The sequence below is a fragment of the Cibotium barometz genome, chromosome 3, assembly GCF_041138505.1.
Source record: "Cibotium barometz isolate CiBa-2024 chromosome 3, ASM4113850v1, whole genome shotgun sequence".
In the NCBI taxonomy this organism is placed as follows: Eukaryota; Viridiplantae; Streptophyta; class Polypodiopsida; order Cyatheales; family Cibotiaceae; genus Cibotium; species Cibotium barometz.
In genome coordinates this window covers 69255207-69327295 of record NC_141048.1, presented here as the reverse complement: position 1 = coordinate 69327295, position 72089 = coordinate 69255207, and the positions used below count along the sequence as shown (strand labels likewise).

At 43.0% G+C, this 72089-nt stretch overlaps 1 protein-coding gene across 1 annotated transcript; it reads left to right on the top strand.

Moving 5' to 3' along the window:
- Nucleotides 1-24893: 24893 nt before the first annotated feature.
- On the top strand, nt 24894-64247 carry LOC147640466 (protein YIP4b-like). Its single transcript, XM_086780961.1, has 3 exons — nt 24894-25508; nt 63388-63462; nt 63579-64247. Exons 1-3 carry the CDS (start codon nt 24999-25001, stop codon nt 63834-63836), a joined length of 843 nt encoding a protein of 280 aa, XP_086637087.1. The 5' UTR covers nt 24894-24998; the 3' UTR covers nt 63837-64247.
- The last annotated feature ends 7842 nt before the right edge of the window (nt 64248-72089 follow it).

Sequence of the window (72089 nt, the reverse complement as noted above, 5' to 3'; positions counted from 1 at the left end):
ATTTGAAACTCCCTAGTATGCCGTCTAGGAAATATGAATAAAATCCTGTATAAAAGAAATAAGATGGCCTTATCCCAGACTTTTACATACTAAAACCTGTCTCTATATACCTGAGACTACATCAAGGAGGAATAACTCTTTCTGAGTACATCAATTAGAAAAGAATTTTTAATTATTGGTGCCTTTCTAATGATAACTACCCAATAAACACAATAAAGCTGAGGGTAGAAAAATAACTCACCTAGATACATAAGCAACTAGGTATCCGAGTTGGAATGTGTACAAGAGTGCAAGGAACATAGTCCAAAATTACGTGCAAATAATAAAGGCAAATGCTACCTTCAAAGCACATAAAATTATCATCAAAAGATTCTTATAAAACCATGGATAAAAGCATAGAAGCTTCTCAAATCCAGGCGAAGAGGGTCCCACGCACATGGGAGAGCATTCCATGCATCAACATGCTGCCCCCTACTGCATTTCAGCAGAGATTTGATAGCATACACGGAAAAACTCGTAAAAATATAAAAATATATATTTTTAACCATAAAAATGCTCAAAAAAGAGAAAAGTTTTCTTTAAATTATAGAATTTCAGGGAATCCATTCTACCAAAAATATCCACTCTAAAATATGTGGTATTTTTGTTAAAAAAATTCATTAATGCTTATTTTAAACCATAAAAAATAGAAAAAAATAGCATTAAACTCACGAAATTTTCCCGCAACGTCGATTCGTCCATTAAATAGTAGTAACACATGTTCCAACCACCATACTGACGATCCACGTGCAAATCATCAACACAAATCAATAAAATAATATTTTTATTTAATAAATATTAAAATTTACTTCAAAAATTATCCAAAAATTACAATAAGAAAGAAAAAATAACAACAATTAACTTGCTTTGAGATACCACTGCTAAAACCCTAAGATCTCTCTAGATAATTATAATGCATAAACATGCATAAATCAGGCATAAACTCATCCACCCGACCACCCCCGAGCCCAAGGGATGCACACTGAATTATAACGAAGTACATCATACCTTTACCTTGATGTCCCATACCATCAACATACCATCAAGAGATATAACTCCAATCCAGTAGCATGTAGCTATAGTGTGAAATGGTAGGTGAGTAGTTATGATCCTCTACACAAGAGAGCATAACATAACCTAGCCTCAAGATAACATCAAGAGACCATAGCCTAAGCCTCCCTTGAGTGTGCCCCATGTCCCTATTATATAGGAGGGTCCTCAAGTGACTCTTGACTCTCCATCTCCCATGTGTGACTCTCCCATGTGTGACCCTTGGATGCTGACCCTAACCTTAACCCTTAAGGTTAGTCCTAACCCATGCTCCACTAGAGCTTGGTCCCATGCTCCAGTGCTCACGAGCCTAATGTGGGTTAGCCTCCTAGTATATGCACACATAATGTGCATATAACATACTTCCCCTCTCTCAAAACATTATACTCTTGAAATGAAAAGAAAAAGAACTGCGCTGAACAATCTCAACCGACTCCCAAGTCAAATCCTCTATTTCCCTATCTTTTCACCTAATTTTAACCTCAGGGATTAGTCAACTACAAAGTTTCCTTTCCCTGAATTCAAGTACCTTATCAGGTTCATGTGGAACATAGGATAATTCTTTGACTTCAATGCGTTCTTGAGGAGTAACTATGTTATCCTCACCTCCCAGTTTTCCTTTCAATCTATTGATATGAAAGACGATGAACTCTAACATGTGGAGGTAGTTTAAGTTCAACCATGCCAATCCAATGTATAAATCAAAATGGACCATAATATCTAGGAGATAAATTCAAGCATTTTCCTTTTGACAAAGTTTGAGAATCTTTAGGAACCTTTAAATAAACCAACGCTCCTGGTTCAAAAGACCAAGTTGAGCGTCCTCTATCAGCAGAACCATGCCCTATCCTGAGCACTCCTGTTGATAGAATCCCGAGCTTCGGTCAGCATTTCCTACATATCACGCAAGAAATCCCTCGATGCATCAAGCTCGATGTCCTTAAGACCGACATCAATAGGTGCCATGGCTTGATACCCATACATAAGCATGAATGGACTAAAACCAATAGCTGTATATTTAAAATTGTTATAGACAAATTTCATAGTTGGAAGATATTTTTTTCAATTTGATGCTTTTCCAGAGACATATGCACGAAGCATATCCTCTACAATCTGATTCATACGCTCTATTTGCCCATCAGACTGCGGATGATCAGAGGAATTCATACTCAAAGTAGTTTCCTTTTTGTAAACCATTTGGAATAAAGTAGGAAAACATGGCATTATAACAGCAGGAACCAGGTACCATCAGTGGCCCGATGTACCCACATTTGCTCATGGAATTATCGGCGTCCCAAGTTACCCATATCAACATAGAGAGACATCAATGTCTCGAGATGAGACATATATCCATCCGTAAGCCATCAGGTTGATTGTATTAATCACCTAAAGTACGGAACTAGAGAAAGAAATGCCAACAAAGGAAAAATCCAAATTTCCTTAATCCGAACATAATAAGATAAACTCGTTGAACACTAAAGAATGAGATTTCAATAAGTGAAAATGCCAACGAGATTACACTTATCAATACATACAGGCTATAGATAAAAAAAGATTATCTAGAGAATGCCCACACAACAACTTTAAATGAATTCAGAAAATGAGATTATCTTTGAATGTTGAGGTCAACATGCTAAGTGATGTTAGCAAAGCAACAATCTTGAGCCCAAATTATCCCATAAGATATTGTTTGTGAGGGATCGATAGCGTCCCATACCACCATGATACCACCCATACATACCTTACCAATTTGAAACTCCCTAGTATGCCGTCTAGGAAATATGAATAAAATCCTGTATAAAAGAAATAAGATGGCCTTATCCCAGACTTTTACATACTAAAACCTGTCTCTATATACCTGAGACTACATCAAGGAGGAATAACTCTTTCTGAGTACATCAATTAGAAAAGAATTTTGAATTATTGGCGCCTTTCTAATGATAACTGCCCAATAAACACAATAAAGCTGAGGGTAGAAAAATAACTCACCTAGATACATAAGCAACTAGGTATCCAAGTTGGAATGTGTACAAGAGTGCAAGGAACATAGTCCAAAATTACGTGCAAAAAATAAAGGCAAATGCTACCTTCAAAGCACATAAAATTATCATCAAAAGATTCTTATAAAACCATGGATAAAAGCATAGAAGCTTCTCAAATCCAGGCGAAGAGGGTCCCACGCACACGGGAGAGCATTCCATGCATCAACGTGCTGCCCCCTACTACATTTCAGCAGAGATTTGATAGCATACACACGGAAAAACCCGTAAAAATGTATAAAAAATATATTTTTAACCATAAAAATGCTCAAAAAAGAGAAAAATTTTCTTTAAATTATAGAATTTCAGGGAATCCATTCTACCAAAAATATCCACTCTAAAATATGTGGTATTTTGGTAAAAAAAATCATTAATGCTTATTTCAAACCATAAAAAATAGAAAAAAATAGCATTAAACTCATGAAATTTTTCCGCAACGTCGATTCGTCCATTAAATAGTAGTAACACATGTTCCAACCACCATATTGACGATCCACGTGCAAATCATCAACACAAATCAATAAAATAATATTTTTATTTAGTAAATATTAAAATTTACTTCAAAAATTATCCAAAAATTACAATGAGAAAGAAAAAATAACAACAATTAACTAGAGATTGCTTTGATACCACTGTTAAAACCCTAAGATCTCTCTAGATAATTATTATGCATAAACATGCATAAATCAGGCATAAACTCATCCACTCGACCACCCCCGAGCCCAAGGGATGCACACATGAATTATAACAGAGTACATCATATTTTTACCTTGATGTCCCATACCATCAACATACCATCAAGAGATATAACTCCAATCTAGTAGCATGCAGCTATAGTGTGAAATGGTAGGTGAGTAGTTATGATCCTCTACTAACATAACCTAGCCTCAAGATAACATCAAGAGACCATAGCCTAAGCCTCCCTTGAGTGTGCCCCACCCATGCCCCTATTATATAGGAGGGTCCTCAAGTGACTCTTGACTCTCCATCTCCCATGTGTGACCCTTGGATGCCTGACCCTAACCTGAACCCTTAAGGTTAGTCCTAACCCATGCTCCACTAGAGCTTGTTCCCATGCTCCCATGCTCACAAGCCTAATGTGGGTAAGCCTCCTAGTATATGCACACATAATGTGCATATAACATACTTCCCCTCTTTCAAAACATTACACTCTTGAAATGAAAAGAAAAAGAACTGCGCTGAACAATCTCAACCGACTCCCAAGTCGAATCCTCTATTTCCCTATCTTTTCAACTAATTTTAACCTCACGGATTAGTCAACTACAAAGTTTCCTTTCCGTGAATTCAAGTACCTTATCAGGTTCATGTGGAACATAGGGTAATTCTTTGACTTCAATGAGTTCTTGAGGGGTAACTATGTTATCCTCACCTCCTAGTTTTCCTTTCAATCTATTGATATGAAAGACTGGTTGAACTCTAACATGTGGAGGTAGTTTAAGTTCAATCATGCCAATCCAATGTATAAATCGAAATGGACCATAATATCTAGGAGATAAATTCAAGCATTTTCCTTTTGACAAAGTTTGAGAATCTTTAGGAACTTTTAAATAAACCAATGCTCCTAGTTCAAAAGACCAAGATGAGCGTCCTCTATCAGCAGAACCGTGCCCTATCCTGAGCACTCCTGCTGATAGAATCCCGAGCTTCGGTCAGCATTTCCTACATATCACACAAGAAATCCCTCGATGCATCAAGCTCGATGTCCTTAAGACCGACATCAAAAGGTCCCATGGGTTGTTACCCATATATAAGCATGAATGGACTAAAACCAATAACTGTATATTTAAAATTGCTATAGACAAATTTCATAGTTGGAAGATATTTTTCCCAATTTGATGCTTTTCCAGAGACATATGCACGAAGCATGTCCTCTACAATCTGATTCATATGTTCTATTTGCCTATCAAACTGCAAATGATCAGAGGAATTCATACTCAAAGTAGTTTCCTTGTTGTAAACCATTTGGAATAAAGTAGGAAAACATGGCATTATAACAGCAGGAACCAGGTACCATCAGTGGCCCGATGTATCCACATTTGCTCATGGAATTATCGGTATCCCAAGTTACCCATATCAACATAGAGAGTCATCAATGTCTCGAGATGAGACATATATCCATCCGTAAGCCATCAGGTTGACTGTATAAATCACCTAAAGTACGGAACTAGAGAAAGAAATGCCAACAAAGAAAAAATCCAAATTTCCTTAATCCGAACATAATAAGATAAACTCGTTGAACACTAAAGAAAGAGATTTCAATAAGTGAAAATGCCGACGAGATTACACTTATCAATACATACAGGCTATAGATAAAAAAAGATTATCTAGAGAATGCCCACACAACAACTTTAAATGAATTCAGAAAATGAGATTATCTTTGAATGTTGAGGTCTCAACATGCTAAGTGATGTTAGCAAAGCAACAATCTTGAGCCCAAATTATCCCATAAGATAATATATGTGAGGGATCGATAGCGTCCCATACCACCATGATACCACCCATACATACCTTACCAATTTGAAACTCCCTAGTATGCCGTCTAGGAAATATGAATAAAATCCTGTATAAAAGAAATAAGATGGCCTTATCCCAGACTTTTACATACTAAAACCTGTCTCTATATATCTGAGACTACATCAAGGAGGAATAACTTTTTCAGAGTACATCAATTAGAAAAGAATTTTGAATTATTGACGCTGATAACTACCCAATAAACACAATAAAGCTGAGGGTAGAAAAATAACTCACCTAGATACATAAGCAACTAGGTATCCGAGTTGGAATGTGTACAAGAGTGCAAGGAACATAGTCCAAAATTACGTGCAAAAAATAAAGGCAAATGCTACCTTCAAAGCACATAAAATTATCATCAAAAGATTCTTATAAAACCATGGATAAAAGCATAGAAGCTTCTCAAATCCAGACGAAGAGGGTCCCACGCACACGGGAGAGCATTCCATGCATCAACATGCTGCCCCCTACTGCGTTTCAGTAGAGATTTGATAGCATACACACGGAAAAACCCATAAAAATGTATAGAAATATATTTTTAACCATAAAAATGCTCAAAAAAGAAAAAAAATTTCTTAAAATTATAGAATTTCAAGGAATCCATTCTACCAAAAATATCCACTCTAAAATATGTGGTATTTTGGTAAAAAAATTTCATTAATGCTTATTTTAAACCATAAAAAATAGAAAAAAATAGCATTAAACTCACGAAATTTTCCCGCAACGTCGATTCGTCCATTAAATAGTAGTAACACATGTTCCAACCACCATATCGACGATCCACGTGCAAATCATCAACACAAATCAATAAAATAATATTTTTATTTAGTAAATATTAAAATTTACTTCAAAAATTATCCAAAAATTACAATAAGAAAGAAAAAATAACAACAATTAACTAGAGATTGCTTTGATACCACTGTTAAAACCCTAAGATCTCTCTAGATAATTATTATGCATAAACATGCATAAATCAGGCATAAACTCATCCACTCGACCACCCCCGAGCCCAAGGGATGCACACATGAATTATAACAAAGTACATCATACCTTTACCTTGATGTCCCATACCATCAACATACCATCAAGAGATATAACTCCAATCTAGTAGCATGCAGCTATAGTGTGAAATGGTAGGTGAGTAGTTATGATCCTCTACTAACATAACCTAGCCTCAAGATAACATCAAGAGACCATAGCCTAAGCCTCCCTTGAGTGTGCCCCATGCCCCTATTATATAGGAGGGTCCTCAAGTGACTCTTGACTCCCCATCTCCCATGTGTGACCCTTGGATGCCTGACCCTAACCTTAACCCTTAAGGTTAGTCCTAACCCATGCTCCACTAGAGCTTGTTCCCATGCTTCCATGCTCACAAGCCTAATGTGGGTTAGCCTCCTAGTATATGCACACATAATGTGCATATAACATACTTCCCCTCTTTCAAAACATTACACCCTTGAAATGAAAAGAAAAAGAACTGCGCTGAACAATCTCAACCGACTCCCAAGTCGAATCCTCTATTTCCCTATCTTTTCACCTAATTTTAACCTCACGGCTTTCCCTGAATTCAAGTACCTTATCAGGTTCATGTGGAACATAGGATAATTCTTTGACTTCAATGAGTTCTTGAGGAGTAACTATGTTATCCTCACCTCCCAGTTTTCCTTTCAATCTATTGATATGAAAGACTGGATGAACTCTAACATGTGGAGGTAGTTTAAGTTCAACCATGCCAATCCAATGTATAAATCGAAGTGGACTATAATATCTAGGAGATAAATTCAAGCATTTTTCTTTTGACAAAGTTTGAGAATCTTTAGGAACTTTTAAATAAACCAACGCTCCTGGTTCAAAAGACCAAGTTGAGCGTCCTCTATCAGCAGAACCGTGCCCTATCCTGAGCACTCCTGCTTATAGAATCCCGAGCTTCGGTCAGCATTTCCTACATATCACACAAGAAATCCCTCGATGCATCAAGCTCGATGTCCTTAAGACCGACATCAATAGGTGCCATGGCTTGATACCCATACATAAGCATGAATGGACTAAAACCAATAGCTGTATATTTAAAATTGTTATAGACAAATTTCATAGTTGGAAGATATTTTTCCCAATTTGATGCTTTTCCAGAGACATATGCACGAAGCATATCCTCTACAATCTGATTCATACGCTCTATTTGCCCATCAGACTGCGGGATGATCAGAGGAATTCATACTCAAAGTAGTTTCCTTGTTGTAAACCATTTGGAATAAAGTAGGAAAACATGGCATTATAACAGCAGGAACCAGGTACCATCAGTGGCCCGATGTATCCACATTTGCTCATGGAATTATCGGTATCCCAAGTTACCCATATCAACATAGAGAGTCATCAATGTCTCGAGATGAGACATATATCCATCCGTAAGCCATCAGGTTGACTGTATAAATCACCTAAAGTACGGAACTAGAGAAAGAAATGCCAACAAAGGAAAAATCCAAATTTCCTTAATCCGAACATAATAAGATAAACTCATTGAACACTAAAGAAAGAGATTTCAATAAGTGAAAATGTCGACGAGATTACACTTATCAATACATACAGGCTATAGATAAAAAAAGATTATCTAGAGAATGCCCACACAACAAATAATCGAAACACTAATTCTATACACATTAGAAAAAAAAATATTTTTAAAAAGTAATCATTATTCTGACAAACATAAAAACATTCTTCAATCATTATAAATAGTGTCATTAATAATCTGATAAACATAAAAACATTCTCCAATCCCATTTGATGATTATTTCATAGCTAACTCCCATTTAATGATTATTTCTTTTTATGATTCCATCCATTTTTATTTCAACAAGTAAAGAGTGCATGCCCTTGTATAGTTCTTAAGCCATTGAATTTAACCCAAAGTGACATATCCCACCCCCCAATTATAGTTCTTAATTGATTCATTTTAATCCCTTGTATCTTTGTATAGTACTTAATTCATTCATTTTAATCCCAAGTAAAGAGTATAAACCCTTGTGTAGTTTTTAAGTGTCCATTATAAGTCTAATTTTCTACATTACTATGAGTACTTTTGTACTACTGAATAGAGGTAATTAAATGAAAGAGAAGAAAAGAGAGAGCAAGCCAATAACACACCCTTGTATCTTTGTATAGTACTTAATTCGTTCATTTTAATCCCAAGTAAAGAGTATAAACCCTTGTGTAGTTTTTAAGTGTCCATTATAAGTCTAATTTTCTACATTACTAAGAGTACTTTTGTACTACTGAATAGAGGTAATTAAATGAAAGAGAAGATAAAGAGAGAGCAATCCAATAACACACCCAATGATGAAGAGGATGACTTAAAGTGGAATGAAGAGGATAGGTGATTAGATTTAGGAGTATCTCTAACACTTCTCCACCAAGACAAAATGTGCAACCGGCTGGGGTGTGCCACCCCTCACCCTCACTAAGGGCAGTCGTCGCTCTTAGAGCGAGGGCCCTTAGTAGTGAGGACCTTACTAAGTCCCCTCACTAAGTAAGGGCCCTTACTAAGGACCCTCACTAAGGGCGACGGTCGCCCTTAGTAGTGAGGGTGAGGGGTGGCACACCCCCCCAACTAAGGGCGACCTTAGCCTTGCCGTCACTAAGGGTGACGGTCGCCCTTAGTGAGGGTGAGGGGTGGCGAGGGGGTGGCACACCCCCAACTAAGGGTGACCGTCGCCCTTAGTGAGGGTGAGGGGTGGCGAGGGGGTGGCACACCCCCAACTAAGGGCGACCGTCGCCCTTAGTTGGCGGGGCGACGTTGCCCTCACTAAGGGCAACGATCGCCATTAGTTAGTGTTGGGTGTCCCACCCCTCATCGTCCTTAGTGGGGAGCGGACAATAGCTTGCCCTTTACATTCTTTTATGTTCAACTTTCTACTCTCCATCCTTTTTCAATTGTCTACCTTTTCATTTCCTCCCCCCTCCTTTTTTAACGAAATTCAATTTTGTCATATCCTCTACATCTCTGCTTCTTTCTTCACAAAATTTTACAAGTAGCTTCCTCTCCGCCATAACTACCTTCTCCTAAAATTTCATCTCATTTGAAAAAAACCTCACTGAGTTATGTCCATTTTCTCACATGAGCTTTCTCTTCTATGCACCATAGCTCCTTTGCTATGTTTTTTTCTCTTTAAGTTGTGCTGTAATGTAATAGTGTTGTTCATTTTTACAGGAGCAAGGTTGGAGCCACAAGATTGTGTTAACATCAAAGCAGTGGGTTGTAGAAGGTAATATTTCTTCTTGTTTGAATACTTATTTGTTGCTTACAATGTTTATTTAGTACGGTTCTAACTTAGGAGTCCAAGTTTAGTGTTTTATTGCTATGTTTTTTTTTGCACCATAGCTAACTTGTTGTTTTCTATTATTTATAGATAGATTCATGTACATGATATCTATCTTGGTCCCAAGCTGCATTTAGTTTTGACAAAGTCTCTCTGAAGTAATGATCATTTCTATCACATTTCATTGGTTTTAGGCTCTCTTTATACTTCATTGGTTTAGGGTTTTCTTAGGTTGTTTTGGTGATGCTTACTATAAGCGTTAATACATTGTTGTTGATTATGCTCATAGAAGTGTTCTATCTGTTTAGGGTTTCATAGGAGATAAGATGTGTTTAGGGTTAGTTATAATGTTGATGGACATTTTCAATAGGAGAGATAATAAGGGTAATTGGATCTACAATCAATAGACCAAGTTTTTCATGTGTTTAGGGTTAGGACTAATGTTGATTATTAATGTGTTTAGGATTAGTACTAATGTTGATTGTTAATATACAGGGATTTTATTACAATAGAAGAGACAACCTACGATGAGAGGAGTGGCACAGCTTATGCTTTATGACATATTGATGTAGGGTTTGTTTATGTTTTATCTTGATGTTTATTTTCATAGGAGCAAGATTGTGAGCAACAAGGTTATGTAAATCAAAGCAATAGGTTACTGTTTATTTCTTATTGTTTTAATCTTTATTTGTTGCTTACAATCTTAACACAGATATCTATTAATCATGCAGTCTAACTTTGTTAATTTGGTGCTTTGTTTTTTATTGTAGATGTCTTCAAAAAGGATGAATACCAATAATATTCACACTGTGGAGGTGTTTAATAGGAGAGGTGATAAAGGTAACTGGATCCCTGATCAGTACAATAAGTTAAACTAGATTTTAATGAGGCCAAGTACTCGTGGGCAGTTTCAAGGTCAAGCTCAAATATGTAACAAACCCTAACAAACAATGGAAAGGTAGAATCATAGAGTTCAAGAGACGCACCAATGGTACGAGTACAATAATAAAGGCTTTCATTCAGCATGTTTATATGCACAAAGATATTCGAGTGCATCATGACAACTTCAATGCAAGACATAAGCCTAATAGTAATTTTATATCTATGTGCTTTGTGTTCTTATGGTTTCAGTTCCATGGTTATTAGATAGGGTTTTAATACAAGCATGTTTGTTGCTTGCAACTTTATATCCATCCACTCTGCATGAATGGCAAAATGTAGAGTGTTTAAGTGGAAAGCTAAATGTTTTACATGCAGAGATAGGTGCCTTGATCTATGACAACAAGAGTGCAAGTGAATTGGCATCTTGGAATGTTTAATTTTATGATTCATTATATGTTGTGGGAGAGATACAGTTTGGATCCAGTACATTCCACTACCACTATTGTCTAGAGGAATGGTATAATCCTAGCTTAAACATGTCAGAAGCATGTAGCATCAAGATAAAAACTGATTTTCATGGTGCCATAAAACACTTCACACGCTCTAGAGATGTGCATTTAAGTTGGTTTGTTCCATTTGGTTTATTTGTACACTTGTTTAGATTTACCTTTAGGTAAGATTACACTTATGTTGATTTTTGATAGTTTTTGTCACAAGTACTTATGTTGATTGTTGTTGTTGTTTTTATGTTTTTATGTTGGTTGTTGCTTGTTTTTTATGACATATACTTCATTGCAAGACAAACTTTTTGCAGTCAAGTATAGGAGTTGGCGACTTCTATAAGCGGAGTGGCTCAACTTGGACCAAGACATGTGAGATGGCATGCATTCAACACTCATTGATGTGGTTATTCTTTGGGAGGGTCATGACCCTTTTAGCATTAATGTAGAGAGTCATTGGCCCCTGAGTTTTTTGAGGCAGGAAATCCAATTGATGTGATCCCCCTTGTAACTTCTATTTCAAGTTGGATGGTAGGAAGGTTGGGAGTCGGAGTGAACATTGCAAAACATGCAAGCATTGGGTTGCTCCACACATCCTTGAGATTGTGGAGTAAATGTAATTCTTATTCTTCCAAGTGAATATGAGAAGTTGTTTCTCTAAAAGTGTTGTAAATTTAATTTTAATTCATTTTAAATAAAGTGTTGTGGTTTTTCAAGTCTAATGTGTTTCAAACTCATGAATATGTAAGAAAATAATGATAAGTATAAGTATATATTTAAGTGTAAATAATAATATAATTAAGTATGCCAGAAATAGAAGTATGATTTATTATATTTTATAAAGTGTCATTGCTTTTAAGTATATAGATATAAGTATATCTAAGTATTAAAAAATATAACTTTAATTATATATTTAAGTGCAAATAATAATATAAGTAACTATGTAAATAATATAATATAATAATATTATTATAATGTAAAATAAAAAAAATATGATTTATTATTTATTATATTTTAATGAAGTGTCCTTTATTTACTAGAGTATAAATATAAGGTATTAAAATAAATATAAGTTTATAGCTATTTATAAGTAGAATAATAAACATAAGTATAAATTTATTATAAATAATATAAATTTGAGTGGAAGTATAAATATGAGTATAAGTTTGATCAAACTCATTTATACTATCTATTATCTAGCTCTCCATTTGTGTGCTAGCTCTCCCCACTACCCATCATGGCCACCTCCTCTATTTTCATCGCGTGGATTAGTAGCATTCGCTATGCTCACCTTGGGGACCAAATCTACCCTAGGTTTTGCAAGAGTTTAGACCTCGAGACTTCTACTATCACCTTAGACCGAGACTCCACCTTGTTAGCTACATTTTGCACAACAATTAACGACTTTACCTACTCTATCCTAAACTCCACCTTGAGTTGGATTCCTTTGAAGTTCCTCTTTAGTTGAAGAGTGGATCCAACCACAAGAAGGTGGTGCACAAAGCTCTAGCTCAATTCGGACATCTCCACACTACCGTTGTCCCAACCTCTCCTATAAAGAGCACATCCAACTTGATCTCAATGAGCAAGATATTGCTTTTGCTATCTACATCTTGAACTCTGATGTTCAAGAGCCTGAGGATGATGACATCCATGTTCTCCACCTTCTTTAGGGCCCTTGTTAGAAAGCTCGTGTGTGTATAGACCTACTTTAAAAAAAAGAAGGCCTCCACACACAAGTCTTCGGATAAAGGCCCTACAAGCCTCTTATGGGTCTAATATTTTATCTAGGATATGTAAACCATATGATCTATGCACATAACAAATTTCAACCCATTCTGATCATTACACACCATGCATCAATTTTTTCTTGGGAAAAATAATATTATCGTATAAAATAGCACTTGCACATGCATATGGACTTGCTTGCACATGCATATGCATGCTCATGATGTAAGCCACATGATCTATTCATAGAAAAAAATTTAGCCCACTATGATCACTGCACACCATGCATCGATTTTTTCTCGGAAAATTTATGAATATACACTTGCACATACACATGCAAATAAAGAAGCACCTACACATGCAATATATTTTTCCATGAAAATATAAGAATATACACTGACATTGGAAATGAAGAAAACTTAAAATCCAAATCAATGGGAAAATCTAATACATCACATCAAGGACACAACATTGGAAATAAAGAAAACTTAAAATATCCAAATCCGGTATATCGAATCAAGTACAACTAGTTGAGTAGAACTAAACGAAAACATGAAAACACAAAACGATACACGAGCATTTACACAGCTCTTCAAACCATTTCATGGTTAAGATTGAATGCATAACTATAATTATGAATCCTACGAAACAAGATGAGATCCGAGGGCTTGAGTGTGATGCACCGGGCATGGATGGCTAACAGCTGACCTTCGTGCACGAGATCCACCAAGTAACTTTCGGCCACCTCCTCTTGAAGAGCAAGCAACGCTTGGGCTGACCCATCGCTCCACATTACGTGCGTGATCTCTTAAAAAGTACCTGTAGTGATTTTCCCTTTGTAGATCTTACAATATTTATCACCAAAGGCGCCTTAGGTATAATCAACTCAAGACTCTTATGGAACCTCCTAATTTCACAAAGAGTGGCGGTTCCTAGTCTCCATATCCTCTTCTTATGCATCAGTGGACAAACATTAATAGCTGGAGTAGCTTGACCTTCATCATTGTCGGTGTTAGTACGTTCACTAGATTCGGATGAATGAATTGGTGTCTTGGTAGGCATATTTTTTGCTTTTTGCTTAGTACGCGCCATACTCACAAGCCAGAAGGAATAGAGAGAAATGAAAGAAGTGCCTTCATTTATAAATGGAACTTACTATAAGTTATTGACACTTAATTTTAAAAAATATAAACACTTTGAAAAAGTTATCCATGTTGACTTTAGTAGACACCTATTTCTTTAAAACATTGTTTCAATAGTATCATAAACACCTATTTCTTTAAAGCATTGGATTGCTCTGATACTCTCATAAACATAAAATGTGATTTCTTAATTACAATTCTAAATCACTTCCATCACCACTTTGTGTTCGATGTTTCCATTTGCTATCGACTCTCTCTTGGGTTGTCAACCATTCTGTATGATGTTCTCTAGCCATGCTATTTTCATATCTTGCTTTCATCACTTCATATATTACCCTGGATTTGGACTTTAATAATTTTTCCCCATACCTTATCTCTATTCTCCTATACCACCATTGAAGTAACTGCCTCGTAGGATTGGAATCATTGATTCCACCTCGATGCACTGTTGCTTTTTGGAATCCGCATTGAGCTTGCCAATGAGATTGCTCCATGCCTTGTGTGGACCATATCGCCAAACTTCCTTGTTCATCAAAGTATGGACCATGAGCCTCAAGTATGTGCTGCAGTCAAAAACACAGGATCTATAGTGAAACTCAAACTATTACATTCACATTTTAATTGTAAAAACAAAATGGAGACCACTCTCACCATATAGTGTGTAATACAATTTGAAGTCCATGCCTTTGTCATTGAGTTATGAAAGTTTAGAACTGCCTCTTTAAATGCATTGGCATCATAGGAATTGAATGTCATCTTTTGTAAAAGTGGTGCCGATTTATCAAGTGCAATCCACACATTTGCCTTTGCTTATCCACGCCCATCCCCCATTGCTCCGATCAAGGATAGCCATGTGTAGTTTTTTCCATGCTTTGTACTTCTCTGGTTGTTTTATAAGCAACTTACCATCTTTATCTTGTGGTGGAGATAAGAATTCCCTAGCCTTCGCTCCCCCAAAACACGGTTTACATTGCAAATTTCCACTCTTTCCTAACTTTTTCTCATCCTTTTTTATTTTTACTTGGTCCCGGTGCAAAGATAAGACTTGTGCTACCTTCTTGCATGTTGCATCAACATCTAAAGCACGCTTTATCTTGTAAGCAAAACACACGTACTCAAACACCAACTTTTATATTATCCTTACTATGCAATGTAAGGTGTAAAAGTATTTCTAAAATAGGATCCCTTGTTAAGAGTATTTCTAAAATAGGATCCCACTTAGGATCTAATGGTACCAACATTCCATTCCTTTGAACATACTGGTCACGTGTTGGAGCACCACATTGCCTTGTCCTTGCAATCCATTGTTTCTTCCCATCCTTGCCTTTCTTTCTTGATTGCATGTAATATCAGCAAGAGAACTCAGTTGATGCAGAATTTGAACCACCAAACATACAATTCAATGTTTTTAAATTGCCAGCAAGATGCCATTCTAGCTCATATTCACCAAATCCATCGACATGCAAAACTTCACCATTGTTTTGCCCTCGTACAATATCTGGTATCTCTATCAAGTTACAAAGAATTTTAAGTACTTCATGGTCCTCCTTTGGTACCTCAAATGCAACAAGCCACCATACTTCATTCTTTGATTGCACACTGAAATATTTTGGATGTTTTGAATTGATGTTGGGATCCAACATCCTATTCATTAATATCAAGCTAACACGTTCAATCTTTTGGCCCTTAACAACTTCACTCTCATCAAGCTTCAAAATACATTGAAGCTTACCTCTGCACTCTTCGATATACACGTTGTAGAACTTCACCATTGCTGCTTGTAGCTAATATACATCTAATATAAAGTTATTGTCTATATGCAATTTTAAGGACACTTCATTTGATTCAGACTTAAGCATATGTGTATGTTCCAAATGTATTGTCTCACCAATTGTGTCTAATACTTTTTCATTAAGATCTTTCTGTGCCTGCTTCACATGGAATGATTTGGGCATAGGAACCACCCATCTGTTGTTAAGAACAACCTTAAACCCATATGTTGTTAAGAGCATAGGATTCGGAGCTAATCCCTACCTTGTCACATATACCTTGAGCATATGTAGTTGTGAAGGTATTGCTTACTTCCTTCAAGCGTACTCTTGTAGCATCATTACCAATGTTTTTGAATTTGGAGTTTTCCAATGCAGACTTCACCATACCTTTGCTTAGACCTTTGCAATTGCATCATCAATCTCTTCACTTGGGTTGGAAAACATATTCTTCATGTTTTTACATTGTGTATAGACCTGTCGATTATATCACCCACTCCCTTTGGTCAATTGATGAAGTGGCTTGAGCAACCTCACATGCTCACATGATTCTTTGGTTTTTGTTTTGAGAGTCTAGCAATAATAGTCTTTGGAAGCATTGCTACCGTCTTTTTGTTCTCCTTCTTCAAACCCTGCATTTTGCAATGTAGTTCTTTCTTGTCTACCTCAACAACATGCACCGCATTTTCCATAGCATGCATCGTATCTTGCAGACTCTGATTCTCTCTCTCCTTTTTACTTGATCCTTGATGCTTGATCCTTGCATCCATGCCCATCATGGTTCACTGAACAAATGTGTAAACACTATGAGCTTGCATTGCTAGCCTCCTGGTATATCCCAATAACCATGCATTGCCTTCACACACATACTGAATGAAAGATGTAAGCCCACTAAATTGGATTGGGTGGATAAATACACCCCTCAACCCATAGATTGACATGTTTTTTTCCCTCCATTTCTCTCTTGTTGCATTAGCTTGCTTTTAACTTGTTGTCATTCTCTTATATAGTGGCGTATACTTGGGCTCCAATTAGAAGTGAATATCTCTCTTCCTATTCCGGCCTACATCTTAAAATTAGCATTTGGACAAAACACAGTTATTAACCAAAAATTAGCTTTGGACAAAACACAACTATTAACAAAAAAAATAGCTTTTATACATTTGTACAACTAAAAAATTTAACAAATAATACAACTTGAACTAGAAATAACATTATTGAACACAATGTTAACCAGATATAACTTCAATATAACCTAGAACTAAATCATATCTTTTAATCAAAATAACACACTTATTTCAACCAAATAACATAGAAATAAGATCATGAAACTTAACTATTGACTTCAATTTCACACATGACTAAATGACATTTAGAATAATAAGATAGTTAGAACAGGAAAGCAAACATCATTAAACACAACTATTAAACTATTAACCCCAAATTAGCTTTTGCACATTTGTATAACTCAAAAAATTAACAAATAACACATCTTAAATGAGAAATAACATTATTGAACATAACATATAGACTTTGATATATCCCATAACTAAATCATAACTATTAATCAACAATTATATTTCATCCACTTGTTTCACTCAGAAAATCACTAATGAACAATCCAAATAACATAGAAATAATATCATTAAACTCAATTGTTATCTTCAATTTCACACATGACTAAATCACATTCAGAACAATAAGATAGTTAAAATAGAAAAGAAAACATAATAATTCAAACAAAATTAAACCATAACAAAACAACATAACAAATAACAAGATGGACATACCTCCATTGCTCTCATGTTCTTTGTTTCTTTTGTAGAGATTAATGAACATAAAGATGATTGAAGGGGAATATGACTATGTGGTTTCAACTAAATGGCACCAAATAATCAACATACCCTTCAATTTCTTTGTTACAGAGTAGAAGAAACCCCATGATTGAGAAGATCTAAAGTTATTAATGTGGTTTAGGAGAGAAACAAAGCTTTTGAGCATAGCTACTAAAGAAAACGAACATAGATTTAAATTTTCTCTGTACAAAGGAGGAGGGAAAGTGAAAAACCTAAATGAGGGAGAGTGAGAGAGGGGGAGCAAAGAGGGTGGGAGAAGGAGAGAGAGGGAGGGTGGTAGAGTGAAAGGGAGGGAGGGGGAAATGAAGGGGGGGGGAGAGAGAGAGAGAGAGAGAGAGAGAGAGAGAGAGTAAAGAGAATTATAGAGAAAGCGAGAGGGGGAGAGTGAAAGGGAGGGAGGGAGAGGGAGATGAAGGAGAGTGGGAGAGGGGGAGGGAAGAGAGTGGGAGAAGGAGAGGGAGCGAGGGTGGGAGAGTGAAAGGGAGGGAGGGAGAGGAAGGGAAGGTGGTAATAGATAGAGAGAGAAAGGAAGGAGCAAGGTTAGTGGTGTGGGCTAGGCTAGGCTGACTGGGCGGAGATGGTGGTGGCCAATAGTTAGAGAGATATTGTTCAAGTAGAGAGAGAGAGCAGCTAAGAAAAGCTCCCTCCACCAAGCTCCCTCAGTGAGACTATCCCCATCTTCATGATGATTATCTCATATGCCTTCATGGCATTCCGTAGACGTTAATATGACCTTCTTTCTTTCTCTAGCTCGCTCTCTTTACCTCTCTCTCTCTCTCTCTCTCTCTCTCTCTCTCTCTCTCTAACACTCATTGTTTCTCACTAACTCACTCTCTTTACCTTTATCTAACTCACTCTCTAGCACTCTCTCTCTCTTTAACTCTCTCTATTTCTCTCAAATTGGCCAATTATCTCTCTCTTTAACTCTCTCTCTCTCTCTCTCTCTCTCTCTCTCTCTCTCTCTCTCTCTCTCTCTCTCTCTCTCCCCCCCCCCTTTAACTATCTCTTTTTTTCGTATAATAGACGATATATTACCAAAAATTTACTTTTCAAATGGCCACATGGCCACCATGTGATGTACTAGCTTTCTCTCACTAATTACTTCGAACCATAGGTGTAGCTCAGAGTACCACCCTCATCCAATATATAGTCATGTCATTCTCCACCAAATGAGCTGACTGTGGAAGGAAGAGACTTGCCACAATTGTAGCTCTTTTATACGACCTATGTGAGCTGTAATACCCACGTTTGCATCAAATATGAAGGCATTCCTAGTTAACTAAATATGCCACAAACCTGTCCATCTAAAAAAAATGAAAGACAATTGAATGTTCTGGGTTATCTAGCCCATGCAGCAAAATGTTGCCAAAAATCCAGTCTTTAACCTTTACAGGCTTATCTATTAATGGAATCCATACGCGAGAAAGGAAATCCCACACCTTCTTTGCTACTGGATATGAAATGAAAAGATGCGGGCATGTTTCCAAGCATGTAGTACAAAACACACAATTACCAGAAGCAATCCACCTTTAACTATCTCTCTCTCTCTCTCTCTCTCCCTTTAACTATCTCAATGTCTCTCTTTCTCTAACTCTCTGTATTTCTCTCAAATTGACCAGCTCTCTCTCTCTCTCTCTCTCTCTCTCTCTCTACCTTTCTCCAACTCTCTCTAACCCCCTCTCTCTTTAACTCTCAATCTCTTTTACTCTGTCTATTTGTCTCTCGAACTAGCTAACTCTCTCACTTTCTCTGTTTCTCTTGAATTGGCCATAACTCTCTCTAACTTGCTCTCTCTTTCTCTCTCTACCACTCTCTTTCTTTGCCTTTCTCTAACTCTCTTTCTATAACTTACTCTCTTTACCTCTCTCTCTCTCTCTCTAACACACACACACACTCTCTCTCTAATTCTTTCTTCAACTCTATTAATCTCTCTTACTCTCTATTTCTCTCTCTCTCTCTCTCTCTCTCTCTCTCTCTCTCTCTCTCTCTCTCTCTCTCTCTCTCAAACTGGCCAACTCTCTCTCTTTCTCTCTCTAACACACACTCTCTCTCTAATGTTTTTTACCTTTCTCTAACTCTCTTTCTCTCTTTCTAACCCGCTCTCTCTCTAACTCTCTAACCCTCTAGCTCTCTATCTCTTTCTCTTTGACAATAAATCCCTTAAGGATTTAGAATCTTAAAAATCAGTTTCAACAAGAGAAGCTAAATGAAGGTGAAATGACAGAGGTGTTTCTCACCAAAAACAAAGATCTCCATGACTAGATGGATGCAATCAGCATGAGTGTGCTCTCCTCGAATCTTGCTTGTCATTGTTTAAGGGTATTGCTACCTAAGTATGATAGTTTTGCTACATCTTTGAATGTTGGTGTCAGGCATACTCCTCTCACATTTAAGGAGTTCAGCTCATTGCTTCGAGATGAAGAGATGATGATGTAGAGAGTGGCATGCTTTCTCAACTAACACAAAGAAGAAGGGTAAGGATTATAACTCTTCAAATTAGAAGAAAAATGTTAAATTCTTATATTGTTAAAAAAAGGGCACATAGCTAAAGAATGTAGAAAAAAGTAAGCACATGTCAAGAATGGAAGAATTTAGAAAAAAGTAAGTAGATGTCAAGAATGGAAGAAGCAAGAATTTAGTCATGCTGCAAAAATAGAGCTATTTATTGGCATTGAAGAAGTGTGTAGTGAGATAGCTAATATTACAAAACATGATGATTCTTATACTATTAATAAGAAATGTCACAAAGCCAAAGAATGTAGAAAAATATAAGTAGATGTTAAGAATGGCAGAAGGAAGAATCTGGTCATACTACAAAAAAAATATATTTATTAGCATTGAAGAAGTGTGTAGTGAGATAACTAATATTACAGAGCATGTTGATTCTTGGATCATTGACAATGGGACTTCTAGGCACATGACCAATCACAAGGATTGGTATTCTTCCCTAAAGCCCGTGGGAGATGACATCATAGTGGTAGTGGACAATGATTGGTAGTGGTATTCCTCCCTAAAGCATGTGGGAGATGCCATCATGGTGGTAGTGGACAATGATGCAAAGTGTCCACCAAAAGGTTTAGGTACTATTTCACTTGTCTAAAGAAGGTTGTACAAAAAGTCTTTCAAATGTTCTTTGGGTTCTAGATATGAGGAGAAACCTCTTTTCTGTCTCTGCCATCATGGATCGTGACTTGTGGGTTCACTTTAACAAGAATTGTGCAGTTATTCTTGATGGAGAATGATAAGGTCATTGAAAAGGACATTTGGAGAAAAAACTTGTATGAGTGAAATTTCGGCCTTGTCATTCCAGATTGACTTGAGTAGCAACAAACTTTGGCATGAGAAATATGGGCATCTTAGTATATAGACTCTTTTAGAGATGTAAAAAGGTAAGCTAATTGAGGATTTGCCACTAAGCCTAGATGTATGTGAAGGTTGCATGATGGGTAAGCAATATTGAAAAGCCTTTCCACCACAAGAGGCCAGCTTTAGGGCCAATGCTCATCTTCAACTCTCATACACGCTCATCTTTGTGGAAAGATGAGTATAATTGTACTTGGAGGTTCTTTCTATTTTTTCACATTGATAGATGATTACAATAGGAAGATTTAGGTGTATTTTCTTAAGGAAAAGTCTTAGGCTTTTGGAAAGTTTAAGGAATAGCTTGCATTGGTTGAAACTGAGACAGGAACAACATTGAAGCATTTTATAATAAATCAAGGAGTAGAATCCATGTCTGATGAATTATTGGGCTTTTACAAAGAAAGAGGCATAAAGGAGCAGCTCACTATCGCTCACACTCTGTAGTAAAATGGTGTATCAGAGCACAAGAATCATGCCATTGTTGATGTTGGCAAGGAGTATGGTATGAATCTATCAAAATCCTTTTGGGGCTGATACAATTACACGGCTATGTACATTATATCTAAATGGCATGAATCTATCTAAATTCTTTTGGGCTGATGTAGGTAACATGACTATGTACATAATGGTAGAATGATCTATCTAAATCCGTTTGGGCTGATGTAGTTAACACGGCTATGTACATTCTTAACAAGAATGCAACAAAGGTCGTCGTCAAAGGGATGACTCCATTACAGGATTTTAGGTAAGACTCAGAGTAGTATCCAACTTTCAGAAGACCTATGCACTAGTAAAAAGATGATTTTTTGGCCTAGTTTGTTTAAGAACGTCCAGACTTATGTGCTGAAATGCAGTAAGTGCCAGGTCAATAAACATGAACGTCTTAAGGTTGGAGGACTACTCCATCCGCTGAAGATTCCTCAAGGGAAATGGGAAAGCATTTCCATGGATTTCATTACCGGTTTACCCAAGACGAGTCGAGGGAATGACTCGGTGTGGGGTGGACAGGTTAACTAAAATGGCAAGGTAGCATTTGCCTTTATTTTTTGCACGTAATTTTGGACTATGTTCCTTGCACTCTTGTACACATTCCAACTCGGATACCTAGTTGCTTATGTATCTAGGTGAGTTATTTTTCTACCCTCAGCTTTATTGTGTTTATTGGGTAGTTATCATTAGAAAGGCGTCAATAATTCAAAATTATTTTCTAATTGATGTACTCTGAAAGAGTTATTCCTCCTTGATGTAGTCTCAGATATATAGAGACAGGTTTTAGTATGTAAAAGTCTGGGATAAGGCCATCTTATTTCTTTTATACAGGATTTTATTCATATTTCCTAGACGGCATACTAGGGAGTTTCAAATTGGTAAGGTATGTATGGGTGGTATCATGGTGGTATGGGACGCTATCGATCCCTCACATATATTATCTTATGGGATAATTTGGGCTCAAGATTGTTGCTTTGCTAACATCACTTAGCATGTTGAGACCTCAACATTCAAAGATAATCTCATTTTTTGAATTCATTTAACACATGTATATGATCCAAGGTACAATTTAGTCTTAAAAAGTTCTTAATAAATTTGATCTTGTTTTTAGTAGTTTTCCAACTGTTGTATGATGGCATGCATCCTACAAGAGCTCATGAAAATTGTAACTTGCGAAATGAAGGAGGAGGACATAGTGGCATAAGTGCTTTTCTGGGAAACGATTAACAATGTGGTGGTCTAAAAAGGCTTTTCCAAACCATATTTTTTGGCTTCATCTGGCTGATGAGGCTGGAGCCAACTGGAGGGCAGTTAGGACATTTTATAATAATGGACTAGAGAATATATGAAGGTCGTGAGTGTCATTGGGAGCAAAGCTTGAACATCCATACAGCAGTACAATATCTAGTTAGGAAATTTTAGGAAGAGCACAAGAGACTGTCGTCAGTGGTGTTGTGCATTGAGTGAAGAAGAGGCACTTTTAAAATACATATACATTAGATCGTGGTGGATGAATGGTAAAGTCGCTGATGCAAACTTACCAGCCATGGATTATTGGCTTAATTGGTGGCATACTAGATATCCCCATTAGACGAAACATCTTGTAGAGGTAAGTATTACTATCTTGGTTTTCGAATAGCTTGTATTTGGAATTTGAATTATCAAGTCAATCTTTTGGTTATGAAACATGGTTGGAGCTTGCAATTAACTTCATCTCCTATTGTAGGATGTCGACGATGCCAGTGTGTCGCACATGTTGACCACCAATCTAGCAAAAACAAAACATGCAAGTTGGTTAGTAGGAGAGGGTTTCAAGGAAACCATCTCTTTATGTGATGCAGCTATTTCATACCTCACTAATGCGTTCTTGTAATCCACAAAGAAGCATGCATTCATGCAAGGTAAATATCACGAAGCAAGCCGAATAACAAAGTTGATGGAGAAGGCCAGAACATCAAAAGCTCCAAGTTCGTCAAGCACTAGCAGATTGGTGGGGAGAAGCAGTGAGACAGTGGCACACCAATACACGTGCAACCAAACTTTTTTGGTGATAATAGCTGGCGTCGAAAATCCACAGTTATAAATCTTGAGGAAGATAACTTATCACATCATCCAGAGTATGTCACAAAAAACCAGCCACGTAAGAAACAAGGTAGGAGATTAAACTCCACCCACTATTTCTTTAGCTACAGAAGGTGGTCAATACAATGTAGAGGGAGAGACAACTGAAGTAGAGGTGCAGGAAATTGTGGAGAGTGACATACACGACTCAATGTGGGTTATACGTTGAACATCTCTACACAGCAAGGTAACTTGCCAAGGATGGTTAGGTGGCCAAGATGACAAGTGCAAAAAGAGGATCAAGAACTACGGGCAAGGTGTTCCAGCTCCTTCTTTCTATGGTATGAGAGAATGGTATGGGGCGGCAAAGGCATCAGTTCATGTGGTTTTGTAACATCAGTGTGTGGATCATACTTGGAGAGTATGTAACACCATCTATCAATCACCTGCGAGACCCTCGGTTGTTTAGCCAGTGGGATGAGGTAAAAAAGAGAGTTAGCTAGCTTGAGAGAAATAGAGAGAGTTAAAGAGAGAGAGAGAGAGAGTCAGTGAGAGTGAGGTAGAGAGAGAGAGAGCTACAGAGAGTTCAAAAGAGAGAGTTAGAGAAAGGTAAAGAGAGTCAATTAGAGAGAGAGAGTTGGCCAATTCGAGAGAAAGAGAGAGAGTAAGAGGGATTGAGAGAGTTAAAGAGTGAGTTAGAAAGAAAAAATTAGAGAGTGAGTGTTAGAGAGAGAGAGAGAGAGAGAGAGAGAGAGAGAGAGAGAGGGGGGAGTGTGCTAGAGAGAGAGAGAGAGAGAGAGTTGGCTAGCTCAAGAGAAATAGATTGAGAGATTAAGAGATTGAGAGAGAGAGAGAGAGAGAGAGAGAGAGAGAGAGAGAAAGTGAGGTAGAGAGAGAGTTAGAAAGATAAATTTTTAAGAGGTATTTTGTTTTATTATTTAATGTTTTTAAAAGGAAAAAAAATTAGAGGAGAAAGAAGAGAGAGAAAAAGAGGGGGAGAGAGTGAGAGAGAAAGAGTAGAATTAGTTTAAACAAAATGTTTTTTGTTTTGTTTTAAAGGGGAAAGTTAAACACCATAGCCTAATTTCTATTTTTGCACATTTGCGATGAATTATTACACTTGACCGGCTATGAGGCCAATTGCCTGTCCATAGCCCGCCCATAGATCTGCAAGAAAGAACACGTTCTGCTCGTCTTCTTGCACAGCACTTCTGCTGCTAACGAGCAGAGCAGAGATGTCTCACAGCGACACAATCCCCTTGAATGCGTCCTCGCAGTCGGACATCGACGAGATCGAGAGCCTGTTCTATGTGCAGCAGCAGCCGCCGTCGGCAATGGAGTATCCAGGATCAGTCCCACCTGCGAAGCCATCAAGCCCCCCGCGGGCCTCGATACCTGTGAGCACATCCATCTCTGCTGTGCCTCCCCCAAGGACGCCAACACCAGCAGCAGGCCCCCCTCCTCTCAGGCTTCCCATGGATTCTTCTCCTTCGGTTCCCGATTTCGGCTCACATGGCCCTACTGGTTTTGGCGGAGGCCCCTCTTCAAATACCCTTACAGAGCCCGTGTGGTTAACCATCAAGAGAGACCTTCTCCGCGTGGGCATCAATCTGCGGCAGGTGGTTTTTCCCAACCCTTATCGTGAAGACCCTGGACAAGCTCTGCGAGATTGGGATCTCTGGGGGCCCTTCTTCTTCATCGTCTTTCTTGGCGTAGCCATCTCATACTCAGCATCCTCAGACAATGTAAGACCCTATTTCTCTATTGGTTCTTTCAGCGCAGCCATGGATCTGAGATGTATCACTACTTTGTGCCAAGACTTCATAGTTTTCAAAAGTGTTAGAAACTCACTCTGGTGGTTTATCGATGAGGATTTGTTCTCTGAGGTGGACATATCTTTATGCACTGCTCTTGGGAGCTCATGACGTGTGGGAATGTCATAGCATGTAGTCTTTGCTATGCATGATGGAGTTGATGATTTGAAGCTTTGCGAGTAGATTCTCATGGAGTCAACATCACACTTTGGTTGTTGGCATGCCATTTGTGAGCTAGCGTGCTTACAATTTCTCTCTCTTGCTTTCTCTCTCTAGCGTGTGGAAGCTTAGATAGTTTTCTTTCAGCCCTAAGCACTGCAAGGAACTCTTGATGCAAGAACAATCATGGCCTCTGGCCTGCCCAAAAGGGTGACTAATGATCTTCCGATTTCTATCTAGGACCTGCCTTTCTATAGGCTCTTGGAACTCTAAATCAACTGGCCGACCTGTTGTCGGTCAGCTCCATGGACAACAATAAATATATATGCTGCTCCATGGACAACAATAAGTATATATGCTGCGGACTTCATCTGTAGGCTCAAATCCATATGGCCGATTGTTCTTCTGATCAAGTCGGGCTTCTTCTGCAAATATATGAGCGTGGCTAGTGCCCTAATCTATTGTTTATCTGTTGCCCATCAGGGATTAGCCTTGGATTAGGCATGTCCATGTGCATGCACATGACATCCCTTCTTGCTAAACTTGATGACGAGATTCTAACCTTGACCTTGGATAATTCTATCATCATCCACTGTTTCCACATTTGGTCTCCCATACTTGTCATCCTTCCCTTCCTGGCAACCTTTTCATTGAAAACCTTGCCTTGTCTCTAATTTCACTCCAAATTTGGTGTAGAGATCTGTGTATCTGTTCCACTTTGTCTCCTTGCCTTCTTGCCCTGTCCCTAAACACAAATTTGGTGTAGAGATCTGTGTATCTGTTCCACTTTGTCTCCTTGCCTTCTTGCCCTGTCCCTAAACACAAACATGAATCCTTCTTCTTGAAATTGATCTTGGTACCCTTGGCTCCGCCCCTTGCATGATTATCATCTCTTGGAGGTTCTCCATAAAAGCCCTCCTTGGCAGTCCCAATTGGCTACCGACTCTCATGGAACCCTCCCCTTGGGTTTTGCTTGACACCAACCAGCTTTTGGGGGTCTTGACACATGCTGAGTTACTCTCCTTGGACTTGTGCACTTTTTCGGGGACACCAACAGCAGTTAGCATAGCTGAGCTTGATGTTGTGATACCACTGTAACATGCGGAAGCTTAGATAGTCTTCTTTGAGCCCTAAGCACTGCATAGGAACTCGTGATGCAAGAACACTCAACATAGATAGAGAAAGGAGAGAGAGATGGCTCTGTATTATGCTACAGGATAGCTATTGGCCTGCTATAGCTGGCCGACTAGCTCTCAGGAGGGATATATAAGGGTGCTCACCCTTCCTCCTAGTTTTCATCTAACTCTTGCATATCTGTTGCAAGTTATTGGCTGTAAAAACAGTCTCTTATGCTTGTAAGCACCTACGGGCTTACAAGCATAAGAGTCTCTTATGCTCGGAAGCACCTACGGGCTTCCCTCGTGCTCAGTTTCAACAATAATCAACTACTCCCAGCCTTCTACAGTTTGTGCTTTGGACCTACAACCTGTGATGCTCTTTCTTTCATGGTATCAGAGCCAAACACTGATCTACAAGTACGGAATTGTTGCGTTTTTTTGATTGGAGCAGAGGCTTCATCAATTTGTTGCGTTTTTTGCATCTGAATTGTTGGATTGCTGCGTTTTTATTGTTGGAGGCTGAAGCCCTCTTCTAGGTGCTGAGGACAGGGTTCCTGAGAGATTTGCTTTCTCTATTTCTCTTTTTCCACCCTCCCTCCCTTTCTTCTTTCTCTCCTCTTGTGGTGCACAACTTGAGAGGAGGCTATTTGTTGTTTTTTTTTACAGCCCTCTTGCTACAGAGAAGGTTTCTTGTCAGAGGACATGGCTTCAGGAGGTTTCTCTATTGTTGCTCCTTCTCCCATTGATACTCCAGCTCCTTCATTGCTTGGATCCCTTGCTCCCGCTCTCCAGGTGGTTCACCTTCCCAATCTTTCTTCTTAGGACTTGCTCCCACCCCTACCCATATACCATTCTACAATCTTCCCCAAGTCAGTGACTCCATGAAGCTTACAGTAACTAATATCATACATGGTCTTTCTAAATTGAGTTATTGCTGGAAGGAGGCGATGTGTGGATAGCCTATCTCCATAGCTCACTCGGTGGACATTGCTTTGAGAAGCATATTGGATACTCAGGCTCATCTTATCATTATCCATTACATGACTCCATCTATACAGACACAGTTTGTCTCTACCCGAAGTAATGCTCATCAGATGTGGACAGAGATCCTGTCAGAATACGCAGCGGTGATGATGACCAGATCTGGGAACACGAGCAAAAACGCATGCGGAAAAATACAGCACAAGAGAGAGAGAGATATAGGCGTGTAACTCTACTCTGATATACACAAGAAGATCCCGGTATGATACACAAGTGGCAAGGGGGTTGGGGGCCTGTTTATATGCCCCCACATCAGCAGTCGGCCTGCTGTAGGGCAGCCCACGACTGTATCAACAGTCGGCCAGCAGCAAATGAGGCCCACGACTACATACATCCAGTCGGCCAGCATCCGGAAGTCCATGACTGATGTCTGGGCAGTCGGCCAACTACTGGTCCTCCAGTCGCCTCAGGGCTGCCTCCCAAGCCATAGAAAAAATGGGAAAAATGTGGAGAGTGGGGAAAAATGATAAAACACCTCATAAGGGCGGGCACACCCACAACAAAGGCCCTGGTGTATAAAACTAGATAGGAGATGACTTCTAACACCCCCTCTCAGCTCCTGGCTGTGAAACCAACCACAGGGACCTGGGGTGCCGCCTGAGCAAATCCTGAGAGAGCGACTTCGTGAAGAGGTCCACTGTATTGTCCTCCGTCGAACAAAACTCTAGCAAGATGTCATTAGCAACGATCTGTTCACGAACAAAGTGCCTCTGGATGACCATGGGTGCCTCCAGTGGAAGCCCAAACCTGTCATGCAACCTCTGCATCCTCACCACCTCACAAGCAGCATCACAAACAGCCCGGTACTCTGCCTCTGTCCGCGACAAGGCAAAAGATGACTGCCTCTTACTGCTCCGAAAAACTGCTCCTGGGCCTGAAGCAGATCTCCTCGTGTCTGGATCTCCTCCCCAAACTGAGTCACTCCATCCAACAATCCCCCTCCTGTGTACAAGAGTCCATGATCCTTCGCATGCCGTAGAAACCACAGGAAACGCAATCCTGCCTCCCAAAGAGACATCTGCAACCATGAGCTCAACTGCCTCATCAGGAAGCTCCCGTCTCTGGTGTCCATCAACCAGATCAATGAACCATTCTGCTTCTGAGTCAAAGAGGCATCACACTGCTCACAAGGATCAACACCTGTTACGGTGCACAAACAAGTCCTGGAAACCTCCTGAAGACCACGCAAGGCCTTCTGAAACCTGTCAACCACCCCCCCTGAATCCGACACCACAAAGCCTGGAGAAACCACCTCCTTCTGCAAGTAATTAGCTGCCACCTGCCTGGCTTTCCGAAAGGTCCCCGTGGAAAGAACATCCTCATCTACTGGAGGTTCTTTGTCCCGAACACGATGAGACATCAGAGCATAACTGACCTGTTCAGTTTCCTCTGACTGACGAACACAAGAACTACCAACATCGGTACTGGAAAGTTCCTGCCAACTGCTGCCATCTACTGGTAAGCTATCCACCATTTGGTCCCGGAAAGCTTGTACCTGCAGCGTATCCACACTTGAATGGCCATTACCAGACTGCCACTCATCATAAACCTGAGGACCTGGGAGAGAGAGTGCTGAAAGCTTGTAAACTCCATTCTCCACTCCGCCTTCCCAAACCACTTGGCCTGTTGCTTTGTCCCGGAGAGCAACAAAATGCTCATCAAACTCCACCTGTACGCCAGTCTTGCAAACCTGATGCATTGACAACAGATGAAAACCAAGTGCCGGAACATACAACACCTGGGAGGAATGCTTCTCCCCTTTGCCATTGCGAACTATCTCCATCCTGCCCTCACTGTGAACCGGGATAGTGGACGTATCCCCAGTAAGAATATGACCAGAAAGCCTGCAGAGATCTTGTAAACCGGAACGGGAAGGAGTCATGTGCCTGGAAGCACCACTATCGAGAATCCACTCCCGAGTATCTGTTGCGGAGAGTCCTCCAATCTCCTCCCTGCCTGAAGAAAATTAAACATCGGTGTCCATCACCTCCAGGTGCACAAAAGCCAGAGTCTTCATGATTGCTACTAAGGAATCTTCACCCTTCTCGGTCTTTCGCTTGGGACACTGCCTCCAATAGTGGCCTTTCTCGCCACAATCATTACAGGTCCTCTCTGCCTTGAGTTTCTCGCGGTCAGCGTCGGACTTCTTCTCAGAAGACTTCTTCGATGAAACCTTCCCTTTGCCCAAGTTCCGGCCTTTCGACCGTTGGCCAGTTAAGGCCTCCGAACCTCCACCTTGAGGAGGGTTCGTGAATCGTTCCTCTTGGTCCAGGACCATGGGCACAAGCTTCTCCCACGTGATGGTGCTGAGCCTGCCACCATTGGTAATCAAAGACGAGTAAAATGCTGAGTATGAAGAGGGCAAATGTGACAGCAACGTTATGGCCATGTCCTCTGACGATATATCCTTCCCAGCCTGAAGAACTTCCTGCTGAAGAGCCTGCAGCTTGTTAATATGCTCTCGCATCGTCGACGACTTTGTAGGGCTCATAACCCGCATCTGTACTTCCAAGGAAATCCTCTTCATGGGCGATACCCTGTTGTAAAGTGAGGCCAAATGCTGCCATATACCTCTGGCCAGCGTCATATGCTTTACATGATTGATTACCTGCGGTGTACAGTTGAGGAAAACAAACGAACGGACCCTAGCGTTGACACGATACCTTCCATATGCCGTAGTTGCTCCCGTCCAACTGACGGTCCACCGGGAACGTGGGGAGTGTCGGGATCTTCACATGCCTCTCGGCCATCTCAAACAGATCTGCCATTGCGGGGATGTACTCTGAATAGGGTGGGTGGGTGGGAACAAAGAAGAACTAAAACTTGCAAGTGGCTGTCCAGCAAATCAGCCCGCCTTCCTCTTGCTTCTCCTCTTTCCAAACAGTCCAAAACAGTCCACCAATCAGCGACACAACAGTCCCCCTCTTGCTCACACAACTCCCAAGAACTATCTAGAGCCTAGGCTCTGATACCATGTCAGAATACGCTCTAATATACACAAGAAGATCCCGGTATGATACACAAGTGGCAAGGGGGCTGGGGCCTATTTATATGCCCCCACATCAGCAGTCGGCCTGCTGTAGGGCAGCCCACGACTGTATCAACAGTCGGCCAGCAGCAAATGAGGCCCACGACTGCATACATCCAGTCGGCCAGCATCCAGAAGTCCATGACTGATGTCTGGGCAGTCGGCCAGCTACTGGTCCTCCAGCCGCCTTAGGGCTGCCTCCCAAGCCACAGAAAAAATAGGAAAAATAGGGGAAAAATGCGGAGAGTGGGGAAAAATGATAAAACACCTCATAAGGGCGGGCACACCCACAACAAAGGCCCTGGTGTATAAAACTAGACAGGAGATGACTTCTAACAGATCCATAGGAGGTATGGGAGAGTTTCGATAGTGAAGATTTTGCCGAATTGGAGTCCGATTGGTTGGAGAAGCTTACAATCAATGAGTCAGATAACTTGATTGAGAAGATTGGAGAGTTCACTCGCCTCAAGCTGCAGCTTGAGGAGTACGAGAGCACCATCAGCAATCCCATCCATAAACTTCTTGGTAAATTGCCTGCTTCCTTTGATTCTTGTAAGGATAATATTTTTTTTCGTGATTCTCTCCTCTTTTTTGAGGAAGTCATGAGTTAACTCCACGACAAGTGCATGCTTCGCGGAAAAGGCAAGTCGGAGTGAGTCTGCTTTTGTTGCCTTTGACAAGGGCAAAGGCAAAGGCGGGAAAGGAACCTCCAACAACAACAACAACAACAAAAACAAAGGTAAAGGCAAGGGTAAACATGATTCAAAGGAGTCCAAGGACGAAAGCAATGAATGTGATTACTGTGGTAGGACAGGCAATACGGAGGCTCACTGCCTTGCTCGTTGTGATGACTCTCGAGCAGCCAAAGCTAAGTATAAAGCCCAGAATGCTTCCAAAGCATTTGACAAGGACAACATGAAAGACAAGGGCAAGGATAAAGTTTTCAAGGAGGGATCTGCCAAAGTTGCATACTGTGGTAGGACAGGTCATACTGAGGCTCGTTGCTTTGCTCGTCGTGATGACTCTCGAGCAGCCAAAGCTAAGTATAAAGCCCAGGATGCTTCCAAAGCATCTGACAAGGACAACACCAAAGACAAGGGCAAGGATAAAGTTTCAGAGGAGGGATGTGCCAAAGTTGCATACATGGCAGTCACAAATTCATCTACTTCTTCTCAGGATTCACTCCACATGATCACAGCGATGACTTCTCCAAAAGAGGTCAGTGACACACTTGAAGCGGTTGAATGGGTTGGTGATAGTGGTGCTTTTTGTTAGCAATCATCTCCTGTCTGTACACTACACATTAGGGCCTTTGTTGTGGGTGTGCTCGCCCATTTAGGTGTTTCTCCATTTTTCCCCACTTTTTGTATTTTTTCCTTGTTTTTTCATGGTCGTGGGGTTGTTATTTGCTGGCCACCTAGAGCTGTACTGGCCAACTTGAGCCTTGTACTTGGCTGTGTCACGTGCATCCCGCACTTGGATGCCACGTAGACATTTTTGTACAGAAGGTGCAGGACGGTGAACGGGTCCCATGTGAGCCTAGTCCAGGACGAGTCAACCAGGGATCCATCTCAGTCGTCCGAGGTCAGGTGTGCATTGTCCTGCACATGAGTCTAAGGTCAGGTGTGCATTGTCCTGCACATGAAACTGTGCCAGTCCGTGCTGTGAGTCTCCCTCTAGAATGATGTCAGTGGCTCTGTGTATCTGGTATGGTACCGGATGCCAGATCACTGAGTAGATAGTGGTTGGGACAAGGGGACAGCCCATAGGGCTACCCTGGATCTGAGTGGGGGCATGGGAATGGTGTAGAACCACCCCCATTAGGGCCAGGAAGGCCCAATACTGAATTTCCAGTCGTGGGACAATTTTGGGCTGGCCGACTGCCTTTATGCTGGCCGACTGCTCCTGATGGGGTAGTATAAATAGAAGTGTCCATAATCCCAATCATTCATCTCATTATTCACCAAGAGCTCAAGCAAATCAAGGGCTAGACAAGCCAAGGGAATCGCTAAGCAAAGGGGTGGAGAACTGAAGGTCAAGGGCAGGATTTTCCAGCCAAGAAAATGTCCAAGGTTGTTGTATTTTCTTTCAGTTTTCTCATCATTCTAATAAAGCAAATACACCATCCGTGATGGGGGCCCTACAGAGGGTAATTGGGACCCAATACTGTGTCCTCTCTCTCTCTCTCTCTCTCTCTCTCTCTCTATTTTCTGCACTTCTCTTTTCAAGTGTTGTGCGTTAATTTCCGTCGCAAAAAGAGTGCTGAATTCTGAGTTTTGAAGTTACCGATCTTTCTCCGAAGCTTCTCATATTACAGTGGTATCAGAGCCTACTTCAAGGACAAAGATTCAGCAAAGAAAACCATAAAATTTCTCGCTCGTGTGGTTGGTTTTTAGACGCCGGTGGACTACCACTTTCGGAGTGACTCCTGTCCCTCGAAGGACGGTTGGTTTTTAGCCTCCGGAAGCCTCCGGAAGTCTCCCACACAGATAGTGGATGGTCAGATTGTGTTCCGGAAAGGAATTGCATTTTCCTACTATGGCGAGCTTCGGCGACGAGAGAGACCCAGAACCATGGGACCAGAGTGCACCAAGCAGCCCAGCTAGGGCACCCGGTTTGAGTGTCACAGACATGTTCCAGTTGATGATGCGAGCACTCGTAGAACAGACAGCCAAGTTGGATGAGCAGAAGGCGCGGATCTTGGCTCTAGAGGAGCGTACCCGCTCTCCAGCGTCGCGTTTTCCATCTCCTCCTCCCTCTCCTTTCGTATCCCTGATACGCTGAGGAGCTTTCTCAGTACAAGGAGGAGGGTAGATGTTTCTTTTGTCATACAAAAGGACATACTTCTCGGGATTACCCGAAGAAGCCTCCAAAGGCCGCTGCCGCCTCCACAGCTTCCGTGGTGAGCTCAGCTCCCACACAGACCCCAGCGGCTAACCCTAGTTCTTCAAACCCTGGTGCTTCAGTTGGAGCAATTATTAGCCGGGAGCTCGAAGATAAGCAGAAGGGTGCCCATGACCAGGAGCATGAGCGCAACGAATTGCTCAAGTCCTTTGGCTATATAGGTGGCCAGAGAGTCGTTGTCTTGTTTGACAGCAACAGCACGGAGGATGTGGTCACGGAAAAGGCCGCTAGGTGTGCCCGTTTCGAGCCGACTCCGGTGGACAAACAGGTTGAGGGTTTTAGAACAGGTATGACAACGAGCGTCAAGTATGAAGCTCTAGGTGCTAAGTTAGTGATTCAGGGCATAGAGTTTGTGCGTGACTTTATGGTTGCCCCTCTTGTAGGAGCAGACATAATTTTGGGTATCCAGTGGTTTCACAAGTTTCTTCCTGATGTCAAGTGGGACAAGCACACATTCCAGATCAATCGGAATGTGTCAAACACCCCGGTGACCATTAAGTGTGAGCCAGGTATTCCGAACTTTCCGCTCATAAGCCACTTGCAGGCTAAGCGAGCAGTCAGGAAAGGCGCACAGTGTGCGATGATTTACATCCAGACAGCCTAGACGGTGGCCAGTGCTTCCGAGAAGTACTCGGTTCTCCATGAAAAGTTCCAGAAGATTTTTCTTCGGGATAGTCTCCCTTCCCAGCTCCCCCCGTCCAGACCGGAGGATCACAGGATTGACCTCCTCCCAGGCTTGGAACCCCCGAGCAAGTTTTCGTATCGCCTTTCTAAGGCAATGGAATCGGAGTTGGACCGCCAACTCCAAGAATTGTTGCAAGTTGGCTTCATCTGTCCCAGCGTGTCGCCATTTGCAGCACCGATCTTGTTTGTCAAGAAGAAAGATGGGTCTTCCCGGTTGTGTCGATTATCGTGCACTCAACAAGCTAACTATCAAGAGCAGATTCCCGATGCCTCGAATTGACTATATTCTCGAGAGGCTGAATGGAGCAAAGGTGTTCTCGAAACTGGATTTAAAGAGTGGGTACCACCAGGTGCGGATTGTGGAGGGGGACATCCCCAAGACAGCCTTCCGTACGGAACGGGCCCACTATGAAATTTGTGGTCATGCCATTTGGCTTGACGAACGCCCCAGCTACATTTAACCGCATGATGATGCGTATTTTTTGGGATTTGATTGGACAGTGTGTGTTCATATTTTTGGACGACATACTGGTATTTTCAGCTACGGTTGAGCAGCATGACATTGATGTGGAGAAAGTCCTTAAGTTGCTGGAAAGCAACGAGCTCTACGTCAATGAAAAGAAGTCAAAATTTTATCTGTTCCAGGTGCATTACTTGGGATATATAATTAGTGCTGAAGGCATTCGACTTGATCCGGCTAAAGTGGCCGAGATTGTTAATTGGGAAGTACCTGAGACAGCTTATGACATTAGATCATTTGTGGGTATATGCCAGGCATATTCCACCCACATCGACAAGGGGCCAGCCCATAGGGCTACCCCGGATGTGGGCATGGGAATGGTGTAGAACCACCCCCATGAGGAAGGCCCAGGCTGAACCCACCAGCCATGCAGGGGCTGTAGGACAGCCCTAGGGCAAAGATAAGGCTATTTCCAAGAGTTTATAGCCTTTATATGGCTGTAGGGCATGTATGGGGCAGCCCATACAAGCTGCCCAGCCCTTGGATTGTGGGCAAAAGTTGTGTCCAACCAATCAGAAGCAGGCGCCTGATGACCAGCCAGCCAAGAAGAGATGCGCAGAATTTATGGGAATTTTTTCAGCATTTAATGGGATTTTTCAGCATTTAATGCTGAATTTCCAGTCGTGGGACAATTCTAGGCTGGCCGACTGCCTTTATGTTGGCCGACTGCTCCTGATGGGGTAGTATAAATAGAAGTGTCCATAATCCCAATCATTCATCTCATTATTCACCAAGAGCTCAAGCAAATCAAGGGCTAGACAAGCCAAGGGAATTGCTCTTCAAAGGGGTGGAGAATTGAAGGTCAAGGGCAGGATTTTCCAGCCAAGAAAATGTCCAAGGTTGCTGTATTTTCTTTCAGTTTTCTCATCATTCTAATAAAGCAAATACACCATCCGTGGTGGGGGCCCTACAGAGGGTAATTGGGACCCAATACTGTGTCCTCTCTCTCTCTCTCTCTCTCTCTCTCTATATATATATATATATATATTTTCTGCACTTCTCTTTTCAAGTGTTGTGCGTTAATTTCCGTCGCAAAAAGAGTGCTGAATTCTGAGTTTTGAAGTTACCGATCTTTCTCCGAAGCTTTCGCATCCATTCTTTGCCCATAGCCGCTTTGTGTTCTCTGCAACTTGCTCGACAAGGCGCTTCTCCTTGTCAAGCAATGTGGTGCGCAGAGACTCCGATGATGGGGGGGGTGTAGTTTGGACCATACTCCCCAATCCTCTTCATCATAGCCTTGAAGTACTCGGATCTGATTACAAAAAGAAACAAGTGAACTTTCAAGAATGAAACTTAGAAAAATCATGTCAAGAGGGAAGAGTCAAGGCTTACCTAGTAGTATGGAAAGCAATATGGTCATGGAAGAAGAAACGAGCCACAACTGTATCAACCTCTTCCTCCTTCTTAGGATCCCAACTTCCCTCAAGTGTACTCTGTCGCCACGCGGGTGTGGGCATCGCAAAGTAACCTACACCATGTGGCCGTGGTGTAGATGTGGTAGATGCACCCCCTGACCCTGAAACAGACCCCTCAGGTGGTGTCACAAATGCCGCAGGGTCCACAGCCACACGTGCTGGCCTTGCAGCCCTCAAAGCCTCATGCCCGGCAATGTGCTCAAGAAGCTCCCTTGTCTTCTCCGATGTGATTCTCGTGCAAAATTGAACCTCGTGCGCGGACTCATGCATAAGGTTCCACTTCCAGGGCGGTTGGCATTAACATCTTCCCATGACGTGCGGAGTCGAAGGTTGCTTGTGAAGAAGATGCCATGAGAGAGGGTGAAAGTTGAGAGAGAGAGAGAGAGAGAGAGAGAGAGAGAGAGCTCTTAAGGCTTAAGGCTTGAAACTTAAAAGTTAAGAGGCTAGAGCCTAGAGAAAGCTTGCGGGTTGAGACGAGAGAGAGAGAGAGAGAGAGAGAGAGAGTGAGAGAGTGAGGGAGTGGGAGAGAGAAAGAAAGAAAGAAACTTGCAGATGGAGCATTGGCATAGGGATGATGTTTTTATGGTGATTGCTGCGATTGCGATGTGGAACATTTGGAGAGCTCGTTGTCTCCATGTCCTTGGTCACACGCGGCAATCGACACGTGATACTCTAGTCCTGATTTGGCTCGATCTTATCCGTGCACTCCGCTCCATGTATGATGATTCCTGTCGGCCTTCACGGGCAGCTCAGGACAGACACCAGGCCTTCATTCGATGATGGGGGCGCACGGGTCTCTTCTTCAGGATTGTTGGAGGACATGCTAGATGGGAGTACACTCCCCCACAGTGGTTCATATTGCACACATCACATCATCCACCGTGATGTAGCACTGACCGCTCCTCACAGGCTACACGCCTCTCACTGCACAGTTTGTATGCCCCCTCAGTAAGGCCACCACTGGCACTTTGGGGAATTTTTCATACTCAGTAATATAGCTCTGTGTTTCCTCAAAAAAGAAAGAAAGAAAGAAAGTTGTATTAACGTCTTCAAAAGGCCAAATTGACCTATGAGACCAAAAGGTTACATCATATCCATGAGGTACATAATCCTGGATACAAAATAGTAATAAAGAAAGATAACAAAAATCTAGAACTTTAAAATCTGATCTAGGTACATGAGCAGAGAGCTCTCATATCACCCTAATACATCCCTCATGGGCCGCTGTGACATGGTGCTCAAGGTGGTAAAACTGAGCTGGCGCGAGAAGGTCCTGCGCGATGATGGCCCGGATCTTCCTGTGGTGGCGTGGCCATGGGCGAGGGCCATTGATAGAATGTGCAGCGGAAGAAGGGAAAGTGGAAACACAGGAGAGAGAGAGAGAGAGAGAGAGAGAGAGAGAGAGAGAGAGAGAGAGAGAGAGAGAGAGAGAGAGAGAGGAAACACAGGTGAGAACCTGCTCTCAATATCATCACCAAAAGGAATACATGTCTCGAGCAAGAGGGGAGAACCTCGTAAGTGAGGGACTGCAGCTAGACAAGCTAGGCAAGCAATGCTAAGCAGTGAAATACGAGGGAGGCATGCCGGCTATATTTACTACTAGATGTAGGCAGCCGACTGGAGCAAAAGACCTCCACGACTGGGAAAAATACCCAAGACAATAAATGGAGAAAAATATGGGAAAATATATGTGAGGGGTGACCAGCCTCTCAGACTAACATGGTCAGCCCTAGAGGCTAAAATAGGACACCAAATAGGAAGCCAACAAGTAGGGGATGATGTCTAGCTCTCCCTCCCAGCACCAGATGCTGAGCAAACTCCAAGAAGCCAGAGACGCCGTCCTCAATCAAAGATGAAAGACTGCAGAAACAGGTACCAAGAAAGCTCCACAAGCAATCTCCTGAGCAACTCAGCTACGAAAGCAATAGAACAAGCTGCCAGGTACACCGCTCCTCTGGAAGAAAACAACCATATAGGCTACGACATGCTACTCCAAATAATGGTTCCAAACCCAAGTGTAAGAACACTCCTCGAAGTCAAATGTCGTAGATTTAGCCTGCTCCTCACTGGAACCCGCAAAAGAAATAGAGTCAATCTGCTCCAACTCTGTACAAAGAGTAGCCAAATGCTGTACAAAAGCATTCTCTGAAAAGGTTGGCATCGCAAGATGTAAAGACTCTGTAGAAAAGATGGGGTCCATCTGCTCAAACTCCATAACATGAGTTGCCCAAAGCTGCACATAAGTACACACCACGGAGGTGGGCATCGCAAGATGAAAGGACTCCACATCCCCCTCTGAAAAAAGATATCGTTGGACTGATATAAGCCCAACCTGATTCTGATCCAAATCCAAAAAACTCTGGAAGTACCACTGTGCCCCAGGCACGGGTAGCAACCACAGATCCAAAGCATCCCACTGGGTCCAAAAAACCATCCTCCAAAACAACAAGCCTGCAGAACTGGCAGGGGGAGGGGCATCCTCAGAAGCATCACAAAGAGATGCAGAGATAGACTCCTCACAATGAGGAAGAGAAGCAAGAATATAAACTGCAGTGGTAACAAAGTCCTCAAAAGCATCACAGATAGTAGAAGACTGTTCCAGAAGTAGAACCAGATCCCAAGAATCAGCAACAAATAAAGGATCCATGTGAAAGGATCACATTGCAAAAGGGCAAAACACCCTCCTTGTTCTGCAAATACTGCAAAGAACACAAGCTCGGACAAAATAAACTCTGCTCAGGATCTCTGAAAAGATCACTGCTCTCCTCCAAATAACTGTAAACTCCTCTCAAAGAAGAAAGTCTCCACGGATACAACACAGCTCCCGAAACTGATCCTCAAGTGAAGTAGTTGGAGAAAGGCCCTCTCTGAGTGTAGAAAACCCCAGTGGGAAGCAAAACGCAGCCTAAATATTGCTATCCAGCAAAAATAGCACTCCACCGCCAACAGAAGGCAAGGAACATGTAGAAACCGGGAAACTGTGTAGGCTAGGAACAAAACACAGGTATAGATGCTCCAAAATTAGCAAAACGCTGATTGAAATCAGAAATTCAGAATCCTCCTCAAGTACCAAACTGCCTCCAAAGCCACAATCCAAACAAGAAACCCCCTCTGCAAGTGATCTGTGTCCACTGGAGAAGAAAACGCAGCCAAACAAGGGCTACAAACCTGAAAATTCAGGTCAACTAGTGTCCACATCTCCTATGAGGAAAAACGCTGAAGAGAAGGTACCTTTGGGTCCAATAGATGAAGCCTAAGTGAAGGGAGAGCTACCAGCATGATCTATTTAGAAAAACGCAGCAACTATGGCTGCAAATCTGAAAACGCAGAGGTATTCAGGGCAGTAGAAAGGGCTGAATCTGGAAACGTAGAAGAAATAGGGTACCATCAACCCTCAGATCAGCAAACAGCATCAGAAAACCTGTAGGAGAAGAAAACGCAGCACATGTATGGCTGCTGTCCTGCACAGAACAGGCGGCCTGCACTACAGGGGTAGATGAATCTAAAAACTGCTGTAGAGAGCCACTTGTAGAAAAACGCAGCAACCTATGTGTTGCTGCCCAGAAAACAGGTGTTCTTAGAGGTCAAACTGATGAAGAAGGATCATGGGCTGTTGAGAAGAAACGCCTGAAAGAGGCAGGCGGCCAGCAGCACTTCTGAGAAAAAAAACGCAGATCTGTCCACCTTGCTGAAAACGCAAAAACGCAGGAGGGAGCATCCAACACTGAAGATCACCGGCGCTCTGATACCATGATAGAATGTGCAGCAGAAGAAGGGAAAGTGGAAACATAGGAGAGAGAGAGAGAGAGAGAGAGAGAGAGAGAGAGAGAGAGAGAGGAAACACAGGTGAGAACCTGCTCTCAATATCATCACCAAAAGGAATACATGTCCCGAGCAAGAGGGGAGAACCTCGTAAGTGAGGGACTGTAGCTAGACAAGCTAGGCAAGCAATGCTAAGCAGTGAAATATGAGGGAGGCATGCCGGCTATATATACTACTAGATGTAGGCAGCCGACTGGAGCAAAAGACCTCCACGACTAGGACAATAAATGGAGAAAAATATGGGAAAATATATGTGAGGGGTGACCAGCCCCTCAGACTAATATGGTCAGCCCAGAGGCTAAAATAGGACACCAAATAGGAAGCCAGCAAGTAGGGGATGATGTCTAACAACCATGGGGTCTGGGGCATCGAGCTTTGCATAACTCAGTGGCTCTGTCGAGTGTCACACCTCTCGGCCGAGCTCCTACACTAGCCCGTGGTCTGGATATGATTGGTGGATCGGCCCTCGGAGTGCTGGTATGGAAGAAGTCAGTGAGAGCTCTCTTTGTTGGTCGAGCAAGTACAACTGATCTGGATCTCACTAAGGACTCCCTGTGGCTACGGAGCTCTAGAAGAAAAAGTCCCAGGCATCTGTGATCCGGGAAGTCCATGATCCTGGAAAGTGGTCCGAACCCAACTCGGAAGAGGCAGTGGAACCTCCCCCGAATCTCATAGTGCACGGGGCATCGGCATATGTAATGGTCCTCTGTCTCGAGCTCTGTGTGACAGAGCTGGCATATCCTGCCCTTTGGTGCGGCCGCCCTAGGCCCATATCTGGCAGTCTCCACTCTCAGCTGGTGGGACGAGGTTCAGATCTGGCCGATCGCACATCTCACCCCAAAGGATAGGTGTATGTCCATGTAGCGTGGACGGATGATGAACCCATCCTCTGTCAGGCATAGGAGGTGATCTCTGTAGAAGGCCATCTTTGTCCCCAGTGGACGACTAGGTGAACTCCATGTCCTTTGAGTATCCAGTGACCAGTTTGACAATGTCCTTCCTGATAACCCTGTTCCGCTCTGTGCGGCTGAGAGCAAATGACGGGGCCTCTATGCTGTACTGGAAGGGGGGGAGTGCCTCCATCTGCATACCGTGCATGCTAAACCAAGTGCCTACCTGTGCATACCAGCATTCTGTATCTCCCTCAAGTGTCAACTGTCTTGAGGACTCCAGGGCTAGTTGGGGGTATCTATCAAGTGGAAGCTCCCATAGCCTATGTCAGTATGTCAGTCTGGAATAGAGCCTCTGTGACTATCGGTGCAGGGCCCATCTCTGCCCGCACAATCTCATATGGCACTGATGGTTTACTCCTAATCATGCATGAGATCATCGCCACTAGGGGTCTCTCCATCGGCTTCCACCCATCACATACCTCCTGTGTATCTGTCTCGGCTGGCTCTCTCCTCTGTCTCCTCTTGTGGTATAAGCTAGGACCCCAGATGGGGGCACCATACAGTAGTGCAGGTGTAACTAGAGTATCGAATAGCCAAAGCTTCGTCCTCGGCTCCTGTGAGCATTGCCTCTCTAGTGAGCCAAGGACTGCATATCCCCTCGTGGGAGAGGGAGAGAGAGAGAGAGAGTGGCCTGTGGGAGAGGGAGTGGGAGAGAGAGAGAGTGAGAGTGAGGGAGTGGGAGAGAGAGAGAGAGCGCTTGTTGCTTAAGCCTTAAGCTCAAGAGTGGGGCGGCTGGCCAAGAGTGAGAGAGTGGAGGAGAGAGAGAGAGAGAGGAGAGCGCAAGCCTTATAGGCTCATGGTGGTGTAGCCTTGCAGGTCATGGGTGATGGTAGCCACACTGCACAGTGCCAACGTGAGGAAAGCAACGGGCAGCTGCCAGCCACCAATGAAAGCAATGGGCAGAAGTGGAAAAAAAACGGCAAAAAAGCAAAATAATGGCGAGGAAAAAAGCAAAAAAACGGGCGCAAAAAACCAGTGAAAAAAAAGGTGCGCGACTCGCCGTCCCGTTCCAGTCCTGTCCCCGACATGTGCTACCCGTTCCGCCGTTCTCGGGATGGCGTCCCCTTGTGACGCAGCTGCCTAAGGCGTCCCCTCCGTCCCCAGCCCATGTCGGAATGCTCCGCCGATTCGGGACGGCGTTTCCGCGTCCCAGCCTTGCGTCCCGTGTTACTATCCTCCTACCTCCACTTCATGTAGTTGTACCGGATCTATTGTATATAGTAGAGTTTATAGAGCTTCTCTCTCTCTCTCTCTCTCTCTCTCTCTCTCTCTCTCTCTGTGTCTCTTCTGCGTTTGCTCTTCCACACTTAGTTTTGTGTTTTCAGGCTGGTGGTTCTCTCTTGCGTTTGCTCATCTTCATCATGAAATCTTGCTGCGCATTCCGACATGGTGTCTCATATCCGCTGCGTATTCCGTCCCAAGTGGCTTGAAGCTTGGAGACTTTGGAGAGCTTGCGGGACTGTTTCTTGAAGACCTTGGAGCTTGCTGGAGATTTGAAGAGCTTGCGGGACTGCTAGTTTTTTTGGTGCTGATTGGAGATCTCTTGGGCTGTTCAGGACTTGGAGATTGGGTAGAAGGCGGCCATCACCGTTGGACAGCCACCTTGCATATTAGTTGCAGCCTCTTCTTCAATTTTTTTCCCACCCACCTTCCCTTCACAACACCAAAGTAACCCCCCGAGATGGTAGACTTGCTTGAGATGGCTGAGAAGACGTGAAGAACCCTACTCTCCCCATGTTCCTAGGGGGTCGACAATTGGATGGGACCAACTATGGCATCTGGAAGGTTATGATGGAGTCTGTATTGGAGTCTTATGACTTGGCTGATTTCATTATTGTTGGTCTTCCACAGCCAGAGTTGGACGACGGGGAGCTTTTACTCTCTACTCGGAAAGAACGGGAGGCTTAGGCACAGTTGTGGGATTGTGTCAATGCTCGTGTGTGTTCTTTCATCTTCCTTAATTGCACACCACAGGTGATTAATCATATCAAACATATGACGTTGGCTAGAGGGATTTGGCAGCATTTGGCTTCTCTGTATAACAGGGTATCACCCATGAAGCGGATCTCCTTGGAAGTGCTGATGCGGGTGATGGATCCCACAAAGTCTTCGACAATGCGGGAGCACATCAACAAGTCGTGGGCTCTTTAGCATAAGGTTCTTCAGGCTGGGAAGGAGATATCTTTAGAGGACATGGCCATCATCTGACCTCTCAGTACTCAGCTTTCTACTCCTCTTTGATCACTAGTGGTAGGCTCAGTACCATCACATGGGAGGAGCTTGTGCCTATGTTCTTGGACCAGGAAGAGCGTTTTACGAACCCTCCACAGGGCGGAGGTTCTGAGGCCTTGATTGGCCAGCGGTTGCAAGGCTGCAGTAAGGACAAAGGGAAGTCTTCATAGGAGAAGTCTTCCGAGCAGGAGCCCGACTTGGATTGTGACGCCTTGAAGGCAAAGAGGACTTGTAACAATTGTGGCGAGAAAGGCCATTATTGGAGAAAATGTCTTAAGCGTAGCACCGAGAAGGGTGCAGATTCCTTAGCAGTAGCCGTGAAGACTCCAGCTTTTGTGCACTTGGAGATTTTGGACACCGGTGTTTCATCTTCTTCGAGTAGAGAGGCGGTTGCACACCGCTAGGGACACTCGGGAGTGGATTCTTGATAGTGGTACTTCCAGGCACATGACTACTCCTTGGGAGTTATTACAGGATCTTCGAAGGCACACAGGTCACATCTTGATTGGTGATGAGTCCACTATACCTATTCACAGGGAGGGCAGGTTAGAGATCGTTCCCGATGGCAGAGGGGGGGAGCATTCCTCCCAGGTTCTTTTTGTGCCATCTCTTGGTTTTCATTTGTTGTCAGTGCATGAGGTTTGCAAGATTGGTGTATGGGTGGAGTTTGATGAGCATTTTGTTGCTCTACGAGACAAAGTAATAGGCTAGATTGTATGGGAAGACGGAGTGGAGAATGGGATTTACAAACTCTTAGCACTCTCTCTTACAGATTCTCAGTGAGGTGATGTGTGGCAGTTTCGTCATGACCACTTGAATGTGGATACGTTGCAGCAGGCTTTCCGGGATTGGATGGTGGATGGCTTGCTAGATGTTGGCAGCAATAGGTAGGGACATTCCAGTTCTCGCATTCGTCAGTCAGAGGCACCTTTACAGGTGAACTATGCTTTGATGTCTCGTATCATTTGAGACAAAGAGCCTCTTGCAGTTGAGGAAGCTCTTTTCCAGGGGACTTGTAGGAAAGCCAAGCAAGTGGCAGATGGTGACTGCAGGAGGAGGTGTCCGTGGAGCAGAGGGGGTGGTTTACAGGTTTCGGAAGGCCTTGTATGGTCTTTAGCAGGTTCCGAGGACTTGGCATACCAAAGTTACAGTTGATGATCCTTGTGAGCAGGCTGATGCCTCTTTGTATTGGAAATGGTTTGGTTCATTGATTTGGTTACTGAACACTAGATTGGACTTGAGCTTCTTGGTGGGGCTGTTGAGCTCATTCATGAAGATGCCTTTGAAGACTCATTGGGACGTAGGATTGCGGATCTTGCGGTATCTGCAGGGTACAGGATCTTGGACTCTTCTATGGCAGTAGAGGGGAACGACGGATGGAGTCGGACTCCATGATTGGAGTGACTCAGATTGGGGAGGAGATCTAGACACGAGGAGATCTACATCATGTTACAGTTTTACTCTTGGCTCAAGAGCTGTTTCATGGAGCAACAAGAGGCAGCCAACTATTGCCTTGTCGTCTAAAAAGGTAGAGTACCGGGCGGCTTGTGGTTGTTGGGGTAAAGGCATTATGCCCACCCTTATAGTGTGTACAAGCCCATAAGTTATAGTACATAGTACACTTAGTACTTTTAATGTACTAAGTGCACTATGTGTACTAGTGCAATATACATGTGTGATAGGGGAGTCACACACTCACACTTGATGAGTTGACTTATCCCCACAACTCTCTCTCTCTCTCTCTCTCTCCCTTCTTCTCTCTGTGTGTATGTCTCCCACATGAAACCTAACCCTAATTAACTCTCCCATTCAACTGGTATCAGAGCTGTACTGTAGCTGGCTGTCACCCTCATTAGGTGAGTCGTACTGTTCCATGCACTCAGCCCTTGTTTTGCTGCTGTCATACTACAGCTGTGGTCGCCTTGCTTTGTCCAGCCAACTGGCGGGAGCTTCTGCTTCTTTGAATTGAGTAATTGGTGCTGGACTTGGTGCTGGTCGCTGCACAGTCTGCAGCGCTGTCCAGCACCTCCTATTGCTGGTCGTCCTGCTTTGCCAGCAGACCCTGGCTGCCCAGCGTAGGCAGCCAACAGAGCTGCTGCCCAGTCAGCTTATAGCCACGCTACCTAGCTAATTAGAGCAGTGCAGTCATAACAGCCAGGTGATGCAACTCGCAGCAGCCAGGCGCACTTCACAGCAGCACACGAACCAGCACGCAGCCATTCAGCAACATCAGCTCCAGCATAGCACCCGGCAGCAGCTCCCAGAAGCTCCGTACAGTCAGCAGCAGCATCCGACGCAGCACCAGCATTAGAATTGCCCCCCTCTCCTGCAACAGCATCTGCAATCATCATTTAGCCTGCAAGTCTCAAAAAAATCAAAAAATTACAAGGTATCTTGCTTCAATTTTTTTTTGGGATTTGCAATTGAGCAGGTAGAATCATCAATTGAGCAGATACAGGTGCCGAATTGCTCAATTTTTGAGCAAAATTGGCAAAATTGGGTGACATTGGTCACAATCAGGATTAATTTGCAGGAAATTGGATGTCGAAATTTGGGGCTTTTGATGTAATTGTGCAATTAAGCATTCATACATGCTGTATGATGTGAGAAATCGCACATTCGGGCAAAATTGCAGCAAATTGCAGTGCAAATCAAGGGGCTTTTGTGCCGATTGGATTGATTTGCATGCAGGCACTCGCAATTGATGCTTTGGGCAATGTGTTGATGCCTGTCAAGCACTCAATGTGCCTGTAAATCAAGGGGCTTTCATGTATTGGATGTATATGTGGCTAGGGGGAAGCATCGTGAACACTCTCGATGCCTTCATGTGCGTCAATGTACCATGTATGATCAGAAATTGATCTTAAATCAAAGGGCTTTTCAAGATTTTATGCTTGTTGAGCTTGGCAAAGCAGCAGGCAAGACTTTTATGCCTTGAATCCTCAGAAATCAGCTTGCAGTCAAGGGGCTTTTGCCCAATTTCTGTTCGGAACTGTTGTATGCAGTGTTCGGGACTGTAAAAGTCTGATTTTCACTCATTTGGACAGCCAGGAGAGCATTTATTGCTACTGTACCTGCTGGTACAGATTTGGCACAGCTTTGTGCAAGTTTTGGCATGGCTGTACACTGATTTGAGTGAGGAAAAGGTTCAATTTCAGTTGCTGTACTTGCCGGTACAGGTTTGGTACATCACAGGTGAGCACTTGGTACTGTTGTACAGTACTTTGGAAGGGCAACAGAGCACATTTAAGGTGCTGTCCTAAATCTGCAGCAACCAGATTTTGGTGATTTCATCACATAAAGTGGGAGAAAAGTTGCATTTTTGCTTCCGCAGTGGGAGATAAAGTTTGGGAGAACAACTGTGAGCACTTTGTGTGCTTTTTGGTGCAGTGTTTGCACATTTTGCAGGGAGTCAGGCATTGACAGGTTGCATATTGCTATGGCATTCAGAGGTGAGAGCTCTTCATTGCTTCACATCAAGAAGCTTGAAGGCTCACATAACTATGATATTTGGCAAACCCAGTGCATAATGTGTTGCTCCAGAAGAAGCAGCACAAGCCTATCAAAGAAAGAGGTGTGATGCCCGCTTCTCTTACTGCTGAAGAGTGGGAAGATATGGATGAGCTGGCAAGATCTACTATCATGTTATCTGTGTCAGACTCTTTACTTTTCAGCATTCGTGAAGAGAAGACAGCTTGGGGAATGTGGCAGAGATTGCAGGACTTGTATGCCCAGCAAAGTGCCTCAAGCAAAGTGTATTGGTTGAAGAAACTCATAGGTCTTCAGATGAAGGAAGGGGCATCTATGACAACCCATCTAAATGAGTTTAATGGTATTGTCAGCCAAGTTATAAATCAAAAGTTGGCAATGGACGATGAGTTCAAAGCCACTTTTCTCTTATGCACTTTGCCAGAGAGTTGGGACACATTCAGGACAGCCACTAGCAATTCGAATGCTATGCTGTCATATGCAGATGTTGAGGGTGCTCTTCTTCAAGAAGAGATGAACAGGAAAAACAACTCTGTTGAAAAGTCCAATGCAATGAATGCACGTGGGAGATCCCATCAAAGGGGTAAAAGCCAAGAACGGGGAAGGAGCAAGTCTCGCTCCAAAAAGGACTTGGAATGCCATTATTGTGGCAAGAAGGGACACATCAAAAAGCAATGCTACAAATGGAAAAATGATCAAAAAGAAAAGGGAAAAGGCAAAGACAAAGACAAAGATGAAGCCAAAGATGTAAAGCAAAAGGGCAAAAGTGGAGTCAAAATTGAAGAAGTCAATGTGTCACATGCAGGTGACAGTGAGGATGAGGTCCTATTTACGTCTTCACTTGATGCCCATTCACTTCTTACAGGTGGTCATGGTATGCACTCATGGATCATTGATTCAGGTGCCTCCTTTCATGTCACAGGTTGCAGAGACTTGTTTGTCAGGTATACTGCTGGCAATGAAGGAGTGGTTTATTTGGGTGATAACCATGCATGCAAGATTCTTGGCAGAGGTGATGTGAGGCTTGTGTTTTCAGATGGCTCACAGCTTATGCTCCATGATGTCAGGCATGTGCCTGAGATCAAGAAGAACCTGCTTTATACTGGACAGCTTGATGATGCTGATTATGTTACCACATTTGGTCGTGGAAAGTGGAAAATTAGTAAGGGCTCACTGGTTGTTGCCAGAGGCTCTAAGGTGGACACTCTTTACTTCATGCATGCAGGTGTTTGTCACCATGCTAAAAAAAATGCAACCGAGCTGCCGGAAATCTCTATGTGGCATAGCCGGTTGGGACACATGAGTGTCAAAGGAATGGAGCAATTGTCTCGTTTGGGTTACTTGCCTTCTCTAAAGTTTTCAAGTTTTCAGTTTTGTGAGCATTGTATATATGGTAGGCAATTACAGTGCCCCCACAAGAAAGCTCTTGGACAGAAAGATGCTCAGTTAGAGCTTGTGCATACAGATGTATGTGAGATGCCTCAGCTTTCTTTGGGAGGGGCAAAATATTTTGTGTCTTTTATTGATGATGCCACACGCAAGGTGTGGGTTTATCCTCTTCGTTTGAAGAGTGATACATTCTCAGTGTTTCAGAAGTTTGTTGCTCATGTTGAGAATCAAACTGGCAAAACACTGAAGGCTTTGCGTTCCGACAATGGTGGAGAGTATATGTCCAAACAGTTTCAGGACTTTTGTGATGCTAAAGGCATCAAGAGGGAGCTCTCTACTCCTTATGATCCTCCACAAAACGGGACAGCAGAGAGGATGAACAGGACCATTCAGGAGAAGGTCCGTTCTATGTTGTCACATGCTGCATTACCTCATGGTTTTTGGGCTGAAGCTGTTATGACAGCCGTTCATCTTATAAACAGGTCACCTAACACGAGGCTTGGTGGAAAAGTGCCAGAGGAAGTATGGACAGGGAAGTCTCCGTCATACAAGCACTTGAGAGTGTTTGGTTGCGTTGCGTACGTGCACATACGCAGGGAAATGCGCACCAAACTTGATCCTAAGTCTCACAAATGCATATTCCTAGGATATGGTGACAGAGGTGAAATGGGGTATAGACTTTGGGATCCAGTGAATAGAAAGATTATACGCAGCAATGATGTCATTTTTTATGAAACATGCATGTATAAGGAGCCTGCAAGGCAACAGGAGCCTAGCAGAGTCATCTTTGATGATGATGGACATCATGGACAACAACCAAGGGCTGTAAATCAGCCATTACAGCAGCAAAACCAGCCCTTAAATGGTGCTGAAAATGGTCCAAATGGACAGCCAGAGATGGCAGAAGATATCTCTATGGATATACCACAGTTAGAGGAGATACCGGGCATGATTTTTCAGCCTTATGGCATGGAACAGGAGCCACCAATGGGTGATATGCAGGTTGGACATTGGGTGATATCCAGGTTGGACAGCAACCTGCAAATGATGGTCATTGGGTACGGAGGTCCACTAGACCCCTCCAGAGCCCCTGACAGGTTTGTTCCAGGGGTTGACTACTTGATGCTTACTGACTGTGGGGAGCCCTCATGTTATAAGGAGGCTTTACAGAGGTTATGCAGTGAGTGGAAAGGAGAAGCTTGTATGCAAGCTGAAAAAGAGTCTTTATGGGCTCAAACAGGCACCAAGGGAATGGTATCATAAATTTGATACATTCATGAAGTGACATAGATCACTGCTTATACACCAAGAAAGCTTTGGATGGCAGTCTATCGATCCTCATCTTGTATGTTGATGATATGTTGATTGCCTGGAAATCTCGTAAAGAGATGGATGCCTTGAAGCAGAGGCTGCATCAAACCTTTGATATGAAGGATTTGGGTGATGCAAATCATATCTTGGGTATGCGGATACTTCGGGACAGAAATCAGCATGTGTTGTATTTGTCTCAGAAGGAATACATTGGCAAAGTTTTGAGAAAGATGTGGAGAAAGTCTTGCAACTTTTGCGAGATAACCAGCTCTACATCAATGCCAAAAAGTCTATCTTTGGTGTTAAGGAAGTTCAGTATTTGGGCTACATCATTGGTTCCGATGGGATTAGACTGGACCCCTCAAAGGTTCAAGAGATCTTAGATTGGGATATTCCTAAGACCGCCCAAGAAATCCGTTCATTTGTAGGTCTTTGTCAGGCCTATAGTACCCATGTGCATCAGTTTTCCAACCTTGCAGCACCTCTTACCGACTTGCTCAAGGGGGTGAAGACTCGCAAGCAGAAAGTCTCAGTTTACAGGTAAGGCACTTGATGCATTTCGTGCACTCCAGAAAGCTGCCTCAGAAGCACCTGTATTAAAGTTAGCATCATGGGACGAACCTTTCGAGGTCATCACCGATGCCAGCAATGTAGCCATCGGTGCAGTCCTCCAGCAGGACAATAGACCCGTGGCTTATTACAGCAGAAAGTTGGATGTCGCTGAAAAGAATTATTCAGTATATGACAAAGAGCTTTTGGGTGTGATCACAGCGCTCAAACATTGGAAGCCTTTTCTTTATGGACAGGCTTTCACAGTGAAAACAGACCACCAAGCACTTAAGTGGCTTCAGACTATGCCAAGTGCCCAGTGGAGTGATCGACAAGCCAGGTGGAGTCAAATCTTCCAACAATTTGGAGGTATGATTGAATACATCCCTGGTAAGCATAACCCAGTAGCAGATGCTCTCAGTCGAAAGTCCAGCATCCAGGCAGTCCAAGAAGCTACCATTCTCGAAATCACGGGGAAGGACTTGGATAGTATGAAAGATCAATATGTCGACTCCCCTGAGTTTGGTACTCAGTATAGTTTGGCCCTCACTTCTGAGCCTGGCCACTATTCAGTACAGAACGGTTGGTTGTTCTACAAGAACCGTCTGTGTAACTCGAGAAAAGCGTTCTGCTCTTCTCCATGATGTCCATGACTCCTTAGTTGGAGGACATAGGGGTATCAACAGTACCCTCGAGAAATTAGAACGGTCCTTTTATTGGCCAAAGATGAGGCGTGATGTCTATGCACATGTACAAGCCTGTAAGATTTGTCAAAAAGTCAAGGTTCCCCATACAAAGAAGGCAGGTTTACTTCAACCTTTGCCTATCCCCGACGGACCTTTTATTGACATATCTATGGACTTTGTAGGGCCTCTACCTGCATCCACTGGATCCCGTAACACTCAGTGTTTTACCATTGTGGATCGCTTTAGTAAGTTCTGCATGCTCATCCCATGCAAGCATACGGCCACAGCCGAGGACGTAGCACGTCTGTTTCTCAAGCATTGGTATCCAATTTGTGGTTTGCCTAGCACCATAACATCAGACAGAGATTCCAAGTTTACCTCGCATTTCTGGAGGGCATTATTTGAAAACTTTGGAACTAAGTTGCAGTTGTCTAGTGCATTTCATCCCCAGACAGATGGCCAGACAGAAATTTATAATCAGTTGGCCTTCGATGTCCTCAAGTCATACTGTCATGACCAGCAGTCCAAATGGGAGCACTATCTTCCGTTGGTCCAAGCTATCTTGAACGACACGCATTCATCCAGTGTCGGACGGACTCCATATGAAGCAGCCTTTGGTCGCCATTTTTCTTCTCTTTTGACGAGAATGGTGTCTCCATCTTTAGAGGCTAATAAAACCACGGAAGCATTTTCCGAGATCATTGAGTCAGTCAAAGACCGCTTGACCAAAGCTCAGGAAGCATATAGCAGACAGGCAAATAAATCTAGACGAGATGTCCACTTCAAGGAAGGGGATTGGGTCTATTTGCGTATCATGAAGCAGAGATTGAAACAAGTGGGCAAACGTTGTCCCAAGCTTTCATTCCGTAGTTTTGGCCCTTTTCCAATAGTTAAGAAGATAAGTGATGTCTCAATGAAGTTAAAGTTGCCTGCCAGTTGGACAATGCATGATGTTTTCCATGTTTCTTGGCTAAAACCATATGTTGGTCCAGAAGTGTTTGATGTTTCAGATGAACAGCAGCCAGACGTGGTAGACGAGGCAGAAGTTATTGAGCCTGAGCAGATCCTTCTTCATCGATGGAAGCATGGTTCCGGTCGACAGATTCGTCAGTTCTATACGAAGTTCCGAGATCGAGGCACCCACGAAGCCGTATGGCTCGACGAGGAGTTCTTCCAGGAGTACCCCCAGTTATTGGCGGACTACTTGGAAGCCATGAACCTGCCGCCAAGCTAATCAGGAGGGAATGTCACATGCACTCTGCACTAAGTGCATGGTGACAAGATGGCTCATCATCAGAAGTGCAGCATTTGTACAGTTTTAGAACCCAGTAGGATGATATTTGTCGTACGCCGTGACCCCATTGTACATCCTCAGTCCAGGATAAGTCAGGCACGAGCTACGTAGGTCATTCCTCAGCCTTAGTGGGTCAGTCAGTCAGTCAAGTCCCTTAACCCACTTGGAGAGAATCATTCATGCATGTAGAGTCAGTAGAAGCCTTAGGGTTTGCATCAGAAAGCACTCTGCATCTTGCATAATATGCATACATATGCCTGTGCATCATTTAGAACATCCCCAAAGCCTTAGGGAATTTACTGGGATTTATCTGGTATTTTTCCCATATTTATTAGTATTTATTTATCATTATTTGCATTATTGGGCATTTATAAATATTAAGTTTATTAAATGACCAACCCCCAGTTAGTATAAATAGGCTTGCCTAGAGCCTCTTTTGCTCATTCAGTCTTCATTGTGCTAAGAGCTCTCCTCTCTCTCTTGCTCTCAGCATAAGACTAATCCAATGCCCTAGTGCCCATAAGCTTTCTTCTCCAGCCCTTGAGAACCATAGCTTCAGTCCAGCCCTAGGTGTTTGTCCTCAGCCTCTAATCAGCCTGAATTCAGCATCAGTTCATGCCCATAGTTCAGCCCCAGACTCAGCTCAGTTCCACGCCTGAAAACCAGTAGCAAACAGCCTGTATACCTGCGTTTTCTGGTCCAGCACAGCAGCAGTGCTGCGTTTTGCTCCAGCCGTACAGTTTCCAGCCCTACAGTCATCTGTTGCTGCTGCGTTTCAGTCCACAGTCTTCTCCAGCCATCAGCGTTTCTGTCCACAGCAGAATCCAGCCTTGAAGCAACAGTTTACAACAGTTTCCAGCATTGAAACAGTTGTTTGCATCAGTGTCCAGCCTTCTCTGCATCATCAACACATTCAGCAGTCATCTGGTGAAGGTAACTCAGCATTCATATGTGTTTTCAGCATCCTAACAGTGTGTAGAACAGTCCACCTTCTTCTTCTTTGAGCCTCAGGTGTGCAGCCCTTCCTCATGCCCTTGGGAGGAGTGCATAGGCTCGAGATCAAGTCATCGAGGTGTTTCTACAGCAGTGTACAGATCAGCCCTACTCCGATCCTCCGAGATCTTGCGTTTGGCTTATCTACAGTCCAAAGTCATTCTCTCTAAAGTAATAAAGCAAATACTATCTCGTTATCGGGATAGGGGGCCCTTCAGTGGGTAATTCGGGACCCAATCTGGTGTACAGTGTTCATATCTCTCTCTCAACTCTTTAAAGTTTGAAGTAAATGAAATGGATTGCTAAACTCACGAAACTCAGGATACAGAAGACGGTGTGAGCATATTGTGTGACAGGATCAACCAATACAAAGACTTCCGCTGCATATCACACAGATGGATGGCTAGACAGAGATAAACAACCAGTTGGCCTTCGATGTGCTAAAGTGCTATGTCCACGATCAGCAAAGTAAGTGGGAATGTTATTTGTCTTTAGTTCAAGTTGTTTTGAATGATTCTTTTTCTTCAGCTATTGGCAGGACTCCATATGAGGCAGCGTTTGGAAGACCTTTCGAGTTGTTGTTGACCAGGACTTCGTCTTCAGTACCTGAAGCGAACAGAGTGACGGAGTCTTACCAGGAGATTTTAGAGTCAGTTAAAGACAGGTTGGCTAAAGCGCAAGAGGCCTACACTCGACAGGCCAATAAAGACCGAAGGGATATGAAGTTTTCGGAAGGGGATTGGGTTTATCTTCGGATTATGAAGCAAAGGTTGAAGCATGTGGGCAAGCGATGCCCAAAGTTGTCTTTCAGGAGCTTCGGACCCTTCCCATCCAGAAAAAGATCAATGAGGTTCCATGGAGTTGAAGATATCTCCGAGTTGGACTATGCACGATGTGTTTCACGTCAGTTGGTTAAAGCCATATGCAAGTCCGATCTCTTCAGAAGTTAAAGATGGGCGGAACCAGATATTGTTGATGAAGCAGAAGTTATGGTTTCAGAACAGATCCTTTTGCACCGTTAAGGAGAAGGGGATGTCACGTGCATCCCGCACTTGTATGCCACGTAGACATATTTGTACAGAAGGTGCAAGATCTGGGATGGTAAATTGGTCCCATGTGAGCCCAGTCCGGGAAGGACGAGTCAGCCAGGGTTCCATCCCAGTTGTCCGAGGTCAGGTGTGCACTATCCTGCACATGAAACAGTGCCAGTCCGCGTTGCGAGTCTCCCTTTGGAATGATGTCAGTGATTCTGTGTATCTGGTATGGTACTGGATGCCAGATCATTGTGTAGACAAGTTAGGGTTTGCTTATAGGAAAGGGGCCAGCCCATAGGGCTACCCCAAGTACTTGTGTGGGCATGGGGACTGTAAAACCACCCCCATGAGGGCTAGGAAGGCCCTAGGTGTACCCACCAGCCATGGATAGGCCATGGAGGGCTGTAGGACAGCCCTAGGGGCAGGCCAGGGGTAGCATACAGGTTCTATAGCCTTTTTATGGCTGTAGGGCAAGTATGGGGCAGCCCACACAGGCTGCCCAGTCTCCAAACAGCATGTAAACAGTGCCCAGACCTGTTAGAAAACAGGCACCTAATGCCCAGCCAACCATGAGAGCATGCGCAGCATTTAAGAGGATTTTTCTAGCATTTATTGCTATTTATCAGTCGTGGGCTGAATTTCTGCCAGCCATCTGGAATTAGAGCTGGCCGACTACCTTTAGGGGTAGTATAAATACCAAGGGCCCAAGTCTTTTGTTTTATCTCATAATTCACCAAGAGCTCAAGCAACCAAAGGGCCAGGACAGCCAAGGGCTTGCTAACGCAAAGGGGTGAAGGACTGCAGGTCAAGGGCAAAGTTATCTCAACCAAGAAAGGTCAAGTTTAGTGTATTTTCTTTTCAGATTAACATCATTCTAATAAAGCAAATACACCATTCGTGGTGGGGGCCCTACAGAGGGTATTCGGGACCCAATACAGTGTCCTCTCCTCTCTCCCTCCCTCTCTCTCTCTCTCTCTCTCTCTCTCTCTCTCTCTCTATTTTCTACACATCTTCATTCAGTTTTGTGCGTTAATTCCATCGCGAAAAGTGTGCTGATTTCTGAGCATTGAAGTTACTGATCTCCCCCGAAGCTTCAGCATGTTACATTGCCTTCTTGTCTTGGTCTCTTGTAGAGACGCGCCTTTTAAAACTTGAGAAGAACCCAATCCTGCTCTTTGATGTCCATATGACGCCAATGCCGATCGGCAGCTTTCTTGTGCTTTGCTTGAGAGCGTTGTATGGCTGCCGTAACTTGTGCATATGCGGTATCCAGATCTCTAACATATTCATCAGTAGCAAAAATCTCATCCTTAGTGCGAAGGATGGGTGGAAGTATTACCTTGCCATAGATAACCTCAAATGGAGCTTTGCCAGTGGAGGAATGGACTGTATTGTTGTATGCAAACTCAACCAAGGGTAAATACTTCTCCCATGTTGCCTTTTGATCAGAAATATAGCATTTGAGTAGATCGAGACCAATGAATTTGCCATTTCACTTTGCCCATCAGTTTGGGAATGATAGGTAGAAGAGAAATTGAGCTTAGTACCCATATTGTCAAATTGGGAATGATAGGTAGAAGAGAAATTGAGCTTAGTACCCATATTGTCAAAGAGAGCTCTCCAAAATAAGCTTGTAGTCCTTGGATCTCTGTCTCCCACAATGGACTTAGGCATTCCATGATGTTTAAAAACATGAAAAAGAAAGAGTCGAGCCATATGATTGGGCTTGATAGTCTTTCTTACGGGAATAAAATGAGCTTGTCTACGAAAGCGATCAATAATAGTCCAATATCATTATTTCCATAAGCAGATCGAGGAAGATCTGTGATAAAATCCATTGCTATGCTATCCCAAGGTGCTTGAGGAATAGGCAAAGGCTGAAGTAAACTAGGCAACTTATGTCTGTCATACTTAACTTTCTGGCATACCACACACTCACGAACATATTTTTCTATATCAGCCCGCATAGAAGGCCAATAGAAATATCTTTCCAAAGCTGTAGTAGTGGGCAAAATACCTCTATGACCTGCACAGGGAGGTGCATGTGCTTCATCCATGGCCTTTTGACGAAGCTGCTTGACTACACAAACGGCTTGATGGTGATATAAATAATCATCCTTGATGGAGAAAGGCTGGACTGATTTTGCAGCCTATAAATCAGCCCATATCTCTTTGAAATCTTCATCAGTAGTATACATATGAGGCATAGATGAAAGGTCCTCATGGTAGGTAGTGGTGATAGCATTCACCTTGGGCTTACGAGATAATGCATTGGTTACTGAATTATTCTTTCTAGAAGTGTGAAGAATCTGAAAATGAAACATGGAAAGAAAATTAGCCCATCGCATCTACTTCTTTGAGAGTTTTCTCCGTGTGAGAAAGTGCCGGAGACTGATGATGTGTTTTAACCATAAATTCAGTACCTAAGAGATAGTGCTTCCATATGGTTAAAGCATGAATCACAGCCATTAATTTTTTCTCATAGATGGTACTATGCGTCTCTGCATCTTGCAATCTTGGACTTTCAAAAGCCACAGCATGGCCTTCTTGATTTAACACTGCTCCTATGCAATCACCACTTGCATCACATTCCACAACAAAAGGCTTATGCAAATTTGGCACAATAAGAACTGGCTGTTGACTAAATGGCATCTTTTAGCTTTTGGAAAGCTATACTTTGTCTAATAACAAAAGCAATCTAAACAAAAACACCATGGTATGGTTGGAAGAATACTCTAGAATAAGTGCATTAGATAGAGCAATAAACAAAGGCCAAGAAGTACTCTTAAATGAGGCTGGAAATCTGAATTTATAGAGTTCTATTCAGTCTAGAAGGAGGCGCCTAGATGAAGAGAAGGAATGGAGGTTATTGCTCATGAAAAGATGTGGTAGGGAGAGGTTTGTGCAAGACTTTTGGATCAAAGAATGGCTATTAGCAAAGTAGCAACTCGTGTAGCTAAAAGAGGAGGAAAAGTTTACTTTTTATCTTTTTCGTTTGAGTTAACTAGCTTCCATGACTCTTTTGGAGAAAAGTGAGCTTGTATGCTTTACTTTTAAGAAAAGTAAACTTGCATGGCACACTTTTAGATGCATGAAAAGATGAAGCATTGCATGTAGCTGAAAAAAACTTGCATGTCGCATGCATGGGGGTTTTTGGCCATGCATGTTGCATGCATGAGGGTTTCTAACTATGCATGCCACATGCATGAGGGTTTTTGACCATGCATGTCGCATGCATGGAGGTTTCTCATCACGGAGAAGAAGTTTATCAAGACTGTCATGCATGCATAGAGATAGAAAACCCGCTTAAGAGTGGGCTGTCTTCAAAATGTCAATTATTCCTGTACAAATCCATAAACACAAGTTAATTGAAGACAGGTTATGCAACATGCTAACCCATGGGTGCAATCCAAGCGTCCCTAGATCCATGAGCTTCTCATGCAATAAAATACAAGCATTGTTCATGCAAACAAAACAATACACGCAAATAAAAATAAGCCATGCACACAAATGTATGCATTTAAACACATATTTTGGAAGAAACCCCATCTATTTATATATACTTGATATTTACAAGGGCTATGGTATTTGGTTCTCTAAGATCCATCAACTATCCATGGCATTATGTATTGCATTTGGTTCTCCAAGATCCATCAAATGCTTAACATGCTTCTATGCAGCCAGGATTTTGTAGATACAGCTAGCATACACATACATGGGAAGCTTAACCATAAACATTCCATGGCTACATGTAGTGTCCAACACCCATGATGTCCATGGATAATAGAGAATTACAATATAAATCCCAAGAAATTAGAGAGTACAATGAGAATAAGTCACTGGCATAAATATCATGGTTCTCCATAAACATGTTTGTGACGGCAGATAGTTTTACAGGCATGCTTGTGCCCATCTCAACCAGTATGCGCCGCCTGCACAACCAGTTTGCGCTGCCTGCTCAGCCAGTCCCCGCCACGTGCGCTGCCCATCTCAGCCGCTTGCACAATCTGCTGAGCCTGCTCCGCTTGCTCCACTTGCTTAGCCAGGAGTGCCGCCTACACCGCTGGCAACTCCAGTCAGCAGCGCCGCGAGAGCCAGCACCAACCATTGATGGCCGGCAGACACTTGGCTGTTGCCCGTATATCTGCCACGTGCGTTGCCCATCTTAGCCGCTTGCACAATCTGCTCAGCCTTCTCCGCTTGCTCTACTTGCTTAGCTAGCAGCGCTGCCTACACCGTTGGCAGCTCCAGTCAACAGCGTTGCGAGATCCAGCGCCAACCATTGATGGTCGGCAGACACTTGGCTGTTGCGTGTATATTTGCCACCTGAAACAAGTGTCCCGTCGCCATTCGGGGACTTCTCTTGGTATTTATTCTTTCGCGGGGGGGGGGGGGGGGGGGGGGGGGGGGGGGGGGGGCTTTTTCTTCGAGGTTTTGTTTTTACTTCAACTTGGGCATTGAATTTACTACTGGACATCATCCTCTAAAGCACGTGGAATACATTATACAAGTTAGAGATTTCTTGGATCTAGACTTGGGCCTTGACATTGACTCCGGCCCAGATTTCTACATCGGTGGATTGTTCTTGAATAAATTCTTGAAAGGGGGTGGGGCCTGTTTCCCGCTTAGTGTGTGTGTACCGTGCAAACCACTCTCTTTCCTTTTCTCTATCTGTATCTCCATCTCTTGGATATGTGGTTGAATCTGTCACGGCACGCCCTGTTGGGCTAACACTGACAATGGTGGCGAGCCCACTTGGCACTGTTGTTTTCCCCTCCCCCCATTGTATGAGATAGCCTTCTCGTCTTAGAGCGGCTAGCCGGAGGAGAAGAGCATTCTTCCCCTTTTATGTTTCTTGATTCTCACTCCTCATGTGGAGCCGAGTTTGTACTTAGCCATTATTGTTGTTTTTCTTGGTAACTAATAGATCTCTTTCTTGTAAAAACAAAATGTTATCTCATTACGCAGGGCTGAAATCCCTCACCTGGTCCTTGATATTTGTCATGGATTCACAACTCACTGATTTGCTTCTCAGCATGAAAGCATTCATGGACATGAAGGCGGCTAAAATGGAGGCTATATCTGCCCATCTTGATAGGATAAAGTCGGCACCTCGAGCATCTAATACTCTGGATTTGGAATCTACAAGGGGCCGTGCTTCGGAGCAACTGTTGGACAATTCCGAGGATGAAGCGTTAAAGCTTGCTGGAGGAGAATTTTTCAGTCCTTTGGATGCAGGCAAGGCTATACTAGATGAGCTTCACTCCCAATCCGGTAGTCATCATTCTACACATGCGCATAATTGATCGTTGTTCGCGTCACTGACAGTCTCTATCGCGGAGTCTCTCTCCACCGGATTCTTCAGACAATTCCCGCTTGCCTTCATTTGCTCGACGTCGTGGGACTACCGATTTGCCGAGTTCTTCCTCTATGCTCCTAAGGAACGAGCTCAATTTTTGAAGCTTCTGAAGTCTCCCAAGTTCAACGAGATGATCGATGGGTAAGTTGTCATCAATTGGGCCCTTGAGACGACTGCCACATTGGTAGCAATAGGTGGTTTAGATATTTTTCAGCTCTATTTGGTGCGTACGGCTTTGATGGGTGTTGTGGTGGAAAGATAACCTTACGTGCCACTCCGCGACTTGTGATGACTGTCGCCAGGCTTAGTTAGTACGAAAGGTACGATACGGTACGGTATGGTACGATAAAATAGGGTACTAATTGGTACCTTAAAAATTTTTGAGGTACGGTACGATATTAGTACGTTTTAAAAAAAAACTTCCTAAACTTAAAAATTGTAGACAAGAAGTTACAAAATAGTAGAACCATGAACATAATGTCATCATGCCATTAGAGTACAAAATTGCTACAAAAGGATAGGCCAGAAACTCACGGCATGGGCGACTGCCAACATGCGTACATACATGATACTACATACTACAATACATTATCAATGGGCTAGAAGGAGATAGATGCCCAATGCCTAGAGAGCTATAACATATCAAAAGTCTACATCATCACCAACATCTACATGATCATCAACATGATTACTACTAGAGTGTCCATCAAGAGAGTTCTCTGAAGAGGACTCTTCGAAGGTGGACGAGACACTCTGGGGATCATTCTCGCCGATGGCTTCTTCAAGTCAAGCCTGCTATGCTCACGAAACATAGCAAGCACCTTCACCTTTAGCATGAAGAAGTTGACAATAGATGTAGCTTGTTGCACAATCCTCTTCACCCACCCGAGCTTCGCCACATCCTCCATGAGTAGGTCAATGCAATGACTCGCACATGGAGTCCACACAATGGTGGGGAATTCCACCTCAAGCAAGTGGCCCATGCGTTGACAATTTGATGCATTGTCGGTGATGACTTGCACCACGTTTGGAGCCCCAACCTACATGGTAGATAAATCATATGAGTTGAGGGCTTTGCACAAATGACAAAATCAGCCACACTTAAGTAAAATAATGCTTACCTCTATGATCGCTTCTAATATGGCGGTAGATGAAACTCCCTGTAGTCTTTCTCCCCCTTCTCTCGGTGTCAACCGCATGCAAGAAGTATGTCCAAGCGGGCAAGACACAAGGATGTTGATAATGCCACGCTTCCTTTGATCACTCCATCCATCTGTGAGAATAGAACATCCATACTTCGTCCATGCGGCTCGAATCGGGTCAAGGGCTCGATCAATTCTCTCCTTCTCTTCATCAATCTTCCTCGTGCGCATAGCCGTGTAAGAGACCCCCGTCCACCCCTCACATGGGCCCACATTCGCAATCGCCGTCACCATCTTCTTCCATTGCTCCTTTTGGAGTACATTGAAGGCAAGATTGCATTCAATAATGGTGCGAGCAATCTCTATCTCCGCAAGGCGTTGCCGCTCCTTAAGGAATGCAACCGAACCTCACACACTACCCGTGACTTGGTGGAGAGAGGGTTGCACCCCTTCACGCTCCACCACCCTTTGCCTTTTGCCCGGTGTGGAGGCGGACCGTGAATCTGTGGAAGTGGCAGTGGAGGATACACCAATGAAAGAGCCGGTGGCCGCTTCATCATGTGCGTAGTGGTGGTGTCGGTGCGTGTGTTGATGATGCTCCTCTACTTGAATTTGAGCCGCCGCTCATCTTCCACGAAATGTCGTCGGCAATGCTTTGCGGAATCTCCTTGCAGGGGGCAACTTGTCCCCCAATCTTTGAAAGGTGCTGGAGAAGCCTTGTTGCACCACTGGTGTATGACTTGCCGCAATATCGGCATGGCCAATGATGGGAGTTGTGGACTTCTTGGTGTCCTTCTCCACATTGAGGCAATGCAAATCAAAAGCCTCATGCTTCTCCCGAGGCATGATGGATAAGAGAAGGGCTAAAGCGTGGAGTAGAGGAGAGAGCGTAGAGAAGATGAACTATGGGAAGAGCTTGGAGGAAGAGAACTTGGAGTAGAGGCTCAAGTGGGATGGAAGGAGCTTGGAGGAGGGTGGAGGAGGGTGGAGGAGAGGCTTGGTCCTTGAGGCTTGGAGTAGATGGAGGGTGGTGGAGGAGAGGCTTGGAGTAGATGGAGGAGAGGCTTGGTCCTTGAGGCTTCTCCCGAGGCATGATGGATAAGAGAAGGGCTAAAGCGTGGAGTAGAGGAGAGAGCGTAGAGAAGATGAACTATGGGAAGAGCTTGGAGGAAGAGAACTTGGAGTAGAGGCTCAAGTGGGATGGAAGGAGCTTGGAGGAGGGTGGAGGAGAGGCTTGGTCCTTGAGGCTTGGAGTAGATGGAGGGTGGTGGAGGAGAGGCTTGGAGTAGATGGAGGAGAGGCTTGGTCCTTGAGGCTTTTATAGAAGGACTCAGGAGAGATGAAAGGAAAACAGCCAAAAAAACAGGCAGAAAACGGTCAGAAAAACGGGCAGAAAAACGGCTATTTCCAACGGGCAGAAATAGGGCAAAATTGTACCTGATCGTACGGTACGAATTGTACGTACGATCTGATCCGTACGACGCACGAAACTAAGCCTGACTGTCGAAGGCAATCCTGAAGTAGTTTATTATTGAAGATTATCAACGTGAATTGAAGAAACAGTGGGAGCGTCTTATGTAGAAACATGGTGAATGGATAATTGACTATCTCGATCGTTTCTGAAAGCTTTTTCTCATGCTCCCAAGGACTGTCGGGTGGTTAGAGTAAGTTGAGCGATTTGTTGATCGTTTGAAACCGTCTTTGCACGTAAACATTTGTGCACATGTGCCCCATGATCTTCCAGATGTGGTTTGTCTTGCTACAACCCTCGAGACGTAGGAGAGTTCCAAGTTTGGGACTCAACAACAAGGGCAACAAAAAGGCAAAGACGAGTAGCCAATCCAAGGCCAAGGATGATAAGGACAAGGCAAGTGGGGGAGCCTTGGTGATTCGCCTCGCGTCCCGCCAAGATGGTTGTTGGACGATGCTTTTATTGTGATTCCAACTCAAGTAGCGTCCCTACCACCAGACTTTGTTGTCAATATCATCCTAGTGTGGTGTTGAAAAGATAAGTAGGATGGGGTTTCCAAGGAGCTAGAAGCTCAGTAAGAGAGGACTTTTGTCACGTGCATGCTCGTGCCATGGCTAATCCTGAGCATGAACAACCTAATCCCTGATTAGTATAGCAGATAGGGCAGCATTTAGGTCATCAGTGTCATCATCATCAGCTTCAGCATCATCATCATCATCATCATCAGCAACATCACCATCATCATCATAATCATCAAGAAGAGGGTTGGGAACCCTGTCGGCAGCCATCAGGGGCACTCAGCCTGCTGTCGGCAGCCCATGGGGACCCAGACAGCCTGTCAACAGCAGCAAGCAATGGCCAGCAGGTGTTGGGCAGCATACAGGGCAAAGCGCAGCATTTAAAGTACAATATCATGAATATTTGTCCAACAAACAGGCTGACAGCTACTCCCACTTTCTTCCCTTCTTCCGGGTCACCTTGGCTTGGCTCCCCACTTTCCCTCCTTATCTATGTTTGAACTTTGATCTCTAATATGACAACTCGTTCACGTGTGGGGCATAATCAATTCTCACTAGTTGAACCAAGGCATTTGGGTGCATTGTGAATATGGAAATATTCTTGAAGTGCAATAGCTGTATGATCATTAATGTGTTTTGGCTCCTAGATATTTGTCCGTGGTTTATCTATATAGGAATTGACAGACCTTTTTTTGGCAGTCCAAGGTGTTTGCGGTGGTTTTTGCTGTGTTGGCTGCTGGAGCAGTTGTTCTGACTCTAAATGTGCTGCTGCTGGTATTTAGATCTTACCATTCCTTTTTGTGAAAGGACAAATCACAACTGTTGCTTGGTGTTTACAGTCAAAACAATGTAAAAAGTATGCCTATTCTTACCCTGGGATCTGTATGCAGGGTGGGCACATAATATTCTTCCAGAGTTTAAGTTTGTTAGGATACTGTCTGTTTCCTTTGGACATCGGTGCTCTTATCTGCATGTTCAAGAACCATACCATAATCAATGGCATTATTGTGCTGATAACTCTTGCATGGAGTTCTTGGGCTGCATACCCCTTTGTCAGTGCAGCAGTGTCGTCAAATAGAAAGGCATTAGCAGTTTATCCAGTGTTTTTGCTGTATATCTCAATAGGTTTTTTCATCTTTGCCGTTTGAAGCCACAGTTCAAACTGCATGGAGGAGTTCTAGAGAAATCCGTCAGTTCCTTTGGAAGTTTGCATTGAAGTGGTGGCACATTATGTTTACTCTGAAGACCAATATGACAGAGCATGGCTAATAATTTGGTGGGGAACTATTTTAGGGATTGCAAGAGAGCCTTTGAAAATGAGTTTAGGGCATCATTCATCCAAAGGATTCACTGGACTTTTGACAAGCTGGCTGTGGTCCAATCAACAAAAGCTTTTGTGCTTGTTTGGTGCTATAAATCATGTCAATAGCTCATGGCAATTTGAATGTGGAGGGAGTGGAAGAAATTTAGTGGTGGTCCTCTTTGTGGCTCTACAAGTTACTGTAAAGATATTTTTACTCGTTTGTCCTCTATTCATATTTTAAATTTTCAGTTTTTGGTTGAGCCATCAAAAGGTTAACTTCATAGCTTTGCTGGTAATCATGATGTTGGAGGGCCCCATGACGGTATCCTCAGTGGGGTCTGCTTTTGATTGAAGTTCGGCTTTCCAAAAGTTAACATGCTTATAATCACGACAGAAATTCAGTACACAGACCTTTGTATAAATGTATGCTCTTGTGTATGTGTGTGTGTGCGCGCGTGCACGTGGAGTGTGTGTGTGGGAGCATATATTAATAGCAAGTTCTACACCCACTATTGGGCACTGATGACGTTAGTGGGGATGTCGTAGTATCTAGTCTATACTATGCATGATGGAGTTGATGGTTTATTTTCTTGTGGATGACTACCAGGAGGTTATAAATTGCATTTTCTTATAAGATGAATTAGGGCATGTTCTTGGATTCATCTAGGTATATGCTTATAATCATGACGTTGACTGTGGAGGATAATGATCACAAGAAATCTAGAAGGCAGGTGGACCATATGCATGAAATGCTCAGCATTATTTTGCAAAATCAAGTATGTAGTCCAATTGTTAGTTTCTGGGAGAAGTGAACGCATGAAAAAAGTTTCAGTTTAGACACCATTTGCTGGAAAGCAACAATTAGTAAACATGCATTGGAGTCATCTGCATGTGGAATGACATTGATGCTTGTGCCCTGTGGATGAGTTGGGTGAATCTGCAGTACAAAAACCGTCCAGTAATAAACTAAGAGCCTGTTTATTAAAGCAATTATGGCTTGACATGTTCGCCTTCATCATGTCATCCTTATCTCATGGATAACACATTTTCTTGGATTCAATGTTGAAAAGTACATAGATGAAATGGCTGCATGTGCGTTGGCGAGGGTCTTAGCTTGGTTTTGTGCCAGTTTTTATGATGTGATGGGTTACTAGTTGTTGAGATTGTAAGGATCTCCCTTTTAAGGAAAAAGCATGATAAGCTTGACACTAGAGACGGAGCCCTTCTGTACATCTTCCTAGCCATTGTGAGAAGGCCCACCCGAACTGTCCCTGACAGCTTTTAAAGAACTCCAGTCATGCCATTAATGCATGGAGTGTCTTCGGTGGCTACAAACGTGAGCTTGGTGTGCCTAGAAGTATTTTTAGCGATATGATGAAAGGAGAGTGCTACATGACCACCTACTAGGTGACTTGATTGGTGAATTGCACAAATCCTGCTCAATTTAATACAATCTAGAATTGTGGCTAGGTTTGGTCTTGGAATTTCAGGAGTTGGAAAAGCGCTTGAATTCCTTTTATATTAAGAATGGCAAAATCACACCCAAAAGAACTGGTTGAAATGTTCGCCAGGGAGTGAGATCCCAGAGCAGCAGTTTGAGCTCTTTTAACAACCAACCCTGTTTGCCCAGGTTTATCTCTTGTGAAATCCACAAGATTCCACTTAGTATAACGAGGTCCACAAAAAGCATTGCTTCTGAGGAGGGGATGCTTGTTTGCTTCCATTTCAATGGCTGTCAAGGGACAACACAATGTTGAAATCCCCAAAGCACTCTACGAGAGAAAAGTCTTCAAGGATTGTATTGATAAGTAGATTGTCATGAATGTCCAGGTGGTGCCCTCAAATTGGGCCTGCATGGCTACCCACCTCTCTTGCCCCGCAAAGGTGCGAGTGTTGGATTATAGAGAGAATCATTTTAGAGGAGAAATATATCCCCTTATGTCTTGGTAGAGTGTCAAGATGGCGAGTCCCCCCATTAGTTTTGTCAGATGAGTTTATTGGGCTTTTATCAACCTGCAAAGTTGGTGAGCTTGATTGCTCTCAACTTTGGCTTCGTGAATGGCAAGCTTCAAGACCTTGAATGAGCACCTTAGTTGCTTATCAGTGGCCAGACGAAAGCCAACGCCTCGTCTAGGGCGAGCACCCCACTTGACACTATCATGGACGACGCCAAGATCATGGAGTGAATTACCACCATGCCACCTATACAAGCAATTTGTAGCTAGAATATTAAGGCTCAAAAGCCAGAGTGAAGGCTTGGTATAGGGAAGCCTTTTTTTTTTCCTTGTAGGAGACCATTGCAATAGTGTTACCTTTCTTTCGCTTTCTAATCCCCCCCCTCTCCCTCTCTCTCTAGCACTCATTGTTTCTCTCTAACTCACTGGCTTTACCTTTCTTTCGCTTTCTAATCCCCCCCCCTCCCCCTCCCCCTCTCTCTCTCTAGCACTCATTGTTTCTCTCTAACTCACTGGCTTTACCTTTCTCTAACACACACTCTCTCTAACTCTTTGTATATCTCTCTCTCTAACTCTCTCTCCCCTTTAACTATCTCAGTCTCTCTCTTACTTTCTCTAACTCCAAATTTCTCTCAAATTGACCAACTCTCTCTCTCTCTCTCTCTCTCTCTCTCTCTCTCTCTCTAACTCTTCATCTCGAACTGGCCAACTCTCTCTAACACTCACTCTCTCTCTAACTATCACTTTCTCTGTTTCTCTCGAATTGGCCAACTTTCTCTAGCAGACACACACACACACACACACACACTCTCTCTCTCTCTCTCTCTCTCTCTCTCTCTCTCTCTCTCTAACACACTTTTTTTTGCCTTTCTCTAACTCTCTTTCTATAACTTACTCTCTTTTTTTTGCCTTTCTCTAACTCTCTTTCTATAACTTACTCTCTCTCTCTCTCTCTCTCTCTCTCTCTCTCTCTCTAATTCTTTCTTTAACTCTCTCTGACTCTCTATTTCTCTTAAACTCGTCAATTCTCTCTCTTTAACACACTCCCTCCCTATACCTTTCTCTAACCCTCTCTCTCTCTCTCTCTCTCTCTCTCTCTCTCTCTCAAATTGGCCAACTCTTTCTCTCTCTAACTCTTTTTACCTTTCTGTAACTCTCTCTAACTCTCTTTCTCTTTCTAACCTGCTGTCTCTCTAACTCTCTTTCTTTCTCTCTAACATTCTCTCTTTACCTTTCTCTCACTCTCTTTCTCTTTCTAACCATCTCTCTCTCTCTCTCTTTCTCTCTAACTCTCTAACCTCCTCAAATAAGATATATATATATATATATATATATAGTGGTGGTAGATATATATATGTGTGTGTGTGTGTGTGTGTGTGTGTGTGTGTTAGATATATTACACACACACACACACACACACACACACACACACACACACACACACACACACACATATAGTATGGTATAGAAGAGCAGTAGAAAGGAAGAGCTGCCAAATAACCCCTCTCTCTCTCTCTCTCTCTCTCTCTCTAACCCTCTAACTCTCTCTTTTTCTCTCTAACTTGCTCTCTTTACCTTTCGATCACTGTCTAACTCATTTGCATTTTCTAACCCTCTCTCTCTCTCTCTCTCTCTCTCTCTCTCTAACACTCATTGTTTCTCTCTAACTCTGTTTGACCCTCCAATCCCTAAGAGAGAGAGAGAGAGAGAGAGAGAGAGCGAGAGTAGTATGGTATAGAAGAGTAGTAGTATACTATAGAAGAAGAGAAGAAAGAAATAGTTGCCACGTGGGACTGCTAGGAGCCACCACGTGGCAACTCTCAAATAACCTCCCTCTCTCTCTAACTCTATAACTCTCTAATATAGCCCTCTCTCTCTCTCTCTCTCTCTCTCTCTCTCTCTCTCTCTCTCTCTCTCTAACTCACTCTCTCTTTACCTTCTCTCTAAGTCACTCTCTTTACCTTTCTCTCACTCTCTTTTTTTTTTTCGTAAAATGGTGTTTTATATTATATGTAAAATGTACATCAGCCACATGGCTCACACAGAACCTATGGCCCCAAACAAAACCCCCACAAAAGATCCTCTAAAGGATCATGACCATGCAAACCTGTACACTAATAAGAAAGCCTCCTAGCCAAATAAGCATCCCAGATAGAAGCATCAAAGATGAGCCAGCCGAGCCGCCGTAGACCATAAGGAAATAACATCTGCATCCAGTAGCTGAGCTGAGAGAAGAGAAGAAAACTGCCAAAGCAGCAAACCGCGGATACGTAGAATGTGCCCATGTATTCCAGACAAGGAATCAAAAATGAACCCATTCCGTGTAGTCCAAATATGCCAAAGTCCTATCCATCTAAGGAAATGGAATATCACAAGGTGGCTGTCTGAAGTAATGACTTGAGGACAAATCCCAAATATCCACTGATGAGCCGAAACAGTAGACCTCTCTACTGCCTCCCAAACGCGAGAGACAAAAGACCAAATCTGACGGGCCACTGGACAACTCATGAACAGATGCATAACTGTTTCAGTGCATGTCGTGCAGAAGAAGCAAGAGGCCAGTGTAATTTTACGACGGCTCAGCTGATCCCGTGTAGGTAACCCTCCCACCAACATCCTCCAAATGAAAACCTTACCTTGGTAAGGGAGTTTAGACTGCCAACCACTCATAAGAGTTTTCTGCCACCATGATTTAGACTTGTGCAATCCCCACACCTTATTGGCCTTGGCTGAAACCCAATCTTTCTCTGATACAAGCTTATGATAGACCTGGTTAGCTGAGAGTGATATCAAGTCACCAGATTTACATAGTGCCCAATCAAGCCAAGGCTGATCTGCAGATGGCCGAGGCAATGGAGTAAAAGGCTCAACTGCATGCATGATGTCAGCCCATAGTGGCTGAAATGTCCGAGGAACCCTAAAGTGCTGCCGAATACGACGAAATGAATATGGCCTGTCACGACCAGGTATCACAGCATCTCGGATTCTAACCAAGCCTAGCCTGACCATGCGGTTGAGTCGTATGCGTGAAGCATCTCTGTCTGGCCAAACAATGACACGCGACTCCACAAATGTTTCGAACTGCAAAGAGTTCAAAAGTAGTCTTTCATGACCAGGATCCCACCGAGCCAACAGTAGAACTTCATGCCAAGAAAGGAGAATATGCGATAAAATGTGTGATGAGCGAATACGGACAGGATGAGCCGCATTCACAATGTCCCACCATGAAGCCTGCACACGTGTCCGCCCATGTGACAATCCCTCCAACTCAATCAAGTCACGAGCCATGAAAACCCAAGGTTGCTCTTGCAAACACATATCCTGAAAAAGCGCCCACCTACGCGCCACCATATGCAAGCGGACATCCAGTAAAGCAGCCCCACCCATTCTTTTGGGCGTTGTAATGTGATTCCAAGCTATCCATGTTTGACCCATAATATTTCCTTGCCTCTTCCACAGCATAAACCGAATGGGAGCAACCAAACGGATGAGAGATTTGTGCGTCCAAGGTAGCAAAGGTAAAAAATAGGAAATCATGCTAAGCATAATAACCTGAGCTACCTTAACCCTCACATGCATAGGCCACCCTTGAGCTTTCCAATACACAAATTTATCTGAGATCCGAGCAGAAATCCAAGCAAGAAGCGCTTGGGGGTCCACATCCACACCCACCGGATATCCAAGATGACGAACAATGTCTCCTGTATGCACCACACGGCCTTGCCACCCTAATGCCTCAAGATCAAATTCCGTGCATACAATGAGGGCTGATTTTGATGAATTTATTTTCAGCCCAGAAGCCAATGCAAAATTATTCCAAGCTTCCAATGCAGATGTGGATTGCTTTTATTGGTCTAAGAAATCGATGCATCCAAAAGAGAACATAAAACCCAAATTATATCTTTTATCATTTGGATTCCCACCCCCAATCCGCATCCACATATTCTTGTATGTCAAATCTAGCATCTCTTTTATGATGTGGGCCATAATTTGAAGTACTTCTTCACATACTTCAAAACTTTTCTCATTGCATTCGTATGATGGTTTCTTCCTTATACTCCCTTAGATTATGCATAATTTGAAGTACTTCACACACCTCAAAATCCTTCTCATTGAAGTTAAATGATTATTTCTTAGACTTCCTTAGATTGTGCACAACTACATTAATCTCTAATTTGTCCCTTGTATACATGATGCTATTTCTCATTTGACCTTTGAATTTTTGAGTCCCATATTGACTTATATGACTATTTAACAACTCCCTTAGATGCTTATGTGACTATAAATTAGATGATCTTTGTTGGGGAGCTTGAAAAGAATGACACACTTTACAAGAGAATGGTGGGTAGTAGTCATATCTATCTCACTATTGTGATGTTTAATTTATCCTACTTGGCTAGATTGATGAGCCAAGTTACATAGATTTGGAAAGAGATTTAAGCACACAAGAGTATCATTTATTGTTTCATTAATTGGCGTGCACTTAAGATGGCTCCACATGGTGAAAGATGGCTCCACATGGTGAAAGATGCCAGTAACAAGGTTAATATAGTTATTTTAGGTGGATCAAATGTCTACACACATTGACCATAGATTTGAGGTCTCTACATACCTAAAAACTGAATGTTGCCATATATATATAGGCAGTGATGTGTGTGAACACACTTAGGACCGCCGGGGCACTTTTTCCCTCTTCAGGAAGTTTTTTCTCCCTGCTTGTATATACGCCCATCCTTCTAGGGCTAACTTATCTTTAGAAGGTTTTTTTCCCCTGCTTGTATATACGCCCATCCTTCTAGGGCTAACTTATCTTTTGTACATTGACACAATCCAATACACTTTGTGTTGTGTGCATTCTTGCTTCTTCTTCTCCAAGCTTTGTGTGCTTTCCTGCAACCCTAATTCCAACAATTGATATCAGAGCAAGCATCGACTCCCAGGGCTACGCCGCCAGCACCCTCCGACTCACGTTCTCCGATTGAGTTCTGCACAGGTGTTTTTGTCATTTTTTGTAGAAATTTCGACAGTGCAGTTTTCTGCAAAACAGGCATACGTGTTCTATTGTGGACCGTGCTACATAGCACAAGTTGTCTTCTGTTCAGTCTTTGCTTCATTACAGGTAGCTTTTGCATCAGTTTTAGTCAGTGGCCACATGGCTGATAACAGCAATGATGTATTTCGCATGTTGTCTGCTGAAGACAAACTGGATGGAGACAGCAACTACCCACTTTGGGCATACATGATGCAGCATGTTTTGGTTGCAAAAGGAGTGTGGAACATTGTGCAGGGTATGGATGTACGTCCAGGTTCTGTGGATGTAGGATCTGTTGAGGATGTTGCAGGTTCTCACAGCTCTACTGTTGCTGCTGTTTTACCCACTACTGAACAAGCTCGTTGGGATGGTAAAGATGTGCAGGCTCATGCCTTGATTGCACTTTCTGTCAAACGTAACATCACCCCACATATTCGTTCAGCTAAAACAGCAAAACAAGCTTGGGATATTCTAGCTGGTTTGTATGCAGGTCGTAACGAGGTAAAAATCGCTTACCTGCGTAAAGAGCTAGAATTGAAGATTATGCAAGAAGATGATGACATGAATGTTTTTCTTGCTGAGATTAAAGATCTCAAAGAACAGTTGATTTCTGCAGGTGAGATTATTCCTGATCATTCTCTTGTGTAGACTGTTCTTGATGCTTTACCTGAGACATATCAGACTTTTGCTTCCACGTGGAGACTTCTTAATGAGGACAGACCTCATGCTGTCAAGTATGATACTTTAGTCAACAAGCTCTTGCAAGAAGCACAGTCCAGGCAAAACAGGGCCAGGCAACCTGCAGTTGATCAAGCATTTATTGCTGCTGCCCAGCAGCAGCAGAGAAGAAGTGGTAAGGCAGCCCCTTCCACTGTTTCTTCTCCTATTAGTAGGTCTGTAACTTCTTCTCCTTCCACAGGTAACAACAATAAGTCTGAGAAGGCTCTTGATAAAGGCAAGAAAAAGACCAGGTGCAACTATTGTAAGGCAAATGATCATGTCATTAAGAATTGCCCTAAGCTAAAGGCTAAAGAGGCAAAGAAGAAAGAGTCAAATGCAGCCACAATGGCAGATGCTTCTACAAATGCAGATTCTGCAAATGTTGTGCAGG

What these genes read in the sequence shown, in the direction of transcription:
- LOC147640466 (XM_086780961.1), top strand. Translation starts at nt 24,999, where the DNA reads ATGTCTCACAGCGACACAATCCCCTTGAATGCGTCCTCGCAGTCGGAC. An exon ending in ACTCAGCATCCTCAGACAAT is followed by an intron (nt 25,509 to 63,387) that starts GTAAGACCCTAT and finishes TTTTTTTGGCAG; the next exon opens with TCCAAGGTGTTTGCGGTGGT. An exon ending in CTCTAAATGTGCTGCTGCTG is followed by an intron (nt 63,463 to 63,578) that starts GTATTTAGATCT and finishes ATCTGTATGCAG; the next exon opens with GGTGGGCACATAATATTCTT.